Source organism: Bos indicus, chromosome X (assembly GCF_029378745.1).
Source record: "Bos indicus isolate NIAB-ARS_2022 breed Sahiwal x Tharparkar chromosome X, NIAB-ARS_B.indTharparkar_mat_pri_1.0, whole genome shotgun sequence".
Taxonomy (NCBI): Eukaryota; Metazoa; Chordata; class Mammalia; order Artiodactyla; family Bovidae; genus Bos; species Bos indicus.
Window position 1 is genome coordinate 78,846,917 of NC_091789.1, and position 60,948 is coordinate 78,907,864.

The 60,948-nt window shown below is 36.6% G+C and overlaps 1 long non-coding RNA gene and 1 pseudogene across 2 annotated transcripts; both read left to right on the forward strand.

Annotated features, from left to right (window-relative positions):
* The first annotated feature begins 23,783 nt into the window (after positions 1-23,783).
* On the forward strand, positions 23,784-24,440 carry LOC139180978 (large ribosomal subunit protein uL6 pseudogene; annotated as a pseudogene).
* Positions 24,441-28,445: 4,005 nt separating this feature from the next.
* Positions 28,446-55,088, forward strand: LOC139181198 (uncharacterized). Of its 2 annotated transcripts, XR_011565260.1 has the most exons (4): positions 28,446-28,582; positions 29,348-29,438; positions 32,191-32,271; positions 54,878-55,088. It is a non-coding gene; the product is annotated as an uncharacterized lncRNA (long non-coding RNA). The 2 variants fall into 2 exon arrangements; XR_011565261.1 differs by lacking the exon at positions 32,191-32,271.
* Positions 55,089-60,948: the final 5,860 nt, after the last annotated feature.

The window sequence follows — 60,948 nt, forward strand, 5'->3', positions numbered from 1 at the left end:
CAAGTGGGCTTTATCAGAAGGATGTTAGGATTCTTCAATATTTGAAAATCAGTCAATGTGATACATCACATTAAAATATTGAAAAATAAAAAAAATTTTGATTATCCATAGAGGCAGACAACACCTTTGACAAAATTCAACACCCATTTATGATAAAAATTCTCCAGAAAGCAGGGATAGAAGGAACATACCTCAACATAATAAATCCACATATGACAAACCCACAGCAAATATTATCCTCAATGGCCAAAAATTGAAAGCATTTCCTCTGAAATCAGGAACAAGACAAGGGTGCCCACTCTCACCACTACTATTTACCATAGTTTTGGAAGCCCTAGCCACAGCAATCAGAGAAGAAAAAACAAATAAATAGAATTTATATTGGAAAAGAAGTAAAACTCTCACTGTGTGAAGATGACATGACCTTCTACATAGAAAACAGTAAAGATGCCACCAGAAAATGACTAGAGCTAATCAATGAATACAATAAAGTTGTAGGATATAAAATTAACTCACAGAAATCACTTGCATTTCTATTCAATAACAATGAGAAAACAGAAAGAGAAGTTAAGGAAACAGTCACACTCACCATTGCAAAGAAAAGAATAAAATACTTAGGAATAAATTTATGTAAAGAAACAAAAGACCTATTGCCTGGGTCCAGCCTCAGCTGATCCAGGGAGTTCGAAGTGGGGACGGTGTCAGCGAGGATCAGGATACAATAGCTTCAATTAGATATTAATTAGAGATGTAAGGAGTAATAGGATGAGGATAGCTCAGTAGGAAAATTCAGTGGAGAAAAGAGGCTGAGTAGCTTGGTTTACGCAGGGGACCAATAAAACTTCAAGACAAGAAGCTTGCATCACTTACGTAGGCCGCAGGCGTCCTTCCGTTCTCCCGAAGGAGAGGAGACACTGAGGCCTCCCCGGTCGGATCTTAGAAGCCCAGGCAAAATTAGTAACCTTGGTGGGTTCTGCGGTCCAGATGGAGACTCAGCCAGAGTGAGAGAGAGAGAGAGAGAGAGAGAGAGAGAGAGAGAGAGAGACATGGGGAGACCAGTATTTCGAGAAACTGATCCCAATTCTTTATTTTCCATGGTCTACTTTTATACACTGAGATGTTATGCAAAAGTCACGCGGGGTCAGCAGTCCTGACTTTTATCAAAGTCAGTTGCTTCATACAAATGTATACAGAGGTCTTAGGGGTGTTACATCATCTTCTGGCCAGGGGGGCCTGCTGACAATTTATGACCCTCTCCTTGTGACAGCGGTCAGTCAACCAGGACACTTATTTCTCCAGGGGTGATTATTCTTAAAACAGACGCCACCCAAATAAAGTTACATTCCTATAGGGTGAGGGTATAGTGGGTTTTAGTTAAGGAAAGAATTTACTTAGCCTAAAGTCTAACGTGATTAATATCAAAGGTTAATACTTATTTCTTCTATATATTCATTAATGTGTGTAAGGGCAGGGGATGTGGAGACTTAGCAACAAACATTGGCTCAACAAATGAAAAACCCTTCACCAATACAATTTCTAATCAGCCCACTATACTTATAGTTTTCTAACTTCTCTAAAGAACCTGTTTTTAGAGGGTTTAAAGCATCTCGTGCCTCTCACGGTTGGGAGGCTGTGAGCAATCACATGTGGCCGGACAAGCCTGTCAGGCAGGCTAGAGAACCTTCAGAGGAGTTTGTAGGTTAAAACACTCTTGTCATGCCCAGGAGTTTTTATTAACTGGAGCTCTAGGTTAACTCCTTCTCCGAAAGAGGTGGTGGGGGACAGCCCCCCATAAAGTCAGAGGTGTAGGTGAGAGCACAAAGTAGTAAAGTAGGCAGGCTGTGGTTATGGGGGTAGATGCTCGAGGATTTCCAGGGGGACTCCTGAGGCTCGATCCCGCCTTTGCATATGTCGAGCCTCCTTCCTCATGACCTTTGCCACGGGCGGAGTACCTCACTCTGGCCCCCAACAACCTATACATAAAAAACTATTAAAAAAAATTGACAAAAGAAATCAAGATGACACAAATAGATGGAGAAATAGCAAAGTAATGCTCAAAGTTCTCCAAGACAGGCTTCAGCAATATGTGACCCGTGAACTTCCTGATGTTCAAGCTGGTTTTCGAAAAGGCAGAGGAACCAGAGATCAAATTGCCAACATACGCTGGATCATGGAAAAAGCAACAGAGTTCCAGAAAAACATCTATTTCTGCTTTATTGACTATGCCAAAGCCTTTGACTGTGTGGATCACAATAAACTGTGGGAAACTCTGAAAGAGATGGGAATACCAGACCACCTGACCTGCCTCTTGAGAAATTTGTACGCAGGTCAGGAAGCAACAGTTAGAACTGGACATGGAACAACAGACTGGTTCCAAATAGGAAAAAGAGTTCATCAAGGTTGTATATTGTCACCCTGTTTATTTAACTTATATGCAGAGTACATCATAAGAAACGCTGGACTGGAAGAAACACAAGCTGGAATCAAGATTGCTGGGAGAAATATCAATAACCCAGATATGTAGATGACACCACCTTTATGGCAGAAAATGAAGAGGAACTCAAAAGCCTCTTGATGAAAGTGAAAGAGGGGAGTGAAAAAGTTGGCTTAAAGCTCAACATTCAGAAAATGAAGATCATGGCATCTGGTCCCACCACTTCATGGGAAATAGACGGGGAAACAGTGGAAACTGTGTCAGACTTTATTTTTTTTTTTGGGGGGGGGACTCCAAAATCACTGCAGATGGTGACTGCAGCCATGAAATTAAAAGATGCTTACTCCTTGGAAGGAAAGCTTTGTCCAACCTAGATAGCATATTCAAAAGTGGAGACATTACTTTGCCAACAAAGGTCCGTCCAGTCAAGGCTATGGTTTTTCCTGTGGTCATATATGGATGTGAGAGTTGGACTGTGAAGAAGGCTGAGCACCGAAGAATTGACGCTTTTGAACTGTGGTGTTGGAGAAGACTCTTGAGAGTCCCTTGGACTTCAAGGAGATCCAACCAGTCCATTCTGAAGGAGATCAGCCCTGGGATTTCTTTGGAAGGAATGATGCTAAAGCTGAAACTCCAGTACTTTGGCCACCTCATGTGAAGAGTTGACTCATTGGAAAAGACTCTGAGGCTGAGAGGGGTTGGGGGCAGGAGGAGAAGGGGACGACAGAGGATGAGATGGGTGGATGGCATCACTGACTCGTTGGACGTGAGTCTGATTGAACTCCGGGAGTTGGTGGAGGACAGGGAGGCCTGACGTGCTGGGATTCATGGGGTCGCAAAGAGTCAGACACGACTGAGTGACTGAACTGAACTGAACTATGTTCGTGGATTGGAAGAATCAATATAGTGAAAATGAGTATACTACCCAAAGCAATCTATTGATTCATCACAATCCGCATCAAGCTACCAAAGGTATTTTTCACACAACTAAAACAAATAATTTCAAAATTTGTATGGAAGCACAAAAGATCCCAAAGGGAAAGTCAATATTGAAAAAGAAAAATGAAACTGGAGGAATCAACCTTCCTGACTTCAGGCTATACTACAAATCTACAGTTATCAAGAGAGTGTGGTACTGGCACAAAGACAGAAGTATAGATTAATGGAACAAAATAGAAAGTACAGAGATAAATCCATGCACCTATATTTACCTGATCTTTGACAAAGGAGGCAAAAATATACAATGGAGAAAGGCAGACTCTTCAACAAGTGGTGCTGGGAAAACTGGTCAACTGCATGTAAAAGAATGAAACTAGAACACTTTCAAACACCATACACAAAAATAAACTCACAATGGATTAAAGACCTAAATGTAAGACCAGAAGCTATAAAACTCTTAGAGGAAAACATAAGAAGAACACTGTCCAACATAAATCAAAGCAAGGTCCTCTATGACCTACCTCCCAGAGTAAAGGAAACAAAACAAAAATTAAAAATTGGACCTACTTAAACTAAAAAACTTTTGCACAATAAAGGAAACTATAAGCAAGGTGCAAGGATAGCCCTCAGAATGGGAGAAAATAATAGCAAACAAAGACAACGGACAAAGAATTAGCCTCCAAAATATACAAGCAGTTCATGCAACTCAATATCAGAAAAACAAATAACCCAATTTAAAAATGGGCAAAAGACCTAAACAGACATTTCTCCAAAGAAAACATAGAGATGGCTAATAAACACATGAAAAGATGCTCAACATTACTCATTATTAGAGAAATTAAAATCAAAACCACATGGAGAAGGAAATGGCAAGCCACTCCAGAATTCTTGCCTGGAGAATTCCGTGGGCAGAGGAGCCTAGTGGGCTGAAGTCCATGCAGTCACAGGGAATTGGACATGACTGAGTGACTAACACATATATAACATAGATAACCAACAAGTAACTACTTTATAGCACAGTGAACTGTACTCAGAATCCTGTGATAACCTATATGAAAAAAGAACCAAAAAAGAAGGAATGTATGTATATGAGTAAACAAATTACTTTGCTATACACCTGAATCTAATGCAACACTGTAAGTCAACTATATGCCAGTGAAATTTTTTAAAATAAAAGAAAATCCAAACCACAAAGAGGTATCATCTCACATTGGTCAGAATGGCCCATCATCAAAAAGTATACAAACTCAAATAGGGGCTCTGTATCAACCTATATCGGTGGGATGGGGAGGGAGATGGCAGGCAGGTTCAAAAGGGAGGGCATATATGTATACCTATGGCTAATTCATGTTGAGGTTTGACAGAAAACAGCAAAATTCTGTAAAGCAATCATCCTTCAATAAAAAGATTAATTAAAATTTAAAAAACTGTCTAACAGCAATGCATGCTGGAAAGGGTGTAGAGAAAAGGGAATCCTCTTACACTGTTGCCACTATGGAGAAGGGTGTGAGATTATTTAAAAAACTGGAAATAGCACTGCCTTATGACTCAGCAATCCCACTGCTGGCTACACACCCTAAGAAAACTAGAATTGAAAAAGACACATGTACCCCAATGTTCATTTTTTGTGGCACTATTTCCAATATGTAGGACATGGAAGCAACCTAGATGTCTATTGGCAGATGAATGGATAAGAAAGTTGTGGTATATATACACAATGAAATAATACTCACCTTTAAAAAGTAACACAGTTAAGCCAGAGTGAAGTGGGAAAGAGAAAGATAAATATTGTATTAAAGTGTGTGTGTGTGTGTGTTTGTGTGTGTGTGTGTGTATATATGTATATATATGTATATGTGTGTGTGTGTATATATATATATATACACACTTGGAATCTAGAAAAATGGTACCAATGATCCTACATACAGGACAGCAAAGGAGACACAGATGTAAACAACAGACTTTTCGACTTAGCAGCATAAGGAGAGGGTGCGATGATTTGTGAGAATAGCATTGAAACATGTACATTATCACACTTAAAATAGATGACCAGTGCAAGTTTGATGCATGAAGCATGTCACCCAAAGCCAGTGTTCTGGGACAACTCAGAGGGATAAGGTGTGGAGGGAGGTGGGGAGGGTTTCAAGATGTGGGGGACACATGTATACTGTGGCTGATTCATGTTGATCTATGGCAAAAACCGTCACAATATTGTAAAGTAATTATCCTCCAATTAAAAAATAATCAATGAATAAAAAAGGATCTCAGTTCAGTTCAGTCATTCAGTCATGTCTGACTCTTTGTGACGCCATGAACCACAACACACCAGGCCTCCCTGTCCATCACCAACTCCTGGAGTCCACCCAAACCCATGTCCATTGAGTCAGTGGTGCCATCCAACCATCTCATCCTCTGGCGTCCCCTTCTCCTCCTGCCCTCAATCTTTCCCAGCATCAGGGTCTTTTCCAATGAGTCAGCTCTTCACATCAGGTGTCCAAAGTACGGGGGTTTCAGCTTCAACATCAGTCCTTCCAATGAACACCCAGGACTGATCTCTTTTAGGATGAACTGGTTGGATCTCCTTGCAGTCCAAGGGACTCTCAAGAGTCTTCTCCAAACACAGTTCAAAAGCATCAATTCTTCTGCACTCAGCTTTCTTTATAGTCCAATTCTCACATCCGTACATGACCACTGGCAAAACCATAGCCTGACTGTATGGACCTTTGTTGGCAAAGTCAAAAAAAAAAAAAAAAAGGGATCTACAAACAATAAATTCTGTAGAGGATGTGGAAAAAAATGAAACCTTGCTACATTTTTGGTGGGAATGTAAACTGTTAGAGCCATTATGGATAAAATCATGGAGATTCCTTAGGGAAAAAAAAAAAAAAAACAACAAAACAAAACTACGAATAAATCTACCATATGACCCAGCAATCTCACTACTGCACATGTATCCTGAGTAAACCACAATTCTAAAGCAGCACATACCTCAGTATTCATTGCAGTACTATTTACCAGAACATGGAAGCTACTTAAATGTCCAGCAACAAATGAATGGATAAAGAAGATGTAGTTCGTATACATAATGGAATATTACTCAACCATAAAAGGACAATTTTTTAGTAAGTTCTAGTGAGTTGGATGAACCTAGATCCTCTTATACAGAGTGAAGTGACTCAGAAAGAGGAACAAATATTGTGTATTAGCACATATATATGGAATCTAGAAAAATAGTATGAAAGTGAAAGTAAAGTCGCTTGGTTGTGTCCAACTCTTTGCGACCCCATGGACTGTAGCCTACCAGGCTCTTCCATCCATGGGACTTTCCAGGCAAGAATACTGGAGTGGGTTGCCATTTCCTTCTCCAGGGGATCTTCCCAACCCAGGGATCGAACCCAGGTCTCCTGCATTATAGGCAGATGCTTTAGTGTCTGAGCCACCAGAGAAGACATAGAAAAATGTTATTGGTAGATCTATTTTCCAGGAAGGAATGGAGATTCAGATGTAGAGAATGGACTTGTGGGCACAGTGGGGGAAAGAGCGAGTGAGACAAATGGGAAAAGTAGCATTGACATATGTACACTATCATGTGTAAAATAGGTAGCTGGTGGGGAGTTGCTGTATTACACAGGGACCCCAGCTTGACACTCTTTAATGACCTAGAGGGGTACATTGGTGGAGGGGAGGAAGGCTCAAGAAAGAGGGAATATATGTATAATTATGGCTGATTTGCATTGCTGTGTGGCAGAAAGTAACATAAAACTGTAAAAAGTAATTTAAAAAATAAAAGAAGCAAATAAAGAAAGAAAGGTCATTTTGTCCAGTCTAGCTGAAAATAGTAACATAACTCACAGGGCTGTCTAATTAATACTGGGCATTGATTTAGAAGCATAAGTAATTTAAGAAAATCTAATATTTTATATTCTTTCAACTTAGGGCTCCCCCTTTACACAGTGAATCACAGCCATCTTAATTACATCAGTCTAATTATTTCCAGCTCAGCATGTATGTGGTAAGTTCAGAATACATTATTATATCACTACCTGTAAGAATTTTATTTCTTGCACTAATGGCAATCTTATACAAAATAGTTATTTAAAATATGAATAAAACTAAAAATAGACTTTGTCATATGGATTAATAAACTTATACAACCTAAAACAACTGGAAAAAGAAGAACGAAAAATCCCAAAATTAGTAGAAGGAAAGAAATCATAAATATCAGAGCAGAAATAAGTGAAAAAGAAATGAAAGAAACAATAGTAAAGATTAATAAAACTAAAAGGTGGTTCTTTGAGAAGATAAACAAAATTGACAAACCTTTAGCCAGAATCATAAAGAAAAAAAGAGAGAAGAATCAAATCAACAAAATTAGAAATGAAAAAGGAGAGGTTACAACAGACAGAAATACAAATGCAGAAATACAAAGGATTATAAGAGACTATTATGAACAACCATATGGCAATAAAATGGATAACCTGGAAGAAATGGACAGATGCTTAGTAAAGTTCAATCTTCCAAGACTGAACAAGGAAGAAACAGAAATTATGAAAAACCAAATTACAAGCACTGAAATTGAAGCTGTGATAAAAAATCTCCCAAAAAACAAAAGCCCAGGACCAGATGGCTTCACAGGAGAATTCTATCAAATATTTAAAGAGCTAGTGCTATCCTTCTAAAACTCTTTCAAAAATTGCAGAAAAAAATAAATAAATAAATAAACTTATACAATTTTTCATTAATATGTTCTACTTAAAGAAGCATTTTAAGTTTTCTCTTAAGTAAAATATCCAAGAACCTCATTAATTTAATATTTACTGAATTCCTACTATGTGATGTAGTGTTAGAGATATAAAGTTAAATTAAACATGGTCAGTGACCACAGGGATATCTGTTTTTCAAATGAGACATTACTTACAAATTGTATTTGCAACAGTTAAATGAAATATCTTTATGGATATTTGTGTGTGTTGTCAAAAATAATTTGTGCATCACAATTTATACAATAATATTATTTAATCTAAAGTATCTGTCATGCCAATCTTTACAAAGTCATAGAATATACCATGTCGTTCTTCATTTACTAAAATACTGAAACACTTGGAGGAAATTAACTGGTAAAACTACACAACATTTCATTTTTAGATATGTCTCAATGATGTGTTTCAGCAAAAGGGAGTATTTAACAGCAATGCTATAGCAATCTGACTGACTTGAGTTTAGTTGAACTTTCTGTTAAATATCACTATATATGTAGTTCAGTTTTGTATTTTATTTATAAAAGAAAAAAGTGACATAAAAGGTCTATGTAAATCAAAGTATTAAATGTTGAAACGTTACATGTCATAGTGGTTTAAAAGTGAAACCATAGCTTAATGGAAGAAACTATAGGTTGATATTTATTTGACCTTAGCATTGATAAGTACTTTCTAGCATAAAAGAACTGGGCATAGGCAGTAGATACATGAAGTCACAATGCCAAAAACTGGTAAGTTTAATACAAAATAAGTTTAAATACTATATATCAATATTTGCTATAAAATTGGGGGAAAAAACTGATGGTGAGGAATGTACAATGTATTCTACATACATGTGGTGAATACAGCAATAGGCAAATAGCTCTCTTAAATGTCATTCAATGAAGAAAGTAATATGGTGGCAGAGATTTCCATCTAGAAAATTGTTCTAGTTATGCAGCCAAGAAATGGTAACTTACTGTACCAAAATAGTAGAGATAGAAGTGTAAAGTCAGTAAGATTTGGTGTTTGATTGAGATGCAGGACAGAAAGGGAAGAAGAAACCAAAGTACAGGTACTCACTGTTTACCTCTCAACCCATCACAATCTTTAGGTTCAATATGTGTCTCCAATTGGACTATCGATATTCTCAAGAAATAGGGTATGTAATAATTTAAACAGAAATAATTTTGTAAAGCACATCTAAGTCAATGTTGAATCATAAATAACCTATTCACAAGTGGCTTCTTTTATATGCACATCTAGCTAGATTAGACTTGATTTCCCAGTTAGCACTTGTGACTTTCCGCTTTTGTTACACCTCCGTTCTTTTCTCTACATTGTTTGGCAATAGGGGAATTCATGCTCTTTGTCTGTCCACCTAGTATTATCCTGTCCTCCTGTCCTCCACTGCTTTGGAGTTCCCTGGTGGTTCAGATAGTAAAGAATCTACATATAATACAGGAGACTTGGGTTTCATCCTTGGGTTGGGGAAATCCCAAGGAGAAGAGAATGGCTACCTACTCCATTATTCTTGCCTGGAGAATTCCATGGACAGAGGAGCCTGATGGGCTACAGTCCATGGGATCACAAATAGTCAGACATGACTGAGCAACTAACACTTCACTTCACCTCACCACTGCTCTACTGATTTGGAAATCAGAAGGCATTTTTCCTAGCAAAAAATGTCTTATTGGCTACTTCAATTTCTGCATCCCCACTCCTTATCACATACACAGTGTTACTAAATTTTATGTCCACATATAACCCTCTTGAGGTCCTCTCTGGTGGCCCAGTGTTGAAGAATCCACCTGCAATGCAGGAGATGCACATTCAATCCCTGGATTGGGAGGATCCCCTGGAGAAGGAAATGGCAACACAGTCCAGTATTCCTTCCTGGAAAATCTCATGGACAGAAGATGTTGATGGGCTATATAGTCCATCGGGTCTCAAAAGAGTTGGACAAGACTTAGTGACTGAACAACAACAATGACCTTCTTGCCACCCATTTCATTTTCTTGGCTTTGATTTTATAAAGATTTTCTTGCTTATTTAATAAAACCAGTGTTCATCAGTGTAGGTAACTTTTTTTTTTTTTTGTATTTCAGTAGGTTTTGTTGTTGTTCAGTCACTCAATCATGTCCGACTCTTTGTGACCTCATAAACTGCAACATCCCAGGCTTCCTTGTTCTTCACTATCTCCCAGAGTTTATTCAGACTCATGCCCATTGAATTGATGCCATCCAACCATCTCATCCTCTGTCACCCCCTTCTCCTCCTGCCTGAAATCTTTCCCTGTATCAGAGTCTTTTCCAATGAGTCAGCTTTTCACATCAGGTGACCAAAGTATTGGAGCTTCAGGTTCAGCACGAGTCCTTCTGGTGAATATTTAGGGTAGAGTTCCTTTAAATTTATACAATATGTCCCACCAAGGCTTAATTCATATTAGGTATAATTGATGCTATTTGAATTATTCAAAATAGTCAGGGCAATATCTTTATTGATTTGGAAACATGTTAATAACAATTTTCTGAGTGGGAAAACAAAATTATAAAATTATGAAATATAATCCTAATTTCTGTTTTACATACATAAACACAAATATTCACAAAGCATATACAATAATATAATGGCAAAATAGTAAGAGAAATAAGTTTTTTTCTGTAGAAAGTCTTATGGATGTTTTTTTTTCTTTCTTTCTTTTCCTTTATTTTTCTTTGCTTTATCCTTATCACAGTATCTAACTTTCAACCAAAAAAGGCATAGATTATATGTGTATTAAAACCTTAGAATTTAGAACTTTCAAGATGGAGGAGGAATTAGACAGGAAGATCACCCTCCCCCCCCCCACCCAAACACACACAAATACATAAAAAACTCATCTTCATGTGGAACAATTTCTACAGAACACATTCTGAACACTGGGAGAAGACTCCAGACTCCCCCAAAAGCAAGCCAGTCTTCTCAGAATGAGGTAGGGCAAAAGATAAAGATAAAAAAGAGACAAAAGACTTTGGGTTGGGGATCTGCACCCTGGGAGGGAGTTGTGTAGGAAGAAAAATTTCCACACACTTGGAAACTCCCTCAAAGGTGGAGTCAGAGGGAACTTCAGAAGCTCAGAGGGAAATGCAGCAATAGGTACTTGGAAGGCAAAATGGAGAGAATTCACCACAGAGATCATTGCCAAACAGTGGCTTATACACTCACTATTGAAAGTGGGGGCTGGGTGCTGTGGGTCAAGCTTTGGGGGTCAGACCCCAGGGGGAGGACTGGGGTTGGCTGCCATGAAGATACTCTGAGGGAGCTAGTGGGCCCACCAGAGAGGCAAGAGAGTATTGCCAAAGGAACACTCTTAATGGGAAAACTCATAGAATGTGGGACCCTGCGAGTGCTGTAAGTGGGATAAGTTGGCTGTGGTCTGCAACTTCAGAAGTAGAAATGCAGGTGTGAATGCCAAAAGTGGAATTAGATGCAATTGCAGTTTGTAATACCAGAGGGGAGAATACGGGCTGCTTGATTGCTGCCAGGGTTGGCGTGGGTGCCAGGGGCTGAGGACAGGAGGCCACTATGGTCTCGACCCCAGGGATTGCAGCTGCCACCAAGCTGTGAGCAGGCCCAGGCCACTGCCCATACCTTCCTGGGATCCTGAGCAGCTTGACTCTGCTGAGGAACCAACAACTCTGGGCCAACTCCCTTGGGGAAGGACACGACCTGCTTCAGACTGTGGAGACTTCCCTCAAGTTTCAGTCCCAGCTGGTACTCCCCACACATCCAAGCTGTGTCTGCTATGCCCTTCCCTCTCCTTAGCCCAAATGAGCAAGTGAGCACTAATAAGCTGCTACTTTACCCCCCTCATGTATGGGAGTGGAACAGACACCAGAGGGTAGCCTTAAAAGTAAAATGAAGTGAAAGTCACTCAGTCGTGTCTGAGTCTTTGCAACCCCATACAGTCCATGGAATTCTCCAGGCCAGAATACTGGCATGGGTAGCCGTTCCCTTCTCTAGGGGATCTTCCCAACTCAGGGATAGAAGCCAGGGCTCCTACATTTCAGGTGAATTATTTACCAGCTAAGCCACAAGGGAAGGCCAAGAATACTGGAGTGGGTAACCTATCCCTTCTCCAGTGGATCTTCCCAACCGAGGAATAGAACCAGGGTCTCCTGCAGTGCAGGCAGATTCTTTAACAACTGAGGTATCAGGGAAGCAGTCTTACAGCATATGATATAAACTGGTGAATGTCAATGGGTACTTGAATATAACATGTATTCTGCTGCTTTTGGATGACATATATTTGTATCAGATCAGATCAGATCAGTAGCTCAGTCCTGTCTGACTCTTTACGACCCCATGAATCGCAGCACGCCAGGCCTCCCTGTCCATCACCAACTCCCGGAGTTCAATCAGACTCACGTCCATCGAGTCAGTGATGCCATCCAGCCATCTCATCCTCTGGCGTCCCCTTCTCCTCCTGCCCCCAATCCCTCCCAGCATCAGAGTCTTTTCCAATGAGTCAACTCTTCGCATGAGGTGGCCAAAGTACTGGAGTTTCAGCTTTAGCAGCATTCCTTCCAAAGAAATCCCAGGGCTGATCTCCTTCAGAATGGACTGGTTGGATCTCCTTTAAGTCCAAGGGATTCTCAAGAGTCTTCTCCAACACCACAGTTCCAAAGCGTCAATTCTTCGGTGCTCAGCCTTCTTCACAGTCCAACTCTCACATCCATACATGACCACAGGAAAAACCACAGCCTTGACTAGACAGACCTTTGTTGGCAAAGTAATGTCTCTGCTTTTGAATATGCTATCTAGGTTGGTCATAACTTTCCTTCCAAGGAGTAAGCATCTTTTAATTTCATGGTTGCAGTCACCATCTGCAGTGATTTTGGAGCCCTGAAAAATAAAGTCTGACACTGTTTCCACTGTTTCCCCATCTATTTCCCATGAAGTGGTGGGACCGGATACCATGATCTTCGTTTTCTGAATGTTGAGCCTTAAGCCAACTTTTTCACTCTCCACTTTCACTTTCATCAAGAGGCTTTTGAGTTCCTCTTCACTTTCTGCCATAAGGGTGGTGTCATCTGCATATCTGAGGTTATTGATATTTCTCCCGGCAATCTTGATTCCAGCTTGTGTTTCTTCCAGTCCAGTGTTTCTCGTGATGTACTCTGCATATAAGTTAAATAAACAGGGTGACAATATACAGCCTTAATGAACTCCTTTTCCTATTTGGAACAAGTCTGTTGTTCCATGTCCAGTTCTAACTGTTGCTTCCTGACCTGCATACAAATTTCTCAAGAGGCAGATCAGGTGGTCTGGTATTCCCATCTCTTGAAGAATTTTCCACTGTTTATTTTGATCCACACAGTCAAAGGCTTTGGCATAGTCAATAAAGCAGAAATACATGTTTTTCTAGAACTCTCTTGCTTTTACTATACACACAAATATGCCATATATACATATGCAATACACACACACACATGCCATATATAGACATATATATATACGCACACAGATATATTCCAATATGTTTTAATATGTCTTTAAAGATCAGTGTTTTCTTGTTGGTATTCTTTCTGGATAATTTGCTCATGGATTTAATTGGTGTGTTAAAATTCCCTATTATTACTGTCTTACTGCAAGCTTCTCCATTTATGTATGTTAGTACTTTCTCTCTAGGCAGGCCAAAACCAAAGGTGAGTACCAGGAGTAGTGAGAACAAAGAATCTCAAGAGAAGAAATTGCTCCTGCAGCCACAATTAAATCCCCAAAATTAGCCTGAGACTATGAACTTTAGGGGAAATTTGTGGACTGGGAGCAAATACAAGCTGTAGTAAGGCAAGATCTGAGTATGAACTGACTGTACACTGCTCTAAACAGGTCCAGAAACCTTTCTGGAAATATTGGAGGACTTTCTGAGTAGGTACATTTTCTGGAGCACACTGTGTGGAGTGAACAACGGAAGAATCATGAGGACATTTTTCTTACTACCACTCTATACATTTTTCTGTTTTTCCTTTTTCATATTGTTTTAATATTGTTTTTTCTTTGTTATTCCCTTAATTTTTACAACTTGCTTTTTCCTTTTTTAAAAACACTTTAGTTTTAGATAAATTCACTTTATTTTCCTATTTTTACAGTTACTTTAGTTATACTGCATTTTTCCCCATGTTTTTTGTTTTGTATTTTTGTTAGTCTAGTTTTTAGTATTCATTTTCACTTATGGGTTTGTCTATTAGCTTGGTTGTTCTCTTCTTTTAGACTCATGTTTTTATCCTTTTCTAATTTTCTCTTTTTTTCTGTTTATAAGTGTGTGAGTTTCTTTGGGTGTTCTAGGCTGTTGAGTGTTGCTTTCACCATTAGTCTTAAAGTTTATCTTCTGTGCTGTGTGGTCTCTCAAGTCTTGGTGCTAGAGTAAGGAGTCGAGCCTGAATTCCCAAGGTGAGAGACCTGAGTCCAGGACTTTGGACAACCAGAGATCTCCTAACACAATGAAATATTAATCAGCAAGAGCTTTCCCAAAAGCCCCCATCTCAACATTAAGACCAAGCCCTATTCATGTGCCAACAAGCTCCAGTGCCAGACACTTGATGTCAAACTTTCAGCAAAACAGAAACACAAACCTGCTCATTAGCAGATAGGCTTCCCAAAACCATATCAAGCTTACAGAACACCCAAAAACACACTATTGGACATGCCACTGACCTTCAGAAAGAAAGGATCAAGTTCCATCCAGAAGAACACAGACACAAATCCCACCAACCAGGAAATCTTCAGAAGGCACTGGTTCAACCCCACCCATCGTGGCAGACTCCACAACTGAGAGGGACTACAACCTTCCAAACTTCATAAAGGAGACTGAAAACGCAATAAATTAAACAAAATGAAAAGACAGAGAAACATGCTGCAAATGAAGGAACATTACAAAAACCTACAAGATCAAATTAAAAAGGAAATAGGCAGTTTACATGAAAACAACTCAGAGCAACAGGAGAAAAGATGATTCAAAATCTTGGAAATAAAAGAAAAGCATGATAAATAAACTAGAGGCATGGATAGAGAAGATACAAGAAAAGTTTAACCAAGACCTAGAGGAAATAAAGAATAGACAATCAGCAATGAACAATGCAATAATTGAGATTAAAAATACAATAGTGGAAACAATAGCAGAGCAACTGAGGCAGGAGAATGGATAAGTGTGTAGGAAGATAGAATGCTGGAAATAACTGATAAAGAGCAGAATTAAAAAAAAAAAAAAAAAGAACAAAAAGAAAAGAAATGAGGACAGTCTCGGAAACTTCTGGGAGAACATTAAGCACACCAACATCTGAATTATAGGGGTTCAGAAGAAGAAGAGAAAAGGAAAGGATATGAGAAAATATTTGAGGAGATTATAGTTGAAATTTTACCTAACATAGAAAAAAAAAAAACAATAGCCACTCAAATCCAGGAAGCCCAGAAAGTCTCAGATAAACCCAAGGAGAAACACACCATGATGCAAACTAACCAAGCTAATGAAAATTAGACACAATGAAAAAAAAAAAAAAAAATTAAAACCAACAAAGGAAAAGCAACAAATAACATACAAAGGGATTCCCATAAAGCTAACAGCTGATCTTTCAACAGAAACTGCAGGCCAGGAGGGAGTGCTAGGATATACTTAACATGATTAAAGGAAAACACCTACAACCAAGATTACTTTATCCAATATGGATCTCATTCAGATTCAAAGGAGAAATCAAAAACTTGACAGACAAGCAAAAATTAAGAGAATTTAGTGGCACCAAATCAGCTTTACAAAAAACATTAAAGAAACTTCTCTAGACAGGAAACATAAGAGAAAGAAAAGGTCTACATAACCAAATACAAAACAATAATGTAAATGAAAAAAGGATCATATGTATCAATAATTTCCTTTAAAGTAAATGGCTAAATGCTCCAATCAAAGACACAGATTGTCTGAATGGATATAGAAAAAAAAAAAAAAAAGACCTCTAAATATACATCCACAAGAGACCCATCTCAGACCTAGGGACACATACAAACTGAAAGTGAGGGGCTGGAAAAAGATATCTCATGCAAAAGGAAATCAAAAGAAAGTGGGAGCAATAATTTTCATATAACACAAAATAGACTTTAAAGACTGTCACAAGACAGAAGGAAGGACACTACTTAATGTTCAGGGGATCAATCCAAGAAGATATAACAATTTAATGCACCCAACAGAGGAATACCTCAATACAAAAAACAAATACATCTATTTAAGCAGAAATTAACAGTAACACAGTCACCCCACTCACATCAAAGGACAGATCATTCACACAGAAAATTAATAAGGAAACACAAGCTTTAAATGATAAATTGGACCAATTGGACCTGACTGATATCTGCAAGACATTTCATCCAAAAACAGTATATTCCACTTTTGTTTCCTCAAGTGCACATGGAATGTTGTTCAGAATAGATTGCATCTTAGGTCACAAATCAAGACTTTGTAAAGTTTTAAGCAATTGAAATAATTTCAAGCATCTTTTCTGATCATAGCACTATAAAATTAGGTATCAACTACAGGAAAAAAATAACTATAAAATATACAAACATATGGAGTCTACACAATATGCTTGAGAATAACCAAGTCACTGAAGAATGAAGAAAAAGAAATCAAGAGTACCTAGAAGCAAATGACAATGAAAACACGATGACTCAAAATCTACAGCATGCAGTAAAAGCAGTGGTAAGAGGGAAATTTATAGTAATACAAGCCTACCTCAGGAAATAAGAGAAACATCAAATAAACAATCTAAGTCTACACTTACAGCAACTAGAAAAAGAAGAACAGCAACAACAACAAAAATCAAAGTTAGTAGAAGGGAATAAATGATAAAGATCAGAGCATAAATGAAAAAGAAATGAAGGAGACAACATCAAAGATCAATAAAACAAAAAGCTGATTCTTTGAGAGATAAACAAAATTGACAAACCATTAGCCAGACTCATCAAGAAAAAAAAGGAGAAAAATCAAATCAACAAAATTAGAAATGGAAAAGATCTTACAACAGAGAATACAGAAACACAAAGTATCATAAAAGACTACTATGAGCAATTATATGTCAATAAAATAGACAACCTTGAAGACATGGACAAATTCTGGGAAAAGTATAACCTTCCAAAACTGAACCAGGAAGAAATAGTAAACATGAATAGACCAATGACAAGCATGGCAATTGAAACTCTAATAAGAAATCTTCCAACAAACAAAAGCATAGGGCCAGATGGTTTCACAGGTAAATTCTACCAAAAGTTCAGAGAAGAGCTAGTCCTTATCCTGCTCAAATTCTTCCAGAAAACTTCAGAGGAAAAACTATTCCCAAACTCATTCTGTGAAACCACCATCACCCTGATACTAAAACCATACAAAGATGCCACAAAAAAGAAAATTACAGGTAAATGTCACTGATGAACTTAGATGCAAAAATACTCAACAAAATTCCAGCAAACATATTCCAAAAATACATTAAAAATGTCATATATCATAAGCAAGTGGCCTTCATTGCAGTAATGCAAGATTGCTTCAAAGAATGCAAATCAATCAATGTGATAAACCTTATTAACAGACCAAAAGATAGAAACCATATGATCATTTCAATAGATTCAGAGAAAGCTTTTGAAAAAAATTAACATCCATTTATGATTTAAAAAAATACAGAAAGCAAGCACAGAAGAAACCTACCTCGACATAATAAATGCCATATGCAACAATCCCATGGTCAACATTATTATTAATGATGAAAAACTGAAAGTATTTCTCTAAGATCATGAACAAGACAAGTGTGCCCATTCTCACCATTATGCAACATAGTTTTGGAGGCCTAGCCATAGCAATCAGAGAAGAAAAAGAAGAATCTAGATTGGAAAAAAAAAGTAAAACTCTACCTGTATGCAGATGAAATAATACTATACATAGATTACCCTAAAGATGCCACTAGAAAACTTCTGCTGCTGCTGCTAAGTCACTTCAGTCGTGTCCAACTATGTGCGACCCCATAGACGGCAGCCCACCAGCCTCCCCCATCCCTGGGATTCTCCACTCAAGAACACTGGAGTGCGTTGCCATTTCCTTCTCCAATGCATGAAAGTGAAAAGTGAAAGTGAAATCGCTCAGTTGTGTCTGACCCTCAGCAACCCTGTGGACTGTAGCCTTCCAGGCTCCTCCATCCATGGGATTTTCCAGGCAAGAGTATTGGAGTGGGTTGTCATTGCCTTCTCTGAGAAAACTTCTAGAACTAATAAATTAACATAGTGAAGTCATAGGATATAATATTAATACACAGAAATCCCTTGCATTCCTATACACTAACAATGAAAAATCAGAAAGGGGAAATTAAAGAAATAATCCCATTCACTATTGCAACAAAAAGAATAAAATGCCTATGAATAAACCTATCTAAAGAGACAAAAGGCCTGTATGTAGAAAACTATGATACACTGATTAAAGAAAAGACACAAACAGATAGAGAGATATACCATGTTCTTGCATTGGAAAAATCAATACAATGAAAATGACTATACTACCCAAAGTAATCTACAGATTCAATGAAATCCCTGTCAATGGTATTTTTCACAGAACTAGAACAAAAAATTTCAGAATTTTATGGAAACACAAAAGAACATGAATAGCAAATGCAATTTTGATAAAGAAAAATGAAGCTGGAGGAATCAACCTTCCACAAAGCTGCAGTCATCTTGAAGGTATGCTACTGGCACTAACAGAAATATAGCCCAATGGAACAAGATAGAAAGCCCAGAAGTAAGCACATGCACCTATGGGCACCTTAACTTTGACCAAGGAGGCAAAAATATACAATGGAGAAAAGACAGCCTCTTCAATAAGTGTTGCTGGGAAAACTATACAGCTACATACAAAAGAATGAAACTAGTACACAACACCATAGAGAAAATTATATTCAGAATGGATTAAAGACCTAAATGTAAGATCAGAAACTAAAAAACTCTTAGAAGAAAACATAGAACACTCTTTGACATAAATCACAGAAAGATCCTCTTTGACCCATCTTTTAGAGTAATGAAAGTAAAAACAAAAATAAACAAATGGAACCTAATTAAATTTAAAAGCTTTTTCACAGCAAAAGAAGCTTTAAACAAGGTGAAAGTACAACCCTCAGAATGGGAGAAAATATTAGAAAATGTTAACAACTAGGCTCCTCTGTCCATAGATTTCTCTGGGAAAGAATACTGGAGTGGGTTGCCATCCCCTTGTCCAGGAGATCTTCCCAAACCAGTGATCAAACTGAGGTCTCCCACATTGCAGGCAGATCCTTTACCATTTATGCGACCAGGGAAGCCCATATACCCTGAGGAAACCATAACTGAAGAAGACACATGTACTCCAATGTTCACTGCAGCACTCTTGAAAATAGCTAAAATATACAATAAAAATGAGAAAACGGAAAGAAAAATTAAGGAAACAATTCCATTCACCATTGCAACGAAAAGAATAAAATACATAGGAATGCTGCTGCTACTGCTGCTAAGTCACGTCAGTCGTGTCCGACTCTGTGTGACCCCATAGATGGCAGCCAACAGGCTCCCCCGTCCCTGGGATTCTCCAGGCAAGTACACTGGAGTGGGTTGCCATTTCCTTCTCCAATGCATGAAAGTGAAAAGTGAAAGTGAAGTCGCTCAGTTGTGTCTGACTCCTAGCGACCCCATGGACTGCAGCCCACAGGCTCCCCCGTCCCTGGGATTCTCCAGGCAAGTACACTGGAGTGGGTTGCCATTTCCTTCTCCAATGCATGAAAGTGAAAAGTGAAAATGAAGTCTCTCAGTCGTGTCTGACTCCTAGTGAGCCCATGGACTGCAGCACACCAGGCTCCTCTGTCGATGGGATTTTCCAGGCAAGAATACTCGAGTGGGGTGCCATTGCCTTCTCCCTTGATTGTTCTAGGGACAGTTAATCTTCAGTTACAGGGTCCTTTGTTCTCATTGCTTTGAGGCCAGTTCTCAAAATCGTGGCAACTCATGTCCTGGGTACAGTCTGGTCTTCACGTACTCAACTTCTACCTAAAGAAACAAAAGACCTATATATAGAAAACTATAAAACACTGAGGAAAGAAATAAAAAACGACACAAATAGATGGAGAATATACCATGTTCATGGGTTGGAAGACTCAATATAGTGAAAATGACTATACTACTCAAAGCAATCTATAGATTCAATGCAATCCCTATCAAGCTATGAACGGTATTTTTGACATAACTAGAACAAATAATTTCACAATTTGTATGGAAATACAAAATACCTCGAATAGCCAAAGCAATCTTGAGAAAGAAGAATGGAACTGGAAGAATCAACCTGTCTGACTTCAGACTATACTACAAAGGTACAGTCATCAAGACAGTACGGTACTGGCACAAAGATAGAAATATAGGTCAATGGAACAGAATAGAAAGCCCAGAGATAAATCCACGTACCCATGGATACCTTATCTTTGACAATGGAGGCAAGGATATACAATGGAGAAAAGACAATCTCTTTAACAAGTGGTGCTGGGAAAACTGGTCAACCACTTGTAAAGAATGAAACTAAAACACTTTCTAACATCATACACAAAAATAAACTCAAAATGGATTAAAGATCTAAATATAAGACCCAAAACTATAAAACTCCTGGAGGAGAACATAGGCAAAACACTCTCTGACATAAATCACAGCAGGATCCTCTATGACCCACCTCCCAGAATATCGGAAATAAAAGCAAAAAAACAAACAAAGAAAAAAAAATGGAACCTAATTAAACTTAAAACCTTTTGCACAACAAAGGAAATTATAAGCAAGGTGAAAAGACAGCCTTCAGAATGGGAGAAAATAATAGCAAATGAAGCAACTGACAAAGAATTAATCTCAAAAATATACAAGCAACTCCTGCAGCTCAATTCCAGAAAAATAAATGACCCAATCAAAAAATGGGCCAAAGAACTAAACAGACATTTCTTCAAAGAAGACATACAGATGGCTAACAAACACATGAAAAGATGCTCAACACCACTCATTCTCAGAGAAATGCAAATCAAAACCACAATGAGGTACCATTTCATGCCAGTCAGAATGACTGTATCAAAATTCTACAAACAATAAATGCTGGAGAAGTTTTGGAGAAAAGGGAACCCTCTTGCACTGTTAGTGGGAATGCAAACTAGTACAGCCACTATGGAGAACAGTGTGGAGATTCCTTAAAAAACTGGAAATAGAATTGTCATACGACCCAGAAATCCCACTGCTGGGCATGCACACTGAGGAAACCAGAATTGAAAGAGACATGTGTACCCTGATGTTCATCGCATCACTGTTTACAATAGCCAGGACATGGAAGGAACCTAGATGTCCATCAGCAGATGAATTGATAAGAAAGCTGTGGTACATATACACAATGGAATATTACTCAGCCATTAAAAAGAATGCATTTGAATCAGTTCTAATGAGGTGAATGAAACTGGAGCCTATTATACAGAGTGCAGTAAGTCAGAAAGAAAAACACCAATACAGTATGTGTGTGTGTGTGTGTGTGTGTGTGTGTGTGTGTGTATACATATATATGTATATGTATATATACATATATATATATATATATATATATATAGAATTTAGAAAGATGGTAACAATTATCCTATATGCGAGATAGCAAAAGAGACACAGATATATAGAACAGTATTTTGGGCTCTGTGGGAGAAGGCAAGTGTGGAATGATTTGAAGGAATAGCATTGAAACATGTATATTATCATATATGAAACAGATTGCCAATCCAGGTTTGATGCATGAAATAGGGTGCTCAGGGCTGGTACACTGGGATGACCCTGAAGGATGGGATGGGGAGGGAGGTGGGACTGGGGTTCAGGATAGGGAACACATGTACATCCATGGCTGATTCATGTCACTGTTTGGCAAAAACCACTACAATATTGTAAGTAGCCTCCATTTAAAATAAATAAATTAATAAAAAATAGCTAGGACACTGAAGCAACCTGAAAGTCCATTGATAGATGAAATGATAAAGAAGCTGTGGTACACATATACAGTGGAATACTCAGCCATAAAATAGAATGCATTTGTCAGCTCTAATGATGTGAATGAAGCTACAGACTATTATAGAATAAAATAAGTCAGAAAGAGAAAAATAATGTATTTTAACACACATATATATACAGAATGTGGAGAAAGAAATGGCAACCCCTTTGAGTATTCTTGCCTGGAAAATACTGTGGACAGAGGAGCCTGGAAGACTACAGTCCATAGGGTTAAAAAGAGTTGGACCTGTCTGAGCATACATACATGCATAGAATTTAGACAGATGGTACTGAAGAACCTATTTGCAGGGCAGCAAAGGAGACAAAGACAGAGAACAGACTTGAGGACACTGTGGCTAGGAAATGGAGGGATGAATAGAGATTAGCATTGAAACATATACATCACCATATGTAAAATGGATAGCTGTTGGGAAAATGTTATATGATACAGGGAGCTCAAAACTGGTGCTCTGTGACTACCTAGAGGTGTGAGGTGGGATGGAAGATGAGAGGAAGGTTCAAGAGGGAGGGGACATATGTATACGTAGGACTAATTTATGTTGATGTATGACAGACACCAGCACAATATTGTAAAGCAAGTATACTCCAATTAAAAATAAATTTTTAAAAAACTTAAAATTAAAAAAAAATCAAATTAAAAAATAAAATAATTTTAAAAGTATAATAAAAATAATATGTGATAGTTTAGAAACAAGTTTACTGGCATGGGAAAAGACTGTTCTTATTTTTATATTTTTTAATCCAATTATTTATCACAAATTTCCCTACTGACAAATAGGTCTAGGGTAATACTGAAAACCTCAGCTACTCTAGACTTGATAGATTTATAAGTTGCTTAAGAGGAGTGACTTTCTCTTTCCTTCTGATGTATTTTAAATGTGAGTGTGTCAACAGTATCAACATTTAAACATATTTACATTTATCCCTTATACAGTGCATAGTTTCCTTTCCTCTCCCTTCTCAGGTGTAATACAACATATCTGATTTTTACAAATGTGCTGTTGAATAAAAAAAAGTCTGGGTATCCTGGAATACCAACTGTGTTTTATCAACATGTCTGTAGATAAATTTCATTGAAGTGATTCAAAAGTCTACTGAAACTCTAAACTTTGTCTAAACTTTTCTATCTATAGAGTTCATTATGAAGTAAGTCAGAAAGAAACACACCAATACAGTATATTAACACATATATATAGAATTTAGAAAGATGGTAATGATGACCCTATATACGAGACAGCAAAAGAGACACAGATATAAAGAACAGACATTTGGACTCTGTGGGAGAAGGCGAGGGTGGGATGATTTGAAACAGTAGCATTGAAACATGTTTTTTACCATATGTGAAATAGATCACCAGACCAAGTTCAATGCATGAAACAGGGCACTCAAAGCCAATGCACTGGGACAACCCTGAGGAATGGAATGGGGAGGGAGTTGAGAAGGAGGTTCAGGATAGGGGACACATGTACACCCATGGCTGATTCATATCAATGTATGGCAAAAACCACTACAATATTGTAAAGTAAATAGCCTCCAATTAAAATAAAGAAAATAATTAAAAAATAAAATTTTGCAAGAATGAAGACCATTCTTAGCAACCAGACTGTCGACATCCCAGAAAATGTTGACATTAACGTGAAGGGACGGACAGTTATTGTGAAGGGCCCCAGAGGCACCCTGCGGAGGGACTTCAATCACATCAATGTAGAACTCAGTCTCCTTGGAAAGAAAAAGAAGAGGCTCCGAGTTGACAAATGGTGGGGAAACAGAAAGGAACTGGCCACTGTTCGCACAATCTGTAGTCATGTACAGAACATGATCAAGGGTGTTACACTGGGTTTCCGTTACAAGATGAGGTCGGTGTATGCCCACTTCCCCATCAACGTTGTTATTCAGGAGAATGGTTCTCTTGTGGAAATCCGAAATTTTTGGGGTGAAAAATACATATGCAGGGTTCGAATGAGGCCAGGGGTTGCCTGTTCAGTATCTCAAGCCCAGAAAGATGAGTTGATTCTTGAAGGAAATGACATTGAACTTGTGTCAAATTCAGCTGTTTTGATTCAGCAAGCCACCACAGTTAAAAACAAGGATATCAGGAAATTTTTGGATGGTATCTATGTTTCTGAAAAAGGAACAGTTCAGCAGGCTGATGAATAAGATCTCAGTGATCCTGCTGCAGAAACAAGATAGCAGATGGTTCTATGGACTCAGTTGTGATGTTTTAAAGAGACAATAAAAACTGTTGATTTGAAAAAAAATAATAAATAAAATTTAAAAAAAGAAAAGAAATTGGTGTGACTCGACCCTCAGTTTGTAAAGGCTTTGAGTGATTAACTGTTTAATCTACCTTTAACTATCTGATGACTTTCCAGGGAATGAACTCAGGCTAACAAACTTGCCATTTCCAAGGCCTCATTTTTTTTTTTCCTATTGGATTTGTATTTCATTTTCTCCAGAAAATCTGTATTTACTGTTTACTAGTTTGGGGAGTCTCCAACCATACTTCTTTGTTATTTAAAGGTAAATTATTTGTTAATTGTAATGGGGAAAATTGAGAGCTTTAAAAATGAAAATTCTGAAATGATTTTAAGGTGTACATCAAATAATTTATTAGAACTATTCATAAGTACAAATATGTTCCATTTGAAAGGCTGTGTGCATTTTCACTTAGATGCCACATTGGTATTTGGAAATATTCCTATGGTTAACCTATTTTTTATTAATATCAATGAATTGAAACTTACTGCCATGTGAACAGTTACCCTTTTCTTCTTTCCCATGCTTGTTACATTCTGGAGGTGGTAAAGATTTTGAATACTGACCAATAATTAGAGGAAAGATAACTAAACATAAACCCAAATAGCTTCATTAATTCCAAGTGTCAAACGTTGTTTCCTTTAAACTTTATTTCTATTTGGTAATGGAAAAGGGCTTCCCAGGTGGTGCAGTGGTAAAGAATCTGCCTGACAATGCAGAAGACAGGAGACATGAGTTCAATCCCTCAGTTGGAAAGAACCCCTGGAGGAGAAAATGGCAACCCAATTCTTGCCTGGGAAATTGCAAGGACAGAGGAGCCTAGTGGGCTACAGTGCATGGAGTTGCAAAGGGTCAGACACGACTGAGCATGCATGCACACATAGGACGGAAATGTATCCATATTTAATCCAAAATTTCAATACCAACTGTGACTTCTTTATTTGTACCCCAGCCCTGACTTCACTCAGACACACTTACATTAATCTATCACTAAGAACAAAGCTAGTGGAGGTGATGGAATTACAGTGGAGCTATTTCAAATCCTAAAAGATGATGCTGTGAAAGTGCTGCACTCAATATGCCAGCAAATTTGGAAAACCCAGCAGTGGCCACAGGACTGGGAAAGGTCAGTTTTCATTCCAATCCCAAAGAAAGGCAATGCCAAAGAATGCTCAAACTACCACACAATTGCACTCATCTCACACGCTAGTAAAGTAATGCTCAAAATTCTCCAAGCCAGGCTTCAGCAATATGTGAACAGTGAACTTCCTGATGTTCAAGCTGGTTTTAGAAAAGGCAGAGGAACCAGAGATCAAATTGCCAACATCACTGGATCATGGAAAAAGCAAGAAAGTTCCAGAAAAACATCTATTTCTGCTTTATTGACTATGCCAAAGCCTTTGACTGTGTGGATCACAATAAAGTGTGGAAAATTCTGAAAGAGATGGGAATACCGGACCACCTGATCTGCCTCTTGAGAAATTTGTATGCAAGTCAGGAAGCAACAGTTAGAACTCGGCATGGAACAACAGACTGGTTCCAAATAGGAAAAGGAGTTCGTCAAAGCTGTATATTGTCACCCTGCTTATTTAACTTATATGCAGAGTACACTATGAGAAACGCTGGACTGGAAGAAACACAAGCTGGAATCAAGATTGCCAGGTGAAATATCAATAACCTCAGATATGCAGATGACACCATCCTTATGGCAGAAAGTGAAGAGGAACTCAAAAGCCTCTTGATGAAAGTGAAAGTGGAGAGTGAAAAAGTTGGCTTAAAGCTCAACATTCAGAAAACAAAGATCATGGCATCTGGTCCCATCACTTCATGGGAAATAGATGGGGAAACAGTGGAAACAGTGTCAGACTTTATTTTTTGGGGCTCCAAAATCACTTCAGATGGTGATTGCAGCCATGAAACTAAAAAACGCTTACTCCTTGGAAGGAAAGTTATGACCAACCTACATAGCATATTCAAAAGCAGAGACATTACTTTGCCAACACAGATTCATCTAGTCAAGGCTATGGTTTTTCCTGTGGTCATGTATGGATGTGAGAGTTGGACTGTGAAGAAGGCTGAGCGCCAAAGAATTGATGCTTTTGAGCTGTGGTGTTGGAGAAGACTCTTGAGAGTCCCTTGGACTTCAAGGAGATCCAACCAGTCCATTCTGAAGGAGATCAGCCCTGGGATTTCTTTGGAAGGAATGATGCTAAAGCTGAAACTCCAGTACTTTGGCCACCTCATGAGAAGAGTTGACTCATTGGAAAAGACTCTGATGCTGGGAGGGATTGCAGGCAGGAGGAGAAGGGGATGACAGAGAATGAGATGGCTGGATGGCATCACTGACTTGATGGACGTGAGTCTGGGTGAACTCCAGGAGTTGGTGATGGACAGGGAGGTCTAGCGTGCTGCGATTCATGGGGTCGCAAATGTCAGACATGACTGAGCAACTGAACTGAACTGAACTAATAAGATATTATTTGGTCTGTCTGTCCCACATGTTAACAATTGATATAAAGAGATATTTCCCATTAACACCCTCAGATTCCTCATTCTACTGTCAGTATAATTCAATCTGAGTCCAAAGGCCTGAGAAAAGCCTAAGGTATAAATTTCAACCTAAGAGCAAGATACGATAAGATGAGATGTACCAACTCAAGCAAAAAGGCAGGAAAAATGGGGCAAATTACTCTTTTCTCAGCAAAGCTTTCCCCGCTCTTATAGTGCCATTTTCTTCCCTTTTCTCTATGGCCATACTTCTCCCCACCTCAAGGGTTTGAAACACTCTGTTCCCCTCTGTGATGTCCTTAATCTCCGCTTCCACCTCCACTACTGCCTAGATCTTTATCATTCTTCAGATATTAAAGGCCGCTGGTATGAGTTGTGAAGGATGCCAGGATTCTTGGCCTCAGGAGGAGAGGTATTCAAATCCAGGACCAATAAAGAGGCTTGATGGCTCAGAGCTTTTTATGTAATAAAGTTTCATTAAAGTATAAAAGATACAGAGAAAGCTTCTGACATAGACACCAGAAAGGGACAGAAAGAGTCCCCCCATTGCTGGTTTTTAGCAAAAGTTATACACCTATTAGCAAGCTGCTAATTAGAGAAAGGAAACACTTCAAAAGTGAGAGAGATGCACCAGGCCCCTTACCCACAACATGCATTTTGAGATAGCACTGGCATAAGGTGTGTCATCCTGGGTCATAAAACAATTGACATGAATCTTGAAGAAAGGCAGATTTCCAAGGAAATACATAGTTCCTTAACATAGCTTAACGAAGATATTTCCATGAGAAAAACCACATTGCTTAGCTCAAGATTTGAGATAATTCAGGTGGAACCAGGTGTCACCATGACAACATAGGATTAGAAGAGAAAAGAAAAAAAAAAAAGTCTGCTACTTGCAGTTTTATTTCCTCCTGCTGCTTAAGAACCTCTGGCCTCCCTACCGAGGCTATTAACACTCTCATTATGATTTTAAATGTCATTTCTTCAGAGAGGACTTTCCTGATTATCCCTTCCAAAGTAGCTCCCTCTCCAACACAAAAGTCTTTCTCACGAGAGTTTATTCATTTTTAAAAATAATGCTACAATTTTAAATTTAAATATTTATTTTTAGATTTTGAAAATCTCTTTCTTCCCCAATAAACTGTAAGAGTAAGGCTCATCATTTGTTGACTGTATTATCACCCTCAGAACACCACCTGGCTTGAAGTAAATGCTCAAAAATATGTATTCAATAATAAATATAAGCTTGACTGAACAAATGAATGAAAGCAACTCTAGTCTCATGACCAGTGGTTTGTAGGTGTTAACTTAATCTACTAAACATGTCAAAATACTTTAGAATTTTTTATGTCTAAGGAAATGTCACAATCACAAGTTAGTAAGTTGGCACTTCTTTGTCTTGGATTCTTATCAATTCGTTTTCTTCAGGTACATCTGAGAAAGCCTGCAAAAGAAACTGGGTAATGAAATGTGAATAAGGCTTGAGTACTAAACTTTAAAAAGACCATTTTTTTTTTTCTGAAGTAATGAATAGAGGTGCTAAAGAACATAAAAGAAATGATGTGGGTCATCTGAGAAAAAGGAACAGAGCATCAATAAAGATAACTGGAAGGTAAGATTTCTCAAAAAACCGTGTCACAGAGTAGAAGGGATGCAGGTGCATAGCGCTGACTCAGTACTGTCCCAGGGATAGGCTAAACAAAATAATCATTTTAGGGAGGAGAAGGGATACCTTCAAAATAAACCACCCTGGCTTCATGTTCTAACATAAGAATATCAGTCATGCAAACACTTCTTCATAGACATCAATGATCAGCTTAAAGTTTGCTCATATTTATCCCTTCTCAAATGGCAAAATAATCCACTTCATGACAATCTTTAGTTTGCATAGAAGCTCAGTGTCCCTGAACACTTCTTGCAGAGACATAGCAAGACCCACCCAGTTTCATCCTGCATTAGATGTCATTGTACATTAATATTTCAGCATTAATTTTTAGTTTTCTACTTTCCATTCTCTATTTGAAGCCATATTGACAATTACAGTTAATCTTACCAAACAAATTGGTGAGAGAGTTGGCTCTAGTAAAAAATGCAACCAGGAGATGGCTCTTTCAGCAAATACAAACAGCTTTCAAGAAATGGAAAAAATACTCTTCTACAGTGACTTTAATACTTGATTTTATTGAATGTTTTGATATAATTAATGTGTAGTCAAAAGTACTAGCTGCTTTATGTGAATTTTAAAACTGACCAGCAAAGACTGACTGCTAGGGTGTGGAAATGGGACCCATCTAATTGAGGTGATCAGAAAGCTAGTTACCTAAGCTAATTGAGTCTTTTGTTTAACTGAGGAGTTTCAATTCCCTGTCTGATATAGATTTCAACACTAGATGACCCAACAGGAAGAGAACTTGGAGCTTTAAGAATGATACTGTGTGAGTCCAGTCCTTTGAGAAACTTTCAAACATGTAAGTATATTTTTTTATTTCTAAAGTTTAAGAGCCAATGGAAGGACAAATCAGAATTCAAACATACTAGAAATCAGAAAATGGAGAATATCATGTGACTATTAAAGTGAATTTAAACTTTTTGTCAGAACCATAGTTTATGGAGTCAGTCTCACTATATTATAGTATAATGGAATTACTATAGTGTGATTCCAGATATAGGGACTGGGAAGAGAGAAAGGGACATGTAAAGTGGAACATTCAAAAAAGATTTCTTTTAGCAAATAAAATTTGTGATGGGCCTCAAAATCTGGGGGATATCAGTTGCTTGGATGACTATCAGGAAAAGAAGGGGTCATTTTCTTAGAAAGATCACTTTAACAACATTTGTAAGGGATAAGAGACCCGGATTTGATCCCTGGGTCAGGAAGATCCCCTGGAGAAGGAAATTGCAACCCACTCCAGTACTCTTGCCTGGAGAATCCCATGGATGGAGGAGCCTGGTAGGCTACAGTCCATGGGGTCACAAAGAGTCAGATACGACTGAGGGACTTCACTTTCACTTTTCAAGGGAAAAGAAAGGAAATGAGCTTGAGTGCATAATGTGGAGTAAGATAAAACATTGAAAGTTTTCAAAAAGAGTATCTATCTCTGAGCAGAGACTCTTAAATTAATTTTAAAGTGCAGAGTAGAAGTTGTTCAGAACAGTCCATCTTGCTTCTCTGCACTAAGGCGCACAGTTAATGGCATGAAGTTTGAATTTTAATTCAGTAGTTATCTTTTGTAATTCATTTAGATATTTTAGCATAATATTTTCACTTCTTTTCCTAAGATTTTCTTACACAGGCATGTTGCTTGAGTGAAATTGCTATCACATTTCAAATTTCAGTATTATTTTTTCTCTGGAACAATTCTCAAATTTCAAAACTGAAACCTGGAAGAATTTGTTAAGTATACACCATGGAGCTGTAGTCAGATTTCTTTCATAGAACCTGTGTCAGATACGAATTTTTACATATTTTTTATAGAAACAAAAGCTTTGACTCACCCTATTGAGTGAAGGGTCAGAAGAGGGCACCACAGGCTTTAGGAGCACTTCTGTCAAGCCAGTGCTGGCCCTTTAAGAAAGAAGATAGTTAGAATAATGAAACCGCATTATTATGGTTTTCAAATAATTATCATGTGTCACTGCATAGGCAGTTACAGGAAACATTTCCTCAGAAGATAGAAATAATCATGCTTGAAACTTATTTCATTAACTTTTGAAATTAGTGAAAAAAAAATCTCTTTTGTTCTCAGTTTCTTAATGTAGTTTAGAAATGAGTTTCTAATCCTCTTTTATCTTATACCTCTCTAATGGGGGAATAACAAAATATAGGTTCTCAAGCTTAATCATTTTTGCTATTTAAATCCAGAATCTACGAGATTAATGGGATCTTAGATATTATAAGTAACTCCTCATATGACAAAAGGAGAAGCTGAGGTCCAAAGGGATGACAGAATTGGATACTGACTGAGTTGGAATAAGATTCCAGCATTCTCAGTCTTCTGTGGGGACTTTTGTAATACAGGAAACTAACAATCCCAGTAAAAAAAGAGTTCTGTATATGGTAACAATGTAAAAAAAAAAAAAATGTTCTTACAAGTTTGAAATGTTTACTTAACCATCCATGGATAAAATGACATTGCATTTGGCATTTGTTTTAGAATTCTTCAGTAAAATTTGTAAAGGAAGGCAAATAAATACAAGATTTGCAACATGTTCTTAACTATTAAAACTGTTTTTTGTATATTAAGGTTTACCACATAATTCTATTTATTTTGTTTATGTTTGAACATTTCTATAGTAAAGAGTATTTCACAAAGTACTATGTTGGTGGGCAGCTACGTAACTGGAAATTACACCATTATGTATAATCTATAGATTTTAATGATCTATGATCATGACCTGGATTAAAAATTTCTTATAAAGGCTGTCTTAATGCCAGTCAACATTTTATAAATAAGTCCCTGCTAATGAAATTGTGCCTATTTGACAGAGTACACTACAATGTGCTAAAATGGAGGCTTTTGCTTTAAAGAGAATATAATTAGGTTCACAGTTGTGGAGACTGTAAGTTTATTATTTGCACTATATTTCTGTTTATTTCTTTAAATTTATCCAGAAAAATAAACTAATCTACAGGGTGTGTATGTTTGTGAATATGAGTGAGGAGGAGAGCAGGATATTTCTTAATATAATTTGATTCTGCAACAATTATTTTGAAAGAATATTTCCAAAGCCATTTGATAATCTATGTATTAAAACTTTAATTCTCAAGGACAGCAAATCAATTAAAAAAAAGCAATTCCTCTGTCATCAACCACTCAATATATAGGTACAGAGAATGCTGACAGATGATCAGTAGGGTAATAGAACCAGGGAAGTGTCAGTAAAATAGATCAAGGGTAGGGAAATTGAGACTCTGGCTATATATATATGTATTGGATTTTCCTGAAAGAGAATATATCTTTTAAACACCTCAAACAGGAACAATGTGTGCCTTCTGATTGCACAGCACAGATGACAACTACAAGTTTCTGTAACAAAAAGCTAACTTAATAAACAGAAACCCCTCCCTACAAAACTTAAATAAAGGAATAAATAAGCAAAAACCCTTGTTATTTAGTAAGTTAAATAAGCTAGTAAGCACAAAAACATCAAAGATGAAATTTAGAGGTGGGAGAAGATCATACTTTCCAAATAATTTTTGCAACTATTTTTCTGCTCCAGAAGACAACCAGATAGAAAAGTGACCAATAATGGCTTTCACTTCATGAAATCCAATGTATTTCTCACCTTTAATCTACTAAGGTAAATGGGTCATTTGACTTTTCTCCAAAGGCTTCTGTTATTTACCTTGAATTTTTATTTCAACTTTCATACTTTGTCATTTTTTATTTGTTTTTCTAACTATAAGGGGCAATTTGCCAAGAAAGGCACTAGCTCAGTAGTATAATTAGCATTTGCAAAAAACAGTTCTTTCTATAAAGGCTTGTTTTATCTCCTTAAAGAAAATTTCTGAGCAAACGATTGACACTTTGAAAACCTTTTAGGAAAAAAACATACAAATATGGGGAAATAAAGGTTGAGGGGAACAGGGGGTCTTTAGAAAATCTAATTTGTGCAGACAGTGCAAATATGTTGAAAAGTACAAAGTATAAATGAAGCCAGGTGCATGAAAAAAGAGATCTAGGTTAGAGTTAAATTATCCATTTGGGAGTTGGTTTAGAGTCAAGTTGGTATGAGGCAATAGGGCAAAAATATTAAGTCCTGGCTGGGAAAAAGCTAGAGTTTGATGAACTTGGAATTGAGTTTGATTTTGAATAAAAATTCACCTTCTTAAATGGGACACTGTCATTTTAGTTTTCAAAGAGAATATTCTCTCAAAAAATACCCTGTACTTGCAAAAGCAGAAACCTCCTAAACCAAGAGAGGGACTGGAAAGTGAGAGAAAGAGAGAGGAAAGCTGATGACCAAATACAATATGATATTAAGAAATAGGATTATATTGGCAATTGGGACATCCGGATTCTAGCAGCAGTTCTGATGCTAATTTGCTATGTTACTATATACTAGTCCCATATCTCTTTGGGTTTTAATTTCTCCACCTGATTATTAAATATGGTTATATTAAATTATCTTCTGAGGTCTTTATCGGAGAAGGCAATGGCACCCCACTCCAGTACTCTTGCCTGGAAAATCCCATGGATGGAGGAGCCTGGTAGGCTGTAGTCCATGGCGTCGCTAAGAGTCGGACACGACTGAGCGACTTCTCTTTCGCTTTTCACTTTCATGCATTGGAGAAGGAAATGGCAACCCACTCCAGTGTTCTTGCCTGGAGAATCCCAAGGACGGGGGAGCCTGGTGGGCTGCCGTCTATGGGGTCGCACAGAGTCGGAAACGACTGAAGTGACTTAGCAGCAGCAGCAGCAGAGGTCTTTATAATTTTTCATTTCTAGTTAAAGTCATTTGAAAACATTTAGTGTAATTTAGCTAGGTTTTGGCTTATGTTCATTTACAGCTAATAGCAAGTAGTAAAGCTACTTAAGCTAATAAACTAATGTTAAGTTTTATTTGGAGACTTCTGCTATTACTGTAATCCTGTTTATGCTAAATTGGGGTTGGACTTGTTTTTGAAGCATTATACTCAACACCAATTCTCACTGCCTATGTCTGGAGATAAAAATGGAGAAACTATAGGGAATTGGGCTGTTTGTTAAAACCAGGAAAACATATCCTGAAAATTGCTGATTTGGAGATATCTCTGATGCTAGCTTCTGCTTCTTTCTTTCCTATACTCTGAACTCTTTCTTAATCACTAACTTTTTCAGTTAAACCGGGTGTTGTGTTCATAGTTGGCTGCTTGGCTGTCTTTTTCATGGGTCCACAAGATTTATGCAGTTGTTAGGAGATGTGATCAGTGTCTAATTTCCTGTTCCGTCTGTGGAGATTGAGGCTTTGCACATGTGAATACATCTATATCAAGATTTTTCCCTCACCAACTCTGGTGATGTCCTGTCCCATATTTTACTTCCCTTTTTTAATTTTTTGACTGTTACATCAGCACCCTTCATAACTGGTGGTGAAGTTCTAAGTTTGCCAGTGAATTTAGGAAGGGAAAAGTTATGTGACAACTTATTAGGCCTCAAAAGTAGCTCTCTTTTCAAAGGACCTTTAGTGTACAATGTGTCTCCATGGAGAATACAGAAAAGAAGTTATTGTTCTCAGTAAGTGAAACATTTTGGTAACCAAATCAGTCATTCTTATCTTTGCCATGGCCTTGCTGTGTGACCTAAGACAGGAACTAGGCTTTTGGGGAAACAAGCTATTTTCTACATACCCTATTGATACAAAGCAGATGTAGACCTGAACTCTTTTGTCACAAGTGGCATTCAATATAATTTTGGGAGATGTATGGGCAAACATTTTATTTTTAATAGCTATTTATATAATTAGTACTTATTTTTTGTAATTATCATCTCTTTATGTCAGATGTCACTTGATTTCTGAACATATGGTAGTTAATATTTCATTTTAAAAGAAGTTGAATAACTTTAAATAAAATTACATTTGAATAGAATATATTTGAATATGCATACTCTCTGGCTGGTGGCTCAGATGGTAAAGAATCTGCTTGCAATGTAGGGGACCCAGCTTCAATCACTGGTTCAAGAAGATGCCCTGGAGAAGGGAATGGTTACCCACTCCAGTATTCTTGCCTAGAGAATTTCATGCACAGAGGAGCCTGGTGGGCTATAGTTCATGGGATCACAAAAAAGTCAGACAGGACTGAGTGACTAACACTTTCACTTTTCACTCAATGTATATTTCAATAATGCTTTTCACTCAATACTTATTGAGTAGTGATAAATAGATATGGAAAAATCATACAGGAGGTAAAAGAATGATTAAAACTTGGGAAATATTGGTTCATATAACCTCCAAGTTGTTGTTAGTCCTAGATTCTGTTGTTTCATGAACAGTCACTACAAAAAAGGAATTAAATCATGAAATTACTTTCTATCTACCTCCCTATTCTCCCTGCATTCAGTACTATTTTTTTTTTTTTTTTAACAGTAGCTGTTGGCTCAGTGCTCATTCATTCCCAAAGCATTAGAACTACTTAGGTCATCTACAGAAAGAGCAACTTGCCTACTGAAATGGGAATCTGAGTTCTCGTCTGTGGAGCCAAAGAATGGAATCCAGGAAGAATGGAAAACACTTATGGTAGCAAGCAAACAGGATTTATTAAAGAGGAGCAAAGTACAAAGCTCTCAGGATAGACACTGAGAGGGGGTAAAGAGTCCCTGCAAGTACCCTCAAGGTGGGACCTACAGCAGTTTTTATAACCTTAATCTGTACATTTTTGGTTGGCTCCTGTTCTTAAATCACCTTATTTCTAACCAATGAGTTTAAAGGTCAAGATACTTCACATCTTTATGGCTTCTCTTGATCCTACGATTAAGTCACAATCCTTTTCATGGTCCCTGGCCAATTTACAATGGACCAGATATATGAGTTTAAGATTAATGACCACTAGTTTTATTTCCTTCAAGCATATGGTTGTTGTTCAGACCAACTCTTTGCCACCCTATGGACTGCAGCATACCAGGCTTCCCTGTCCTTCATCATCTTCTGGAGCTTGCTCAAACTCATGTCCATCGAGTTGGTGATGCCATCCAACCATCTCATCCTCTGTCATCTCCTTCTCCTCCTGCCCTCAATCTTTCCCAGCATCAGGGTCTTTTCCAATGAGTCAGTTCTTTGCATCAAGTGGCCAAAATATTGGGGCTTCAGCTTCAGAATCAGTCCTTCCAATGAACATTCAGAACTGATCTCTTTTAGGATTGACTGATTGGATCTCTCTCTGCAGTCCAAGGGACTCTCAAGAGTCTTCAACAACACCACAGTTCAAAAATATCAATTCTTCAATGCTCAGCCTTCTTTATGGTCCAACTCTCACATCCATACATGACTACTGGAAAAACCATAGCTTTGACTATACGGACCTTTGTTGGCAAAATGATGTCTCTGCTTTTTAATAAGCTCTCTAGGTATTTCATATCTTTTCCTCCAAGGAATAAGCATCTTTTAATTTCACGGATGCAGTCACTATTTGCAGTGATTTTGGAGCCCAAGAAAAGAAAGTCTGTTACTGTTTCCATTTTTCCCCATCTATTTGCCATGAAGTGATGGAACAGGATGCCATGATCTTAGTTTTTTGAATGTTGAGTTTTTAGCCAGCTTTTTCACTGTCTTCTTTCACCTTCATCAAGAGGCTCTTTAGTTCCTCTTTGCTTTCTGCCATTAGAGTGGTGTCATCTGCATATCTGATGTTATTGATATTTCTCCTGACAAACTCAATTCCATCTTGTGCTTCATCTAGCCTGACATTTCACATAATGTGCTCTGCATAAAAATTGAATAAGTAGGGTGACCATGTAAAACCTTAAAGTACTCCATTCCCAATTTTGAACCACTTTTGTTGTTCCATGTCTGCTTACACCTGTTGCTTCTAGGCCTGCATACAGGTTTCTTAGGAGACAGGCAAGGCAGTTTATTACCTTCTCTTTAAAAATTTTCCACAGTTTGTTGTGACCCACACAGTCAAAGACTTTAGTGTAGTCAATGAAGCAGAAGTAGATGTTTTTTTGTAATTCCCTTTCTTTTACTATGTTCCAATGAATGATGGTAAAGAATCTGCCTGCAGTGCAGGAGACCTGGGTTCTATCCCTTGGTAGAGAAGATCCCCTGCAAAAGGAAATGGCAACCCACCCCAGTATTCTTGTCTGGAGAATTTCACGGACAGAGGAATATGGTGGGTATAGTCCACTGATCACAAAGAGTCGTACACAACTGAATGAATAGCACTTTAACTTTTCACTTTTCTACCATGTGAAATGAATGCAATTGTGAGGCAGTTTAACATTCTTTGGCATTTCCCGTCTTTGATATTTGAATGAAAACTGACCTTTTCCAGTCCTGTGGCCAATGTTGAGTATTCCAAATTTGCTACCATGTTTAGTGCAGCACTTTGACAGCATCATCTTTTAGGATTTGAAATAGCTCAGCTGGAATTCTATCACCTCCACTATCTTTGCTCATAGTAATGCTTCTTAAGGTGCACTTGGCTTCACACTCCAGGATGTCTGGCATGTCTGAGTGACCACATCATCATGATTATCTGGGTCATTAAGACCTTTTTTGTACAGTTCTGTGTATGGCCACCTCTTCTTAATCTCTTTTGCTTCTGTTAGGTCCATACCATTTCTGCCCTTTATTGTGCCCATCTTTGCATGAAATATTCCCTTGGTATCTCTAATTTTCTTGAATATAACTACCCGGTCTTGTAATACAACTGAATAGATCATTACACACAGTTTTCCTTTTGTCTTCAGGTGAATAAACTTCTGACTTTTACTTTCAAATAACATCTAACATAGTAATAAATTATCTCTAAGGACTAATAAAGACAGAAAAGCTAAGAATAATGTTTTCAGATATCTTTTTATCTCTGAAAAAAGACAGATCTCAGAATACCATTGAAACCAAAAGGGAGAGAGCACAAGGCTAGAGATTTAGGAGTCATCAATGTAGAAGTTGTTTATACCATAAAACTAAATAATAACAAACAAAATGGGATTACATCAAACTAAAAGCTTTTGCACAAAAAATAACCATTTTGTGAGGATCCTTATATGTGGAATCTAAATAGAAATGGTTCAAATTAAATTACAAAACAGAAACAGACTCAGTACAAACTTTGAGAACAAGCTTATGGTTGCATGGTGGCAGGGAGGGAAGGATGGGGACAAGGAATAGTTAGTGAGTTTGGGATGGGCATGTGGACACAGTTATATTTAAAGTGAATAACCAGCAAGGATCTATTGTATAGCACATGGAACTCTGCTCACTGTTATATGGCAGCCTCGATGGTAGGGGGATTTGGGGGAGAATCGATACATGTATCTATATGACTGAGTCTCTTTGCTTTTTACCTGAAACTATCACAATGTTGTTTGTTAATTGGCTATACACCAATATAAAATAAAAAGGTTTTTAAAAAGGTAGAAAAACTGAATAGACATTTTTGCAAAGAAAATATATGGATGGCCAACAGACATATGAAAATGTGCTCAACATCACTAATCATCAGGGTATTGCAAATTAAAACCATAAAGAGACAATATTCCATACCTGTCATAATAGCTATTATCAAAATAAAATGAATGACAAATATTGGCAAAGATGTGGAGAAAAATATCTCATGCACTATTGATGGGACTGTAAATTGGTGCAGCCACTGTGGAAAACAATATAGACATTCCTCAAAATAGTAAAAATAGAATAACTATACAATCCAGCAATTACAATTCTAGGTATTTATCCAAAGAAAATAAGAAATAATAAAAGCTAATTAATAAAGACATGTGCTCTCAGATGTTCATTGCAGCATTATTTACAATAGCCAAGATATACAAGCAACCTAAATGCCCATTGATAGATGGATAAAGAAAATGTGGTACTAAAATGGAAGAAAAAAAGATGAAAGAAAATAGATGTGCTTGCACAGTGTGAACAGGCAGTGCTAGGAAAAGAGCAATAGGCCTTTAATATAACTTGGAGAAGAAAAACATTTAAGGGTTAGGCAGGGGGAGGCTTGTACCAAAAGGGAAAAAAAAAAAAAAAAGAAAAGAAATACGGGTAGAAAGAAAATCAGGATAGCTATTGGCTTAAGAAAACTAAGAGAAAAAAGTTTCAAAAAGTGGTGGTGTACAGTGTCAAACACTTTATAAAGGTCAAAGGCAGTGAGGACTTGAGAAGAGATTACATACTGATCAGGGAAGTGACTAGTGACCTTCAGGAGAGTATTTTTTTTTTTTTTATTAGAAAATGAGAATCTAAGTTTTAACAGAGATTGGGAGATACCGATATGGATGCAGTGGGTAAAAGACATTTTTAGCAAAAGTTTAAATGTGTGTGTAAAAACAGAATTGCAACTTTGGTGAAAAATAATTCTATGTTTAATGATATTTAAAGAGTTCTCTATTTTTAGTTGTTTTTTTAAAGGAAATTCCATGCTATTCTCCATAGTGGCTGTACCAGTTTGCATTTCCACCAACAATGTAAGGAGGGTTCCCTTTTCTTCACACTCTCTTCAGCATTTATTGTTTGTAGATTTTTTGATGATGGCCATTCTGACTGGTATGAGATGATAACCTCATTGCAGTTTGGATTTGCATTTCTCTGGTAATTAGTGATGTTGAGTTATCATATGATCCAGCAATCCCACTGCTGGACATATATCTGGAGAAAACCATAATTTGAAAAGATACATGCACTATAATGTTCATTGTAGCACTATTTACAATATCCAAGACATGGAAGCAACCTAAATGTCTCCCAAGAGTGGAACGATAAGAAAGATGTGCTACATATATGCAATGGAATATTACTCCTCATTAAAAATAATGAAATAGTGCCATTTGCAGCAACATGAATGGACCTAGTGATTGTCATACTGAGTGAAGTAAGTCAAAGAAAGACAAATATCGTATGATATTGTTTATATGTGGAATCTAAAAAGAATAATACAAATGAATTTATTTACAAAACATAAATAGAGTTACAGGTGTAGAAAACATACTCTGGTTATTGGGGGTGACAGGGAAAGGGATAAAGTGAAAGATTACGATTGACATATACACAGTACTATTCATGATAGATAACTAATAAGGATCTATTGTATAGCACAGTGAACTTTACTTCATATTCTGTAATGTCCTATAATGGGAAAATAATCTAATTTGTAATGGGAAAAGAATCTAAAAAAAATGAGTATATATGCACCAACATTGTAAATCAACTATATTCCAATAATTTAAAAAATGATGTATGAATAATTCTTATCTTAAAAATAAAAACAGAATTTTTATTAGATGAGGCAGTGAGGTTAATGTAGCTTATATCTATCTTTAAGTTAATAAAAATAAACTACATGCGTCCCTTTTTTGCATTTAATCATAACACAGGGGAAAGATTCCCTGGTGTCTAAGATGGTAAAGAACCTGCCTGCAATCTGGGAGACTGGGGTTTAATCCCTCGGTCAGGAAGGTCCCCTGGAAAAGGGAATGGCAACCCACTCCAATATTCTTGCCTGGGGAATTTCATGGACAGAGAAGCCTGTCAGGCTACAGTCCATGGGGTTGCAAAGAGTCAGATATGACTGAGTGACTACTATAACACAGGGGAAAAGAGAATTGAGCTCATTGGCACTTTAGGGTATAGGTGTGTACCCCAATGTTTATCCCCTTATTTTCCACTGAGACGAAATAACTCCACCCACACTGTTTCGTGACTCTGGGGAAAAAATAAAATCTTTTCAAATTCCAATGGTACCATTAAAAAAAGGAAAACAACTTTAGGATTGGTCTGTCTATTTCTGTCCCTCTTAAAGATTCTCTTTTTGCCTATATTTTCAAGTTTTAGTGAAAATATGTGGCCCAGGGAAAGAAACAGGTAAATGATGATGTTACTAATGAATAGTACAGAGACAAAAGTAGTCATTTCCAACTGGGCTCAAATATTTTAAATTGCTTTAAAACTCCATGAATTTTCATGTCTGTACATATACAGTATATTTCCTTTATTTTATTTTATTTTTTTTACAATATTTCAATAGCAACTTCTCTCTGCAGTTCTCAATGGTAAGGATCTCAACATAGTAACTTGTTCATTTAAACCTAGGGAAAATCTAACACTGTTAGCAAGGTCTCAAATTCCCTTATCTCACACCTTCTCTTCTCCTTCTTGTAGTTCCCTGACTCTTTTTCAGGAGTAATCCCCAAGTTGAATCATAGTCTTTCAATGTCTGCCAGTTCCTATTCCTTTCCTAATTGTAACTGAAATGTGAATACATGGACTCCCCCAGCCTGGTGTGAAACATTTCCATAGCCTGAGCAGTTGATCAGGTCATATTTCAACACTTTAAAAATGTGCAAAATTCATAAAGAGGGTAACTTCAGTTCAGCTTAAGTTTTATAAGTAGAGCCTCCAGGGACTTCACGGCTTTTCTTCATCAGAAAAGTTTATGTGTTTCACATAACTACTAATCTTCAAATGCAACTTATTGGTACCCATTTGTTGAAATTCATTTATTACCCAACCACCTCAATAATTTCACATAATCGTCAAACTTCTAAAGAACCAGTCCTAAGTTTTAATGTTTGCAATAATTCTGCCTCACATCTAGATAGTTGTTGATATATTTTATATGATGATATTATATTTAAAAGAATTTTACGATTGTTGCTTAAATAACATTAACCTTATTTTATTAATTACCACTAAAGGAGCTCATGTGGGGATTATCTTTTGTAAGAAATAGTCTAAGCACTTTATTTGGGAAATATTAAATTGTTTAATAAATACCTCGTATCCACTTTCATGTATTTTTTATCCTGAAGTCAAATCTTTTTGATAATTGCCAGGCTTTTAAATGTGCTCAACCAGGATCATGAATCACTTATTTCCTTCTCTCCTATAAGCAGGCCTGGGACTGTACCCAGGAAAAATGATGGAAAGACTTTGCCTTAATACCAGAGATGTTCCTTTGCCCCTTATATTGAAGCCATGATTCAACTCTATTGACTTGGACGTGCCTATTACTGAGCTCTTTTGTTTAACCAACAGTTCGATCATACTACCTCTAAAATTTTTGCTCTGTCCTTCTCTTTTAGGCTCCAAATCAAATTTCATGATTATTCAAAAACTAGCCATGCTGAAACAGTTTCTCGGTTGTCTCTACTCCTTGCAATAAAATAAAATAATATAAACAAAGAATAATAATAGTATACTTGCCCTTAGACAAAGCCAGCAGTCTATCTGTGCAAAGCATCTGTAATTAACATGAGTGAGAGGATTGTTAGAACTGCCTATATTTGGAGCCTTGTATAACACTTTCACTTTCATATGGTTTATTTGTCTAATCCATGATTTTACTGTATTTGTACAGGTGGGTATTGAAATGAAAACATTGGCATCCTAGTTTACACATTTCAAATGGCCCAGTTTCTACTCAGTGAGATTAAATTTCTCTGGAAGATGAATCTGAAGAAAGATGACAAACCTTTGCTTGTTAAAAGTTTTATTTACAAGTGAAAAGATATTTTAGTCTGTAAAGCTGGGAAGATATGTGAGTCTGTAAAGCTGAGAAATGCTTCCTTGAGCACAGAAGAATAAACCACACACTAGCTAAAGAGTGCTTTAAAGATTAAAGCAATCTTTATATGAACTATTTACTATAATGTTTATATAGTTCACTCATGAATATGAATATTATAGCAACTCAGTTCCATTCAAGTTGCAACAGAAGATGCTGGATGACCAAGTTATTTATTTTCTTGAACCACAAAATAATAGACAAGGGTAAGAGAACCTTGAAGACCCAGTTGAATTATTGTCACCACCTAATCATTCTGAACATGACTTTTTTTTTTTTTTTAAAGAAATGTAATATAGGGCAAGATCCAGATGATGCACTATTTTAACAGTACTCTTACTGTCGCTAAGGGAGAACAAGAATCTCTGCTGTGTCCATTTTCCATCAAATAAAAACTACTTTTCAAGCAGCACATCTCTCCCTGTCTAAAATATCTTTACCACTTAAAATCCCACCCATTCACCCACTGATATAGACAGTAACTCACAGAATGTTCTAGATGCTTAGAGACAGAGTGGAGGTTGGTCAGCATTCACTTTTTCCTACTGGATTCTGAATACTTCTTTCCACTTGCTGACTACAAAGGTTAAGAGTAGATTTTGGTACCAGACTGCCTGAGGTTAAATCCTTGCTGAACCTCACAATAGTAAAATAATTTTTGGCATGTCACTTAATACTTTTGTGCTTCAGTTTCTTCATTCATATAATGTATCAATAGAGTCTATATCATAGGGTTTTTTTGTGATAATTATGTGAGTTGAAATTGCTTTCTATCACTATTTTATTTTTTTAATTTAAATTTATTTATCTTAATTGGAGGCTAATTACTTTACAATATTGTATTGGTATCACTATTTTAAGACTTAGAATTCCTCATCATGCCCTCTTTGTGACTAGGTTTCATCTAAGTACAGAATGTTTGTCTGATTGGTTACATTGAACTTCAAAGCACTCCTCAATGTGAGGCATGTTTGATATATGTTATATTAAAATAAGATATGCACAAGCAAACAAGCTTTGTGTACTATGTGTACACAAAGGCTTCATATAAGAATGTATGTGTGTTTGTGTGTATATGCATGCACACTCTTTCAGCATGTCTGTTCCAAAAGTTTCTAGGCCAATTGATAAGTTTGCTATCTATCTTTTTCACACGTGTACATTTTAAAGATAATTCTTACGTATTTTCTCTCTATGGAAACTTCTATTAATAATACAATGTTACTTTCCCCAGTTTATCAGAAAGTAAATGCTTTTAAACAATTTAATTTGATTATTTTCTTTAATTATCATTAGCACAAGTTCAAAATAAACACAGCCAAGTGGCCTGTGAATAGTATTAGCTTATTATTCAAGTACTTTTCAGTGCCCACAGTGATTTCCACACCCCACCACCTTCCTCTATGGGTCCCCAGGGACCCACCACTTTGTTTCAGACATAGGAGAAAGGCATGTGTTTTCAATTTTGCATTTGTGAAATAGTTTAGTACCAGTCACTATTGCCCCACCCCTGTCCCCAAAAGCCAAGGACAGATAAAAGTTTCTCCTCCTTTCTTTCTGATTTTTTTCTTCTTTCATATAGATCAAAATATGTTTCTTCAGTTTTGGAATTTCTAAGAGTTGTTCAGAAAAATTTTTATTACTGTTTGCTGAAACCCCCTGTTGTCCTGTTGCACACGTAGAGGAAAGTAGATAAGCCGTGCCTGTTAGACACATGGTAAAACAGTTCACAGCTGTTGCAACCAAAGCCTGCATTCTTGTTTGAATGTGGTTAAGCTGGGAAACTGATGTGTGGGTGTCTATGGAAACAGCCGCTCAAGTGAGACATAGAGAAACCAACTTGTAAAGGGGATGCGCTAACTCCAGCCTCCTCCAGCAATAGCAAATGATAATTTTCTGTGTTTGTCAAGTTGTATTTGGAACTTCAAATTTTCTTTCCTACAGACTCATTTGTTGGACTACCACCTTTCCCTTGGCTAAAAAGGGTACTCAGGGTTATAAGTAAATTTTGCAGGCTACAGTTCCAGCTATCTATGTATTTTCATAAAGACATAATTCCTTTGACCATGACCCTTTAAAATGTATCCCTTCAGTTTCTTTGATGGTGCAAAGAAAGTAGGTCTTTAGTAGGTCAGAAGAGAATGACAAGAATATTAGCATTGCAGGTAGGAACTTGTTTTCAAGTCATGATTATTCAATTATTAGCAGCAACTAAGGAAGCTCTTGGAGAAGGCGATGGCACCCCACTCCAATACTCTTGCCTGGAAAATCCCATGGACGGAGGAGCCTGGAAGGCTGCAATCCATGGGGTCGCCAAGAGTTGGACACGACTGAGCGACTTCACTTTCACTTTTCACTTTCATGCATTGGAGAAGGAAAGGGAAACCCACTCCAGTGTTCTTGCCTGGAGAATACCAGGGACAAGGGAGCCTGGTGGGCTGCCGTCTATGGGTTCTCACAGAGTCGGACACGACTGAAGCAACTTAGCAGCAGCAGCAGCAGCAGCAAAGAGGCTCTACACCTTGTGGGAGTCAGACTGCCTGAGATCTTAATTCCAACTTTGCAATTTAATAGTTGTGTAACCTTGAGAAAACTATTTAACCCTTTTTTAACCTCGATTTTCTCATATATGAAATGGTCATAGTAATAGGTCCTATATTTCACAGGGTCTTGTGATGATTTAATGAAATTATATATATATATATATATATATATATATATATATATATATATATAAGGAAATATATTAATAAATATATACCATCATCATCATATCTATATTACCATCCAGGAAAACCCAAATAAACTTGCTTCTCCTTAGTGAACTTATCTATAAATTGGCAACCATGACCTAGGAGTGTTGAGAGAAATTCCAAATTTTACTAATTCTAAGCAAACATAGTAATCTCTGAAGTGTGTGTGAACTGAAGGGTATTTATTGATAATGAGAAAATGTAAAAGTTATCAAGTGACTACATGCCTCATTCAAGGCCTCTTTTCTGGGGTGAAGCTAACTCTAAGAGTGAGAATATGTGCTTATTTCCCAGTTTTTTCTGAGTAAATTAATCTTTGTTCTCTCCTACACTGACATTTCTTCAATGATTAATGCATAGTCATATACTAGATTCCAGAAACAGTGATGCCATCAGAGTCTCAGCTCTGATACTCTAGATGTTCTAGATGTCCTAGAGAATATAGGACTTGGATAACAGATATTTTGTTCTCAACATGATATGTTATCACAGAGAAATCTGGGATGGAATGTTTTTTAATATTCATTGATAAGACAAGCCCTGCACTTTCAGTGGAATATCAAAAGAATTAGAAAAATTTTGGTGCTTTTCTTGGTTGCCTTTTAATACCATTTTAACTTTTCTCTGTAGTATTTATATATCAGCATTGTTAGGTAACAGTTTCAAAGACCCTAAAATTAAACTCTAATATCATAGCTTTCTGTAGTCTGGGGGGTGAGGCTTGAAGACTTCAGCTTTTTATTGTGTTTGTTTGTATTGAATCATATACCTTTATCCAAGCCAGAATTACTAGATATATATGGGATTATGTATCAATATTTAACTTAAATGGGTCTTCAGTTGCTTAAAGCTCCTGAAAACGCCATATATCTTCCTTATGATTATTCACAGAGCCTTACACAAGTTTAGCTGCCAACTCTCTAGAACTAGGCTTCACTTGCCACTATTTCTTTTGTTGAATAATGCTGCAATTTCTTCACCAATTCTTTGCAGTTCACCAGCAGAGGGAGTCAGTAGCTGTATTCTGTGGTTTTTCAGAAATTCCAGGGTCCACAGTGGGGGTGGGGGAGGGGGTTTAATTTGTTTTTGTTTAAAATATCTGTTGTGTTATGCTCATGGAGTGATTATCTGAGAAACTACAAAGTTGGCAATGCTTCTGAGGATGGGATTGTTTTCCAGTCCCCCAAATAATATTTTATTTGCCCCTAGAAAATATTTCCAGCTCAGAGAAAAGTTTTTTTTTCTTTTCTTTTTTTTCATTTTCAAGGGAGAAAACGTCTGGAATGTTAGTAATGAATAACTGACTAACGACTGAGTTAAGTCTATTCTCTTATCCCCACTACAATTAAACATGCACCTGTGGAGGATTTCCCATGGAGGGGGGGAGGGAAACAAACTTATTTAAACTGCTAAAACTCATGTTTAAGAGAGTTAGCTCATTAATAATACCTTGCCTTGGTTGCTGATTTTGATGTCTTTCTTACATATACACATGCACCTACACACACGTGCATATTCTCTCAACAACAAAGAAATACAAGTTTTATTTAAATTATTTTACACTGGGCAGAAACTAAAATCCAAACAGTTTGGAAAATTGCTTCAAACCATACAATTAACAGTTAAAGAAATAGAACTAGATCAATTAGGGTGAGAATAATCTCCCTGTCAAGTCTCAGTGTCTAATATACTCTTGATGTTTACAGACTAAAGCCCCTTGTGACTTAAGGCATAAACTAGATGAGGGAATCAAATGAATAGAAAAAGAAAACAAACATAAAACTAAAAAGAGGCATAGACATTAGAGGGTTAGAAAGCCAATGGCCACAGCCTCGTGGCTCTCTTGCCAGCATTTAGATGCATATTTCACTTTAGTTATAAGCTAGCCTATTAAACGGAGAAGGTGATGGCACCTCACTCCAGTACTCTTGCCTGGAAAATCCCATGGATGGAGGAGCCTGGTGGGCTGCAGTCCATGGGGTCATGAAGAGTCGGACGCGACTGAGTGACTTCCCTTTCACTTTTCACTTCCATACATTGGAGAAGGAAATGGCAACCCACTCCAGTGTTCTTGCCTGGAGAATCCCAGGGTCGGGGGAGCCTGGTGGGCTGCCGTCTATGGGGTCACACAGAGTTGGACATGACTGAGGTGACTTAGCAGCAGTAGCAGCCTATTAAATAAAATTTTCACAACATTAAATAAAATGTTTCACAACATTCCAATTATAGATATATATATTTTTTTTTAGCAAGAAACTTCTTCAGCATATTTTCTACCTCATAAATAAAAGTCAATCTCAGTTGAATCCTTTTCAGTAATGTGGAACTTATACTTTCATAAACAACCTGTTTAAGAACTGCTCATATGTTCTATATTATAAATGGAAGTCCATCTCCACCTAACTTCCATTTATTGGTCATATTTCTTTCATCTGTTACATGAAAGGATTAGCTTCCTGCACTCTTATACATGACAACCATTATTCTATGTACAGACAGCAAGAAGTCTCTTTCCTCCCCTTGTCCAGCATCCCCAGGATGTTCATCATTAGTTTCACCATATATATACTTCCTTAGTCAAGCTTTCAACCTCTCAATATATTAGTCACCTTCCTCTGATTATTTGAATTCATTTAAGTATGTCATAAAATGTGACAAAAATCTCATCTGACCAATGTGGACTAGAATGAGAATGGCACCATCTTAATTGTGAGAAATGAATATTTATTAATATATTAAAGCACTTTTCTTTCTTATAGATAAACAAATTATACAGTGGAGTTTTCACACTCCATTAAATCTGTGTCTTAAATATGAATTATCATGTCAGATCTTTTCATATTGTTGAGTCTAAATGCTATATGTAAATTAGTTAGAATTTATGTTTTTGTTTTACCCAGAATTTTGCAATATTTAAATAATTTTAAACTACTGATTATTATTTTATAAATACTTATAGCAAGCATTATTATTACAAAATATTAGAAGCATTAAATTAGAATAGGGAAATGAGAGTCAATACTAACACAGGATTAAGAAATTACAGCTGACAAAAAGAGAAGGGACAGAAACACTCTAAAAATATACAAGAATTAAAGAAGCAATGTTAGTTCAGAGGCACTCAGTATTGGAGCAAACAGCTCTGCATACCTCATGAAAATTTCACTGTATATGTAAACTACACAGTGAAGTACCTGAGCAATTAGGATAGACTTATGTTAACTATCTTCTACTTAATAAGGCAGATAAATAACTATCTTTAGAAACAACCCTGCTTAAAATGTTTTTGGTGTTTGTAGCAGGTTGACTGGTGCCCCCTCAAAATATGTCTATGTCCTAATTCTTAGAACCAGGGAATGTTACCTCTTTGGGAAAACAAGGTATTTCACAAGTTAAGGATTTTGAGATGAGGAGGTCATCCTTAATTATCTGGAAGGGCCTTAAATCCGTTGACAAATATCCTCATAAGACAAGAAAGGATAAGATATAGACAGAGGAGAAGGCAATATGAAGATGGAGACAGATTCGAGTACTGTGGAGAAAGGCAAGGAAGGTCAAGAATTACGACCAGCCACCAGAAGCTAGGAGAGAGACATGAAATGGATTCTACCCAGATCCTTGAGGAAAAAAGTACAAGAGCTCTGCCAATGCTGATTTGGGGCTTGTGAGCTGCAGAACTATAAGAAAACAAATTTCTGTTTTTTTAAGCTATGTAGTTTGTGGTAATCTGTACTCCAAACATAGAAAACTAATACAGTACTTAAAGTGCTAAGTATACTACATAGAAACTTTATTTACATGGAAACTGTTAAAAACTGGATAAATGAAGTATTTATGGGTAAAATAATACAAAATACTGTGAATCATAGGACCTGAGCAACATAATATTATTAATGTTTTAAACATTAAATAGCATTTACACAAATAGTACTGAAATGAAATTTCTTCATCCATTCACTTATATATCCATCCTTCCATCTATTCATCCATCCATTTAGCCTTTCAGCAGCCCAACGTTTACCTAACAATTATCGAATTCAATCTTAATCAACATCACAGCATGATTTCATTCATCAATGTTGTTAACCATGGACACATTTTATAGACTGATAATTTCAATCACCCAGATATTTGTAGTCATCCATACATTGAGAATCATGAAGTTGAATCAACTGAGTAATGAGCTAAAGTGTTTTCTTTCTTATAAATATCTTTTTTAAATAATTGGAGTGTAATTGCTATACAATGTTGTGATAGTTTCTGCTGTACGACAATGTGGATCAACTATAAGCATACATATATCCCTTCCCTTTTGTGCCTCCCTCCCACCCCACCCCCATTCCCCCTCACCCCCATCCTCCCCTCAAGGTGATCACAAAGCACCAAGCTGAGCTCTTTGTGCTATACAGCAGCTTCCCACTAGCTATTTTATACATGGTAGTGTGTATATGTCAATGCTATTCTCTCTCAATTTGCCCCAATCTCTCCCTCTCCCTTGTGTCCACAAGTCCATTCTTTATGTCCGTGTCTCTATTCCTGCCCTGCAAATAAGTTTATCAGTACCATTTTTCTAGATTTCAAATATATGTGTTAACATATAATATTTGTTTTTCTCTTTTTGGCTTGATATCTTGTAAATGTAATCATAATCTAAAATGGCCCAAAATGCAGTTAAGAAGGAAGCAAAAGTAATTATGTTTTATATATAGCACACAAGATAATCATATGCTTTGAATATTCTGAAATATTCTGAAACCCCCAGGAAGTGGGAGGAAGAATACTTTGTGCTTTTATTCTTTTAGTTTATATGTTTTGTATATTATGTTTGCTTCACTTAAAATATGCTTTTTTACTTACAAACAAGAATAATCATGTTTGGCCAAATCAAGATAAGTAAATTGGAGAATATGTGAACATTATTGCTACCCGAGTTCAAGATGATATTGGCAATAAAGGAACTTAATTCATTATTCTATCAATGAAATACATAGAAAGTTTTCCTCAAACATGAAACTAGCTATCTTCCAGAAGTAGTTGGCCAGTGACTGCCCATGAGGAAGACTTCATCAATCTAAAGTAAAATGAGAAATTTGGGAGAATGTGACAAGTATTTTATAAATTTAAAGCATTTAACTTAAAGACTTCTCCTATCTTCTCTGTTTATTTTCTTCCTAATTTTTGGTGGCTATTATTTATTTTTATTTACTAATCTATTGACAAAATAAAATATCAGCAATCCCATGGCAATATCCATTTTTCCATGCACTAATTTATGAAATTGGAAAAAAAAAAGTTACTGGTATAGAGAAAAGAATGATGATTTTGGAATCAGAAAACCTGGATTGTAGTGCTAATTCTGCTTCTAGCAAGTAAAGTGATAACTTTAGCTCAATATCTTAGCTTCTAAGGACCTTGGTTTCATTATGCAAATGGAATTATCATTGTTATGGTGACTAGATAGAGGTTTTTTATTTGGGGTCCTTACATGAGAAAACATCTGAGAAAGCATTTCATGAACTGTAGTGTTAAACAAAAGGAGTTTCATTTCATGTAACAAAATTGAGAGAAATTCTTTGTTGTAGTCAAGTGCTTTTATAAAGGTACAGGAAGATGTTTTGAATGCTAGGTGAGCCTGTACTCTGTAAACTGTCTTCCTGTAGATGTCTTAGTCAGGAAAATTTGTGGCTTATCATACCAAAAATCAGCCTATCAGATAAAATCCTCTGTCAATAAGCAGTAACCATTGCAGAGCATTATAGAGATTAGCCAACTAGAGTCAGCACTGTCAAGATCTAGTATACTGTCAGACATTTAGCAGATGCTCACAACAACAACAACAAATATTTGTGAAAAAAAAAATTTGGGCTTCTCTTGTGGCTCAGCTGGTAAAGAATCCGCCTGCAATGCAGGAGACCTGGATTCAGTCCTTGGGTTGGGAAGATCCCTTGGAGAAGGGAAAGGCTACCCACTCCAGTATTCTTTCCTGGAGAAGTCCATGGAGTCATAAAGAGTCAGACACTACTGAGCAACTTTCATTTTCACAAAATATTTAAGCATGGAGTGAATGTGAGGGAGGGTCAAACAGATTTTAATTATTTTGATTAAAAATAATTATTTTACAAATAACACTGCTGTTTATAATTTCACATTTAAGTTTTAGTAGTTGTTAGTTGTTAGTTCTGCCAAAATTGTGCAAAAATCACCACTAATTCCAGTAAATTTTCATTATTCCAAAAAGAAACTCCATATCCATTAGTACTCATTCCCTATTTCCTCATATCCCCAGGCCCACGAATGTGCCTTTTGTCTCAATGAATTTTCCTATGGTTGATATTTCATGCAACTAGATTCATATAATACATGCCACTTTTAGTCTGGCTTTTTTCACTGATTTTGAGGTTCATATATGTCTCATAGAATGCATCATATTTCATTATTATTTTTATGGTCAAATAGTATTCCATTATATGAATATAGCATTTGGGTTGTTTCCACTTTATGACTATTATGAAAAATGTTGAAATGAACATTCATGCACAAATATTTGCATAGATGTATGTTTTTAATTCTCTTTAGTAGAGATCTAGGAGTAGAATGCCTTGTTTGTATGATAACTCTATGTGTAACTCCTGGAGGAAACATCAAATTGTTTTCCAAAGTGGATGCAGAATTTTACATTCTACCAGTAATATATGAAGGTTCTGATACTTTCACTGCCTTTCAAACATTTGCTATTATCTCATTTATTATAGTTATCTTAGTGGGTATTAACTAGTATTCTGTGATTTTAATTTACATTTTCAAATAACTAGTGATATTTAGCTTATTTTCATATGCTGGCTTTTGTATATCAACTTTGAATAAAAGTCTATTCAAATAATTTCCCATTTTAAATGAGTTATTGGATGTTTTATTCTTGAGTTGTAAGAGTTAAACAGTGAAATCTATTATTTTTGGATGAAATGCCCTGTAGATATAAATTATTTAAAATTTGCATTTCCTTATTAATTTTCTGTCTGGATGATCTGTCCACTGGTGCGAGTGGCATTAAAGTTCCCCACTGTCACTGTATCACTGTCAATTTCTCCTCTAATAGTTGTTAGCATTTTCTTATGTATTGAGGTGCTACTATGTTGGGTGCATATATATTAATAATCGTTATGTCTTCTTCTTTTTGCCTTTTCATACTGTTAAGATAAAATTGCCAACATACATTGCATCATAGAAAAAGCAAGAGAGTTTCAGAAAAACATCTACTTCTGCTTCATTGACTACACTAAAGCCTTTGACAGTGTGAAGCACAGCAAACTGCGGAAAATTCTTAATGAGGTGTTAATACCAGGCCGCCTTACCTGCCTCCTGAGAAACCTGAATGTAGGTCAAGAAGCAACAGTTAGAACTGGGCATGGAACAATGGACTGGTTCCAAATTGGGAAAGGAGTACATCTAGGCTGTATATTATCATGCTGCTTATTTAATGTGAAATGCTGGGTTGAAAAGCTGGAATCAGAATTGCCGGGAGAAATATCAATAACCTCAGATATGCCGATTACACCACCCTAATGGTAAAAAGTGAAGAGGAACTAAAGAGCCTCTTATGAAGGTGAAAGAGGAGAGTGAAAAAGCTGGCTTAAAATTCAGCATTCAAAAAATGAAGATCATGGCATCCAATCCCATCAGTTCATGGCAAATAGATGGGGAAAAAATGGAAACAGTGACAGAATTTATTTTCTTGGGCTCCAAAATCAGTGCTTCACATGCAGCCATGAAATTAAAAGACCCTTGCTCCCTAGAAGAAAAGCTATGACTAACCAGAGACATTACTCTGTTGACAAAAGTTTGTATAGTGTTTCCTGCCGTACATTAATGTGAATCAGTCATAGTAATAAATATATAACTCCTCTCTCTGGAGCCTCCCTCACTCCCCCTACATTCCACCCCTCTAGGTCATCATAGAGCACCAGGCTGTTCTCAGTGTGTTATACAGCAACTTCCTGCTAATTATCTTTTACACATGATACTTTATAAGTTTAAATGCTACTTTCTCAGTCTATCTTACCCTCTCCTTCCTCCACTGTGTCCACCAGACCATTCTCTATGTTTTTGTGCCCATTTCTTCTCTGTAAATACTTTCATCAGCATTATTTTTCTAGATTCAACATATATGCCTTAATATATGATATTTCTTTTCTTCTTTCTCACTTACTTCACTCTGTATAACAGGCTCTACATTCATCACCTCACTAGAACTGAATCAAACTCATTCTTTTTAATGGTAGAACAATATTCTATGGTTATATGCGTATATACCACAACTTCTTTATCCATTCATCTGTTGATGAATATTTAGATTGCTTTCATTTCCTGGCTATTGTAAATAGTGCTATAATGATCATTGGGGTTCATGTGTCTTCTTTAATTGTGGTTTCCTTAGGGTATATGTCCAGTAGTGGGGTTGCTGGGTCATGAGGTAGTTTTATTCCTGATTTATTAAGGAATGCCCGTACTGTTCTCCATAGTGGTTGCACCAATTTACATTCCTGCAAAAATTCAATAGGGTTCCCTTTTGTCCACATCCTCTCCAGCATTTACTGTTTGTAGTTTTGTTTTTTTTTTTAATGATGGCCATTCTGATTGGTGTGAGGTAATTGTAATTTTGACTTGCATTTCTCTGCTAATAAACTTTGTTAATCATCTTTTCATGTATTTATTGGCCATCTGTATGCTATATTTGAAGAAATGTTTATTTAGATCTTCGGCTCATTTTGTGAATGGGCTTTTTGTTTTTCTGATATTGACCTGTATGTGTCCTTTATGTATTTTGGAGACTAATCCTTTGTCAGTTGCTTCATTTGCATTATTTTCTCCAATTCTGAAGCTGGTCTTTTAATCTCATTTATTGTTTCCTTTGCTGTGCAAAAGTTTTCAAGCTTAATTAGGTCCACTTTGCTTATTTTTATTTTTATTTCTATTATTCTAGGAGATGGGTAAAAGAGGATCTTGATGCCATTTATGTCAAAGTGTATACTGCCTATGTTCTCCTCTACAAGCTTTATATTTTCTGGATTTGCTTTTAAGTCTTTAATCCATTTTGAGTTTATTTTTGTGTAAAGTGTTAGGAAATGCTCTAGTCATTCTTTTACATGTAGCTGTTTAGTTTTCCTATCACCACTTATTGAAGAGGCTGTCTTTCTCCATTGTATATTCTTGCCTCCTTTGTCAAAGTTAAGGTGTCCACAGATGCATGGCTTTAACTTTTGGCTTTCTATCTTGTTCCATTAATCTATATTTTTGTTTTTGTGCTAGTTCCATTCTTTCTTGATGATTGTAGCTTTCTAGTATTTTCTGGAGTCAGGAAGGTTGATTCTTCCAGCTCCATTCTTCTTTCTCATGATTGCTTTGGCTATTCAAAGTCTTTTGTGTTACCATAGAAACTGAAATATTTTGTTCTAGCTGCTGCTGCTGCTAAGTTGCTTCAGTCGTGTCCGACTCTGTGCGACCCCATAGACGGCAGCCCACCAGGCTCCCCCATCCCGGGGATTCTCCAGGCAAGAACACTGGAGTCGTTTGCCATTTCCTTCTCCAATGCATGAAAGTGAAAAGTGAAAGTGAAGCCGCTCAGTCGTTTCTGTCTCGCGGCGACCCCATGGACTGCAGCCTACCACTATGAAAAATAACATTGGTAGTTTGATAAGGATTGCATTGAACCTGTAGATTGCTTTGGATAGTTAGTAATTTTCATAATATTGATTATTAAAATCCAATAGCATGTTATATCTCTCTATCAGTTTAAGTAGTCTTTGATTTCTTTCATCAGTGTATATCTTTCTGCATATAGATATTTTGCCTTTTTAGATAGATTTTTTTCCTAGACATTTGATTATTTTTATTGCACTGGTAAATGGGATTGTTTCCTTAATTTCTCTCTCTGATTTTTTTTTAGTTACTCTATGGCATGTGGGATCTTCCTGTACCAGAGACTGAACCTGTCCCCTGCATTGACAGTTGGATTATTTACCAGTGAGCCACCAGGGAAGCCCTATATCCATTTTTGGTGTATCTGTGCAGAGGAAGGTGAACTCCACCTCTTACTCTGCCATCTTGAGAGTCTCTCCTTGAGTATATTCTTTAAAATTAAATGTAATTGAAATAGAGGTAATAGTTTCCCTAATTCGTTGGTGATTTGCTTTAATGTGCTTGGTAAAACACAACCTTTGTTAGTCTCATTTAATTTTTACATTATGGAATATTTTCTGAACTACAAAATCCAAATCTTGGACAGCTTTGCTGTGATGATCTATGAAAATTTGCCTGAATACTTTCTAGGGATTTGAGAACACTTAGAAGGAAATCAAAGGCAAATGTAGTAGCTCTTTGCATTATTCCTCCCTAAACTGATGAAGGTAGATACCCATTTTATCATAAGGTGTGAACTATGACATAAAATACTAAATTCTGAAATGACTGTCTTGTGAGCTATGCCTGTACTGCTAAAGTTTGCACTGCTATTTTACAATCTAGAATAATTTTGTGGTGACCTAAAGACAGGGATATTCTTACCTTCATACACCATGGCATAAAGACTTTTAGTAACATTTCTAATTATTCAGACAATACAGATAATTTCATAAAACTATAAAACTTTAATAATGGAAAGATCTGTACAAATCATAGTCTAATTACCTGAGTTTACACATTAAAAAACAGAGGTTCCAAAGACTGTTAAACCTCCTAAGATTATAGTAGAAATCTATTGATTATAATAATAACATAATAGAGTTCAGAAACATTAATTTGTCACAGGACAAAATACTGTATGAAAGCTAACTAAACTGTAGATAAAATTTAAAGACTTATGAATTTCACTTTGCTTTTCTATAAAAGTGATGGTAAGAGAAAAAAGGGGGGGAGCTTAACCTAATTTGTTAAAATAAGCTTGTTTCTTACTACAGTGATCCAAATAAGTAGCATAAATCTCCATTTTCACTCAGACATATGCCTATAAAAATAGAAATGAGCTTTTTACTCCTAATGAAACTTACCCTCAGAATAAGAGACTCAATCATCTATTTTAAAGATATCTTTTTTAAACCTCATTTTAGACTCATGCCTCTCTTTAAAAATAATAATAATAATACAAAGCAGACTCATGCCCTCCTTTGCATGTGTGTTAAGTCACTTCAGTCGTGTCTGACTCTGTGACCCCATGGACTATAGCCCACCAGGCTCTTCTCTCCATGGGATTCTCCAGGCAAGAATACTGGAGTGGGTTGTCATTTCCTTCTCCAGGGGATCTTCTCAACCCAGGGATCAAACCTGTGTCTCCTGCATTGCAGACAGATTCTTTACCACTGAGCCATATATATATATATATATATATATATATATATATATATATATATATATATATATATTACCTTGGAAACTAAACACAGAAATTTATGTATAAATGTACATAATTTTGACCATAAGTTATCTAGATGGTAAGCTCACAATGCCCAGCTAGTATCTGGCACTAGTTGTTTGTCAAAAAATATTTGCTATTAGATGGATAAATAATAAAATTATGACAGAAGAAACAGGTTTAAAATGCTCTGAGAAGCAAATATGAGGTGAAAGTTGAGACAGTACCATTAAGCTAAACTGTTATTATTTTCTTCATATCCCTAGTGCCTAACACAAATCATGTTGCATGGTATTCATTCAATATTTAACTGTTTAATTAGTGCAAGTATTAAGACAAGTGAATTTCTACAACTTTTCTATTCTAGTTAATGTTGAACTACAACACATTGTAGATCACTCTACTTATCATGGCTACTAATTTGTTTTATTTTCATAGTCAAACAGGAAAAGGAAAAAAAAATGCTTCAAAGGGGAAAAAAAAAAACTTTGCAAATTATTTATATTAAGTATATTATATTATTAGAAACTACTTTTCTAAATGCACATGCTTCTCCAGCAGTTCTAATGATCCTTACTCACCCTCTTGTCTCCAAAACCCATAGTTCTTCCCCTACCTCTTCATACTTATGGCAGCAATTTTAGAAGACACTGTTTATTAATTCCCAGAGGTATCTGAAACTGATAGAAGTAAATAAAGTCAATGACATAGGTTGTGATGAGTCTAACCAGTAGACAAGGAAACTTAAAAGGGCTCAACCCAGAATTCCATCTCTTATTCTGGCTACATTTTATTTTCCAAACTTCTCTTTAGTTATGAACTATTTAATCATATTGCTAAGTAAAATTCAAATTGCATTTCCAAGGTTATTATATACAAGCTACTGATTTGCAGTAAACTATTGAAACTGAGCAGGACCCTATGGTCTTTGCCCTTCATGTCCTCAATCTGCCTTTTGTCTGTGGGAAAAAAAATAGCCAAAGAATGAGTTTAATCACAGAAGTGAGAACATGCAGAAACAAAGAAAAACAGTTAAAGCAGACCAAATGTTAATAGTTTAGTCATTGAGCATAGTCAAGGATTTTTAGTTCATCTCCAGGACTATAGACAATATTCTGAGCCATATCCTGTGAGCAACCTTATAGATAATGAAACCCCACCAGGTGGAAAAAGTTAACTACATAATGACCAGACTTTAGACATGAGATAAGCTATCACAATTCCAAGAATTAGCCTCAAGGAAATGGCAACTATCCAACCATCAAACTGAAGATTAACTGTACCTGAAACAATCAAGTTGCTGCTGGCCAGACCACCAATGACCAATCTCAAGATATATATTTCTACATGTAGACACCTCCCTCAGCCTACAGAAACACTTGTTCCTTGATTGTTGGGGTGGGGGAGAAAAGTCAGACTTTTAAAAGGCATTCACCCTGCCCACTCTGGCTTGCCAGCATCCAAAATAAAGCAAACTTTCCTTTCCACCACCCTGTCCTCTTTAATGGCTTTTGAGCAGTGAGCAGCCGGACCCCACATTCAGTTACACTATCTCAGTTTAGAAGATTTGCTAGTAAATAATTGTCTTGCTTAACTCAGAGCCTAAATTGAGCAATGGCAGAGGTACTGATGGGAATTTCCCTACACCTATTAAGTCAAGTTCAGACCCCAAATCCGGAACCCAATATAGTTTGTGTTAGATAAGAAAGGATGATTGGAGTATTTTATACATATTCAGAAATGATAGACTAGAATTATAGTTGATAAATAAAGAGTTAGAATGTTCCATGATTCTTACCTTAAGTCCAGCAGTGATTGGATTTTTCAAAATGGTTTTTAAATACCTCTGCAAGGTCCCATGGGAGCAATTATCAGGTTGGATGGATTCATAGAGGACTAGAGAATTTCCTTCCCAAGCAATGTCTTTGAGGAAGTTCATTCTTTTTGTTTGAGTTTCTGTTTAATATGGGGCTTCCCTGGTGGCTCAGTTGGTAAAGAGTCTGCCTGCGATGCAGGAGACCCGGATTCTATCCCTGGGTTGGGAAAAGCCCTAGAGAAGGAAATGGCAACCCACTCCAGTATTCTTGCCTGGAGAATCCCATGGGCAAAGGAGTCTGGCAGGCTATATAGTCCATCAGGTTGCAAGAGTCAGACACAACTGAGTGACTAAACCTAACCTAACCTTAACCCTGTTTAATATTGTTAGGTACCTTTATAATGCTCTTCTTGGCCTAATTCTATTTTGCCTCAGGTGTAGGCTTTACCATGCTTTTAAATCATGTTTAAATGGGTTTGGAATACAACCAAGTATGACAGCTTAAAACCAAGATGAACAGATTGTTCTCATTGAGGAGATATTAAGTTTTTGAAGTATGCAAAATTCAAGTGTCACACTATTTTGTAAGACTAACATTTTGATTCAGAGCTGTGTCTATTGCAAGAAAATAAATTTGGACTTTTAAAAACCACTGAGTCAACTGGTAATTTAAACTACTGGTTACTGGTGAAACCACTGGCTTCATTTCCTTTTTATTTTCTTTATTATATCTTTCAACTTAGTTACTGGAAATTATTAAATCAACTAGATCTTTCAATTTTTGTTTGCATTAGAAGGACTATTTATCTAAGAATATAGTAATTGTTCTAACAAGTTCTCTGCTAGCTGACACAAATAAGTTTATAGGGACGGTCTTGCTATTCAAAGTTGCATGTGGTTGAGAGTGAAAATATAGTTACGTCTAGATTTCCAGTATTGCTCTGCCACCAATTTTCTGACACAAACAAGTTATCCTACAGTTCAATTCTGATACTACACAAAGTTAACACAGACCCCACAAGAGCAAGTCCTTCATAAGACCACCAACACTACAGAAACTAACCACAAGTTTCATATATATTCAAGTGATCCCACTTCTGTTCAGCTGGCTACAATTTGGGGCCTCCAACAATGCCCCTAGGCTAAATAATTCACTAGAATGATTTCGAATTCAGGAAAGTGTTCTGTTTACAATTATTATTTTGTTATAAAATATACATATGTGTATCCTCACTGAGGAAACCAGAAGGGAAAGAGACACGTGTACCCCAATGCTCATCGCAGCACTGTTTATAATAGCCAGGACATGGAAGCAACCTAGATGTCCATCAGCAGATGAATGGATAAGAAAGCTGTGGTACATATACACAATGGAGTATTACTCAGCCATTAAAAAGAATACATTTGAATCAGTTCTAATGAGGTGGATGAAACTGGAGCCTATTATACAGAGTGAAGTAAGCCAGAAGGAAAAACATAAATACAGTATACTAACGCATATATATGGAATTTAGAAAGATGGTAACAATAACCCGGTGTATGAGATAGCAAAAGAGACACTGATGTATAGAACAGTGTTATGGACTCTCTGGGAGAGGGAGAGGGTGGGAAGATTTGGGAGAATGACATTGAAACATGTAAAATATCATGTAAGAAACGAGTTGCCAGTCCAGGTTCGATACACGATACTGGATGCTTGGGGCTAGTGCACTGGGACGACCCAGAGGGATGGTATGGGGAGGGAGGAGGGAGGAGGGTTCAGGATGGGGAACACATGTATACCTGTGGCGGATTCATTTTGATATTTGGCAAAACTAATACAATTATGTAAAGTTTAAAAATAAAATAAAATTTAAATAAAATATATACATATGTGTATCCAGATAAGGATACATAGGGCAAGGTCTGGGAGGGTTCTGAGTGCAAGAGTTTCTGTTCAAGTAGAGTCAGACAGTGCCGACTTCCCAGGATCTCAATATGTCCACTAACAAGGAATCTCCTCCAAATCTCAACTTTCAGATATTTTTTTTCCAGTTTTAACTATGAAGGCATGGCTGATTAAGTTGTCAAGTTATTGAACTGAATCTGCAGCCTCTCTTCCCATCCTGAACATTAGTCTGACTCAGAGTTCCAACATTCTAATCATATAATTGCTCTTTTTGGTGACCCATCCCCCATTATGAAGCTATCTAGGTACTCCTTAATAAGTTAATTTATCAGCATAACAAATATACTTGTACCACTCTGGAAACCCCAAGAGTATTTGAAGTTCTGTGCAAAGAACAAGAAGAAAAAAACCATATATAAATCTATCTATCTATATATAGTCAAACAAACACAAGAAAATGCACACAATGCAAAAAAAAAAAGATGAATATGTTTCCTCTTAGATGAGTTTAATGGCACCAGAAGATCTTGCAAAGCCTTTATGATAAACAATAAATCTAAACTGTTTTTGTATGCTATAAAGCAAAAATTGTCTGTTGATACAGAATTTCAAACAATAGTATATGAGAAAACAGAGTTCAACTTATTTACCCTCATTGTCTGTTTCCCTTTTCAAAGTATGTATTTTTATTGAGATATACTTGACGTATAACATTACGTAAGTTTAAAGTATAAAATATAGTGATTTGATACATTTAATTGCAATGTAATTGCCATTGTAGCATTAAAAAAAAGTCTATTGCATCACGTGATTAACATTTCCTCATGTGGTAGGATGAAGATGTAATCTCTTAGCAAGTTTAATGTTTATAATACAGTTTTGTTGTTTGTAATCACTATACTGTGT